Source organism: Anabas testudineus, chromosome 11, assembly GCF_900324465.2.
Source record: "Anabas testudineus chromosome 11, fAnaTes1.2, whole genome shotgun sequence".
Taxonomy (NCBI): domain Eukaryota; kingdom Metazoa; phylum Chordata; class Actinopteri; order Anabantiformes; family Anabantidae; genus Anabas; species Anabas testudineus.
This window is the reverse complement of record NC_046620.1, coordinates 6078025-6150113: the sequence shown is the minus strand read 5'-3', so window position 1 is coordinate 6150113 and position 72089 is coordinate 6078025. Positions and strand designations below refer to the sequence as shown.

Sequence of the window (72089 nt, the reverse complement as noted above, 5' to 3'; positions counted from 1 at the left end):
CAGTGAGGTGCTGGCAGGTGTGAGCTGAGTCTGCAGGTTGCTGAGCACCAGATGAGAGAGATTCAGGCAGGTGTAGCGTTATGCAATAAAACGTAATGCTGGATTTGTGCTGACTGAAGTCGCTTAAAATGGTTCTGGTGCACCAATTCTGATCAGTTCATGTCACAGAGAATGTAAGATGGGGATGGGGTGTGTTTCAATATGTGTTTGCTGTGTTGCTAAGATGAAGATGAAGTTGTCTTTTTGGGTGTTTCTGCAGAAAGTTGTAATAATTGAGATAATTTCTGAGCATTTGTATCAAAACAGTTGTTTCTCCACCAGTCTTCACCACTGAAGATGTCAAAAGGAGCCTGTGTTCGTCTGCATGAACTGATGTAACGTACTAAAAAAAAGAAAATATCAAGTTGCATTAGAGGAAGAGCAGTTTTGAGTTTAAACAAATGCAATGTACATGTAAATGTACTATTCTATACCTCTTTAAGTAGATTATCCTCACCAGATGACGAGTTTTAAAAGTTATATTTATTTTATGTGAAGAACACGCTGGCTTTGCAGATGAAACTGAAAGTTCCTTAATCATGTACCTGTGATGATTTTATGCATTTGAATTATTATTATTATTATTATTATATAATTTAATCAACTGCTGATATCATTTTGTTTAATAAAGTGACTCAAACAGCCAAAGTAAAGAAAGAAAATAATACTCAGATTGATGTAGTCAAAGGAGCATTGTTTATATGGGACAATTTGTGGCAGATTGTCTTTATTAAATTAGTTTTTTTACACCATACTAGGAAAAAATGTCCCTGGTCTCGCTCACAGAGGAAGATGCAGTGATGTTATAACAACATAGTACAGTTGGGAAATATCTAAACTAATAGTCCTGTTTCTGCATTTTCTTCTTCTTAGAAATAGATAGTGGGTGGGTGGGCAGATTGTGGGGTAAAAAGAAAGAGCAAAGAGAGTGAGTCACCGTTCCCTCAGTCCCAGTCTAAATATAAATACATCCACATAGACACACGTACATGCATACGCTTCTCCACGCGTGGCTGACATTACATAAGCTGGAGTGTGGGAGGTGTGATGCGAGGCATGTATAATTCATCAATGTGGGACCGAACTGAGGGGTAGCTCTCATACCCAAGAGAGCCCCCGAACACATCGCCGATGTTTTAGGTTGAATTTGATGCTCGATTCTTGAGTGTTCAGTCAGTCAGCGCGGTGGGTGACTGTGAAGTGACAGACGGCCCAGAGGCTTCACGCCGAAGCACAGAGTGGTTCTCAAAAGTGACAGAAAGTGAGGAGAAAGATCAGCTCGCACAGGGGTGGAGCAGAAGTGGAAACAGGACAAAGTGAGAGAACATATCCCAGCAGTTGAAGGAAGATAGAAAGTCACCAGAATCAGTTTGATTGATTTTTATTGAAAAGCTGCAGCAAGTGGTTTTTGTCCACATCAGAGAAGCTGAACAACATGTGAACACACCGCTGACATTTAACTGGGTGGAAAACAGTTGTTGGACTAGTTAGTTACATATATACAGTTTGGAGAGTGATACAGAGTCTAGTCAAAGATATTAGATGTAACAGCTGATTTATTTCTAAATACAGACAAACTAATGTAATTGTTTTTGTACTAGATTACAAACACTGGCTGGCATCTCAAACCCAGACTTGACCAGATGCTGGTTTCTTCCCTGGTGGTGCTCGTCATCACTTCCTGTTGCTTTTTGAGTGGTTTTGCCTTCAGTAAGTGAACTCCCTGCTCGGTTGGATTCCAGTCAGGTGACAGACTTGGCCGCTGCAGATTATTCCACTTCTGCATGTGCAAAAACAAGCTGATCTCAAGGACACCGAAAGGTTGACGAGTGAAAATGGTTGTAATTCCTACACTGTTCATCTGATTTTGACCAAACCTTAAAACTTAAATCAAATCTGATACTTTACACATGGATAAACAGTGATTATTAGTTTGTCTGCATCCAGTCATGAGGGAAACATCTGTGTCCTTATCTGTTGTTTGCTGCTGAGCAGGTTGTTGTGTTTAAAAGCTTTTTCACCGCTGCTGCTGTTGCTGCTGCTGCAGCCTCTGATACTGTGGGATCGGTGGAAACAACTAAAAAAATAACTGAAATAAGCTAAAACCACCAAGCAGAAGGGAAACTGCAGCACTGGGTGATCATTCTGCATATTTATAAATATAAAAAACTACGCAAATGAATTTGTTTATTTACTCAAGTACTGTACAGTACTTGATCACAGTAGGCTACTTTACTTAAGTATTTGATTTTCACACATGAATTTTATATATTTCCTGTATGAAATAGGATGAAAATTGGGATATGCGTCTTTAAATGCACTCAACATCTAATGACATGTATGGTACTCATACTACATCACATATAATTCAACAGCATGGTGCTTTGTATGCATATGCACTATAAATTAACTTTAAAATAAGACTCAAGTAGGTGCATTCAACAAAAGCCAACTGTGTTTCTGTTTGTCCACAGGGGGCACAAGAGAACCAGTAACCACTGGATGAATCTCCACTGCAGCTTCAAACTAAAGCTCCCATACAACACTATACTGTTCACGTGAGCTGTATCATCCTACAACAGTAGTTTAGTCCATCTAGAAGACGGCTGATAGACTAGAAAAAAGAAAAAAGCACGAGTTGCTTCCAGCTGTTTTACCAAGAGAGCAGTAAAGACGTGAGAGAGGAGCTCTGGGGACAGTCTGCATTTGATTTTGATTACAGCTAATATAGTTTAAACTACAACTTAAAATCCCATGTTCCCCGGCCACAGTGCTCAGATTTGAGCGATTTATTACCAGATGAAGGCTGAAGAAGAAATGAAGTGTTTCATTCATGAAAAGCCTCAGTTACTGTGTATTGTTTATTAAAGTGATGCATTAAATTTACATCTAAACTTGATGAAAATGCAAAAATAACTTAATATAATTTCTCTTATTGTAGAAATGCTTAGTGAAAAAGGTTTGGTTTTAAGTAGCATGATTGTAAAAGTAAGAAACAACTTCCTTTCACAACCTGCAGCCTCTTTGGGGAAACACTGCGTGTGGACAGTAACCAAGGCGGTTTCATTTCTTTAGAAATGTCAGATGACAGAAAGGAGGTTAAAGGGTGAAGAACGAAATCAAAACACAACAATCAACCTAAAACAAAACAAAATGATTCAATCAGCTGAAACCAAACCAGTAGTGTTAGAATTAACCAGCTGGCAGTTAGCTTAAGCATAAAGACTAGAAACAGCATGTGTGGCTCTGTCCAAAGGGTCTCTAAAACAAACTAATTAACATTTTATTTGTTTAATCTTTAGCTCCTCCTCAGGAGAAGAGATGCAACACATAAGCCCTTTAAAATCCCCCTGCTCACGCAGACACAAGCAGGTTGTTAAGAGCTGCGTGTGACCCATAAATAAGCTGGATGTCGTACCAGCTTCCTCTGCTCTCCTGCTAACGTAGCATCTTTCCACACAAACCTTGTGTTTTTCTTCCTGTTCGTGAAAAAGGGTCTAAAAGTAGCAGCATCACAGCTGACTTGAAGTTTCCCTGTCTTCTTTTTTATCCAGCAAACAAGTGGAGGCCCACTATGAAAATGGTTTGATGGTTTTCTCCAGCTTCCTCCCAATGTCCAACAACATCCATGTTAGGTTAACTGGTGAATCTAAATTGCCCAAGGATGGCGTGAATGTGAGTGTTTGTCTGTTTCTGTTTGTCGACCCCGTGATAGACTGGTGACCTATCCAGGTTGTACCCCGCCTCTCGCCCAGTGGCAGCTGCAGCACTCCCACGACCCTTGACAGGAAAAACAGTGAAGCTATTGGATAGATGGATGTTATTAGTCCTCTTTAGGCCTTGAGACTACAGTAAAAGGGTCTTTTGTGCTCCTGTGTCTTTAAAATCCCCCTGACCCCTATCCCAGACCTACTCTGCATAGACTAAAACAGGGGACCAGTGATGTTCCACACTGCTGCAGCACTTTAAAAACAGAACAAAACTAATTGGTCAGACTGACTCTGTGGTAAGATCACTGGAAAAGTTGACGCAACGCCGGGCTTCTCTCAAAAACATTAATGCTTCCAGGATTCCAGCCTGGCCTCCCCCATCCCACATCCTACTCAGCGATTCTGGTGAGATGTCGTCACACATCCAGCACCGTGTTGCACCCAGGCCTGCAGGTTTGTGTCTGCAGCTGAATGGAAACTCTGCAGGACTGTAGTAAATCACTGGCACCGGAGTCTGTGGCAGTGACTCAACACAGGGCAACAAAATCTGAGAGAAAAACAAGGCTGTTGGCCGTTCTTTAAAGAGGAGCTTAAAAACACATTAGATTTTTTTCCTCTGGACTATATGTGGGTCACAGGAGAAGGGGAATTTATTTTTCCTAAAGGGCACAGCGAGCTGGATGGTGCCACTGGGGTTGAGCCGCAGCTATACTTTTTCCGAGAAGTGTTGCATTTAAAGCTGGCATCGGGCAAAGTGATTTTCTCACCAGGGATTAGTGGCGGGCATAAAATCATTCGCTTGACACAGTCAACGGCCTTTTTCCACTTCTGCTACACTGATTAAACATCAAATCCACATGGTGTTCAATACTTAAAGTCAGCTTTAAAAGTGGCTTTGGTTTGAACGGGTTCCATTCATTTTAACCAAGAGGACTTGAACTTAATCTTCAACTAAATGCTGCTTTTTCACCTATTTCACATGATTATACTCAGTTTGTTGCCTTCACCTGTGTCTTTGTCAAGAGGTGAAACTAAAACAGCTGAAACGCTCTGATTTGTCATCATGTACTCACTTCACAGCTCTGCACGGACATGATGGATGACATGGGGATACTGTGAAGTGTTCTTCCTCTAAAGGCCAACGATCACGCCTACACACACACAAACACACACACTTCACTCTCACTGTCTTTTTATTTATAAGCATCTCTGGATCTGTGCCCAGCTCCATGTTTAAGGACATGTTTTTATAATCCCTGTGTGCCGGAGGATGTGTGCGAGACCTTGAGAGTTCATGGTTTCATTTCTGTATTTATGTGTTGACTCTCTTTTTGCACTCAGACATGCTATAAGTCTGTTTCTTCACTATGAGGGATGATGACACCACAGTTTGTCTTTACATAAGATTTAGCCACAGTGGCAGCATGTTGACGAGTGCATTTGAATGCACGTCAATGACTTGGTTACTTAGAGAAAGGTTACACAAATAATACAGCTACATTATTACTGTAAATGCACGTATACGTGCAGCAGATGAGTCATTACAGATTGTTATGCTACTTTCTCTGTCTGCAGTCACGCACTCGACACAGAAATCACTGTCTACCAGGTGGGTTGTACACGGGGAAATCAGGTTTCATGTTTACATGACAGTTGACGAAAACCGACTGTAACCAGTTACTTAAGTGCATGTAAATGTGTCAGTGACATCACATCAGCCTCAGCTTTACTGGGTGTTTGGTGTCAATTAGCAAATGTTAGCATGCTAAGATGCTAAAGTCAAACAGTGGACATGGTAAACTCGAGCCCCCAGGACTGAGAGAGGTGATTTGCAGCAATGTTGCCACGTCCGGCAGCTGTCTGCACAAGCTCACAGTTTATATCTGTTGTTGGAACAGATTCATCTGCATTAGCATTTAGGTTGCTATTGGCACGTTCACTGCGTAGCTGGAGTGAGGAGATATCCATGATGTCCAAGCATGATGATAACATGCTTACATTAGCATTTCACAGAGCATCGCTGCAGGCTCAGTGTTGTTTTTACTGTACTTAAGAAACCCTGCGATATTTTGCATTAATGACACAACTAAGATAGGTACTGAGTTACAGATTAACAACACAAGAGAGATAACAAAAAATATGCCACAGAATCAGAGCCAATAACGACTGAGGTGCCATAAAGAAACACTGACAACTGATTTCAAAACTAGAGAAAAGTTAAATCGTTGTTAAGGGGAAAAGTGGTTTTTAATTGATCCGTTTGTCCACAGATACAACACAGAGAGAGCATCTATTTCTGCCTCCTGAACCAGAGGCAGGTTCAATGGACTGTCAGATGGCGTGTGAATGGTGCTTTGAGACGGCGTCGAGAGCAGAACTGTCCTCAGCGCTGTACCTTTCAACACAAACAGACAGCTCTTGTGCGGGGATGCCTGGTGTTGTTATTGCACAATTCAGGAAGTCAGAAGTGTCTCCCTGACCTTGAATTAGTCTAGTGCAGCTGTTTGCTCACACAAAGTAATGAAAAATGACTCAGTCTATTGCCATTCAGCCACTGACAACACGCACTGTACATTGTACTGGACGGCCTGGGTGAAAACTTGACGTCGCGTTAATGTTGGCCGCTCTTTGATGGGCAGCCATAAATAACAAGATTGCTTCAAATGCAGGTAGTAAAATGTGGTTACTGTTTAATTTGTTTGTGAAACAACACCAGAGTGAGCCATCATCGCAGAGATGTTTCCTCTCCTGGTGCCTGTAAAGCATCCCTTAGGAACAACATGTCCGTTCACCAGAGAGAGGTCATCTCGTTAACACCGCGTTTCAGCAGGCGTTAAATCAACCAGTCGAGTCATGTGGCCGGAGAACGTCCTGTTGCCTAAGCAGGGAGGGTGTGTGTGTGTGTGTGTGTGTGTGTGTGTTTATCCTGCATGCGTGTGTCTAAAAGGTGGTTGGGTGAGGGGGGGAGTGGGGTGGGAAGGAGGGGTGGAGTTGTGGCGTTGCCGTGGCAACAGCCTCAGTTATGTAACATCATATGATGGGGTGTAAACAAAGCATCCAGCAATGAGCACACCCCGCCTTTCACCAGTGTTGTGGAGAACAGACGTTTTGCTCAAACCGGTGCAGCATTTAAATCTCTCTGCACTCTCTTGTTACACTGATGCTAAAAAACATATCTTGCAGATACAAATGACGCTAAAAGCAGAGCACATGATTTAAAAATATGAAATATAGTTTGCTAAGGAGCCAAGCAGCTGTTTACACTGTCTGGCTTCTGTGATGGTGTTTTAAATGGAAAGCTGTCCATGTGATATGTGTATGAGGCAGAGCTTATCACCACTGGGCAGCTTGGATGCCAAAACCATTATACTGTATTTATATAGAGAGTTTATGGGCAGTTCCTTCTGTATTTGCAGCAATGAGAAGCATATTGAGAAATAAAATGTTGAAAGAACCCTACCCTATAAATACTTCAGCAAGCACTAGGTGACAGTGGAGAGGAAAAACTCCCTTTGGAGGAAGAAACCTCCAGCAGAACCAGGCCCAAGGTGGGCGGCCATCTGCCTCGACTGGTTGGGGCAGAGGATACCTGCAGAGGAGTTACAGAGAGAGGGAGACAGAGAGGAGGAAGCACAACTACAGGAGAGAGAAAAGACAAAGTTAATGGAGGAATAAAGTTAGGATGACTGATTTCAGTTTCTTAAATTTGTCAACAGCATTTTCATATAAATATCTACTGTAGTGAATCCTATTCTTAGGTGAAGTAAAGTTCAGTACAGTAAATTCAAATGTTAATAAAAATGGTCTGGGGGGGGGAAAACTACAACCTAAACTGTCAGGGTTTAGGTCGTCTAATAAACTCGGTCATATTTCTACACAGTAGAGCCGCACCATTTAAAATGGGATGGATGCCGTCTTTTCTAATCAGCCCAGTTTTTCTCCAAAGACATTTCCAATGCTCTCTGCATCCCACGTTGTGTGCGGGACACCACTTAGACAGCCAGCAGTTAAATGACGACGTGCGGCTAAACATGACGTCACACTTGTCGTCATATAACACTGTGTCTGGAGAAATAGGACACTCAGACATTCCTTGATCAACTACTTGTCTGGAAGATTGTGTTTATGCATTTGATAGAAACAAAGAAGAACATTGGTTACAGAAGGACATGAGCAGCAGTGCATTCCCTTTATATAACAGACTATTGTTCAGGACAGTTCTGCTGGACAGCTGTGCTTACTTTCTGTAACCACTCCAGGATATTAATAACTCTGCTGCCATTCACTACAGCGCTGTGGGGGCAGTTAAGGAAGTCCCCTTCTTTTAATATCACTAAACTGTGATAATATTGCTGCACTGATAAAGGTTTAACAGACAAGGCGGAGTTTGGGAATGTAAGGTGATACGAGCGGCAGCTTTCTTTGTCTAGAAAATCCCAACAGAGAGAACGTTTGACCTTTTAGACAACTCTACAGTTTATATGTCGGTACTACTACTACAACTACTTTTTATAAAAGCCTAATGGACCAAGTTAATCTAACTTTTATTCACATCGCCCACAAACACCTGATAGTTTCACGGTCTGTCCAGCATGTGACACATTCAATCCTGTGACCGGCGATTCGGACGAGGAAAAAACCTCCAAAAATATCCTTTTAGAAGGGAAAAGGGAAGAAACCTCAGGAAGGAGAGACCCTCTTCCTGCAACAGATGTTATCTGTGCAGAGCATACAACAGAATACAGTGCAACAACAATAGCAATACACTATAGGGAAACAGAAACAATATGAGGCTTGTGTCACACTGGACTCAGTGAAAACTCAGTGAAATATGGTCAGAATAAAGTGTGAATCAGGATCTCTGACAGGCTGCTGTCATACTGGGAGATTAAACAAGAGTAAACAAGAGTGTCACCAGGGGGTGGTTCGATTCCCGGCTCCTCTGGTCATATGTCAAAGTGTCCTTGGTCAAGACCAAGGGTCAGGTCGGCTCTCTCTCTCTCTGTGTGTAAAGTGCTCTGAGTATCAAAAAGGTAGAAAAGCTCTAGATAAGTTCAGACTATTTATGATCAGAATCTGAGACCTCGCACTAAAACAAAAAAAGAAGAGCAACTTATCACTACAAGAATTTCTTTGTGTGTTTATCTTTATTTTTTAATCACTTTTTATAAAACCAGGAGAGTTTAAATGTCTAAACCAAGCTGTAACATTTACATTCTGAGCTCCAAGACACCAACTGAGCTTTATACACAGGACGTATCATCAGATAACTATATTTTTATTGTTTAATTATATTATTATGTGTTCAAGACCATTATATTCTGTGTGTGGCCCCAAGGTGCTAATAGAGTGTATCCAAGTTTAAATCGGTATAGTGACTATTAACAACATTTTAAAAGTTTTATTGCTTTAAAATGAATCAGACTGAAACATTAAAACATCAGTTGGAGCCACAGCCTTTGATTTACTCATAGTTTGTGTGTTTATGTCTGTGGCAGCTGCATACCAGCATTTTCCTTAAGGGGGTTAATAAAGTGAGTTATTATTATTATTATAAACAACATTTTAGTTGAATTCCACCTATTTTCCCCTTTAACTGTTTATTATTATTATTCAAACAAGCTGTAAGATACATGTATACATGCATTTCCATGGGGTCATTGCAAAGCAAACTCTTTTTCATTTTCATGTGATGTGTCTGGATCAAGGTAAAGGTGAACAATATTATTATTATTGTTATCAAAAGGCTGTAAATAGTTAACAGGTAGGCTTCTCTCTAGGTGCAATTAGGTTCCCAAAGTGTAAAATCTGTCATCACTGTCACTGTAATCTGTGTGAAATTGACAGGTGAAGCAATTGACAGACAGTGCACAGTTAACGGTTAGTTAAGCAGGAAGTTATGTGACACCCAGCAGCTGAGAAAGACTCTAATTTAGTATATGTGTCATCATCTGCCTTCACCAGCACACACAGCTAAGTATCATCAGCGCAGGAGTGCCAATTCATTCAGTGACTGCATGTAATTTGTCCTGGAGGAGAATTATTAGGAGAGAGGAGCCGCAGGTGAAGAACAGAGCCCTGAGGTCCACGCCGGCTCTCTAAATCAACAAACACTTCCAGAGCACCACCAATATTTCTGCTGAACCTTAAATGGCTCCAGTCCAACTCCAACCACAAAAAACCCTGATTTGACGCGTACTCACGTTGACTTTGGCCAACACACTGGAAGCTGAGGGCTCAATTAGTACACTGTTGTTCTACTCTTGGCATTGCATTAGCTCAAACCAAACAAGCTGTCTTCAGGAAAATGTGGTAATATAAAAAGGATTTCACATCAGACACACAAACACACACACACAAAAAAATAAAAACATCTCTCTTTTTATGTGGGCGTACAGACAGAAGTGAAAGTCAAAAAAAGCAGTGCCTCACTGCACAGAGGTGAGTGAGAACCCTCCGTTACCATCTCAGATGATGTTAATTGTCAAAAATGCTGCACAGAATCACCTTCATATGCATTTAGCCACTGACACGGCTCATTCATTCATACACAACAAACAGAAATGCTGCATCAATATTCACATCTCTGGCTGTGAAAAGACAACTTGTTCCTGTTCTTGCTGAAAAAAAAAAAGGTTCCACTATTCAAATGTGCCATTTTAAGTTGTTGGAGTTGAAACAGGTGAGTCATAAAGCTTGACTGAGCCAGGAGTCCCACTCTGCAGTCTGCAGGAAGCCTGTGATATGAAGGTGGGCGGCTGTCATTAATAGGTAGATTTGCCTCATTACAGCAAAGTTCTTTGGTGTATTTCTCACAGATAGATTTTCCAGCAACTGCAGCTTCTAATTTGATGTGAAACCTAAAAAATGTTCAGATCTTGGTCACCTTCATGTATTTAAATTTAAATCTAATGCCATTTTAAAATTGAAACCTCCTGTCAATAGTGTGCTTCCCCCACTCTGATTCTTCCTCACACACATTCACTGTGTTGCTATCGTTCTGCTGCAGCATTTCTCTTCAGCAAACCTGTTGCCAAGTGAAAATGTTCAATTTATTTGTGCATTTATCTGAGAGCTATTTCTGACTATGCTGCAGAAAATAGCATGACCTTTTTCATTTGCTGATGTGTCATAGCTGGACCAGCTCACACTCAGGGTGGCCATAGTTTGAGCAGGATAAAAATAACAACACCATGCCACTAGACGAAACCGGTGCAACCAGGCAACCGCTGCAATGACTGAAAATGTCCACAATAAAAAACAGAGTAAAATCAAATAGGAATAATAATACATAGCAATTAAACCGTCTTGTTTAACTGAGTGGGCTGTGAGAACATGTTGCGGTACGCGTTTCAAAGCATTCTCAGTTCTTTATTGAAGAATAAAAAGCAACTGAACTAAAATTTCCGTCCATGCTGGTAGTTTTTACTCAGGTAGTTTACTTCAACAGCTGCAGTGGAAAATGTGAGTTAAAGCTGGGGAAACACAACTGAAAAAGTGTGTGAATTCATAAAGGTCACTTGACTCTGTACTGCTCATGTAGACTTTGATCTAGCCTAAGAGAAATGTACACGTCAAATAGTTCTGATTAAAAGAAAATAATGTCCTATAAATATGTAGATGTGTAGTATATATATTAATGTGCACTGTACAAAGTAATGCATGTATCTTCTGATCCTTTACCCTACTGATATTTGTATATGCACCACATATTTCTATCATCATTATTATGGCTTTGAATATACAAAATCCCACAGATGTTCCTCTCACTAGAGCCCATGTGAAAAATTATTTAATTGCATCCTGTGAAATCATGTTCACCTGTATTTTATTATGAAACACGGTAGAAGTCTTCAGGATGGTTTAACTTTTGTTTAATGACATTAAATAGAAAACAAAACAAAATAAAACAAGCTGCATCATATTATGGAGCTGAGCAAGAACCAGGAAAACCCAATGTAAACAAACTTCTTTTGCTAACTGCGCCTGATTGCTCCAAGGACAATCTCTTTAACTTTGATGGTGACACTAAAGGAAATGTTTAACACTTATTATCATCTAAAATTGACGGATATTTCACTTGGAGGTAAGTTTGGACGCTGTCTGCAGCGCTCCAGTTAGCAAGCTTAGCTATTAGCTTAGCCTCACTCATTAGCGTACCTTCAGTTTACAGAGGAAACAACCTGCTTTATTTGACACTTTTTAACACGGGTCGCTATTCTGATACTTTCAAAATCCATAAATACTCGTCAAACCATATTTAGTTTGCTGCACGATAAAGATGGGTTTAATATATTAGCTAGCTAAGTTGTAGCTTTCTAGTCGCCACGCCGCCATCTTTGTTCTAATTGGAAACAGCATAGCAACGTGGAAAAAGAGTTAAAAAGTTATAGTTTTATTAATTGGACTGAATATTTTATCATCCAGATGTGGTAAGAGTCTCTGGGGATTATTCAGATATATTTTAAACCATCGTAACTGCTTTAGACGAGCTTCACATTTCTCTGATTGATTACATTTTTACAGAAGGCTAGCATTAGCTCCGTGGGGGAATGAATGCTAACACAAAAGCTAGCCTGCAAAACGCTGATTTCTCTGAATGGATATTTATTCACCGGCTTGTTCAGCATGTCAGAGGTAAAGACAGTGTGTGCATGTGATTGACGATCAAATGAGATCTGGTTAAAAACGTGTGGTTCGAGTTAGCTACCATTACTGATTTATGCTAATGTGCTGTATTTATTTTATGATGCACGGAAGCACTGGTACAGATTTTATACAATATGAATGCAGGTGGTAAATAATGATGGTATTTTTTTTTTTTTTAACCCTATCGATTCAGAAATATTTATCATACTCTGCATTTTATGTCCTAATGAACCCTGAAAATGTCTGAAGGTCAATGACACGGTGAAGTGACCCTGCTTTGAGAGAACTGTTGAACTGGAGTCATATGACTGTGGTTGTTTGGCACCAACGAAGGCCACAGTTCATCCATCTTTTTTATTTACAGTCCGGGTGCAGAAAAGACCCACTGTTAGGTCCCTGCTGCGGGTTTGTGCATGGGAAAGCCCGGTCGGTAGTGGCGGAGGGGCACAACGTGACCTGACAACAAGGAACCTCCGGGAAAACCGTCAGTCCTGAACTATGTGCAGGAGAGAGGGCGGGCGGGGGCCCGACAGGGGGGCTCACGACGCTGTACCCGGCGTGCAGCGCTTCACAGGTGGACTAGACGCGACTGTAAGAGCTGCTAACGCGAAAAGAGCGGGTTGGGAACAAGCAGGAAGTAACGAGAAGGTCAAAGTTCGGCTCCTGGGCGCAAAACAGGAGCCACCGGGGCTGTGTTTGAGGCAGCGCGGCCGTCGGGAGCCTCCCTCGGCCCGGAGAGGACACCCGGTGGCTGGGAGGCGGAGACGGGACCCCCGTTGACGTCAGTGGGCCTGTCTGTTTCCTGCAATAGAAAGTGAGCGAGAAGGTGAAGGCAGAAAATACAGAGCCGTACCCCTCCTCCTTACACCAAAAGGTGTGTTACAACCCTGACAGTAGCTAAAGCTGCACCTGTGAGTATGAATACATCCACTTTGAGAGCGCTCGTGTTGTTTTCCGCTGTGTTTGTGGCGCTGTGCTATAGGTCGCTCGGCGGCTGCAGCCTGAGAGAGTCGGACATGCCTTCACCGCTGCCTCTCGTCTGATTCGAGCCTGTCGTGAACTTTGAGAGGTCTTTAGAGTCTAGCCTGGTGAAGAGGAAGCAGGGGGAGCTGGTCGTGTTTGGCGCAGTCGGTGTTGTTTTTTGCTGTGAGGACTTCTGCAGCAAACCGAGCTCTGAGGAGGCAACTTCAGCTTCCCGCTGCTTGATCCGAGCAGCTCTTTGTTGCTCTTCTCCTCTGTAGGTGAGCCACAAGCTATTTCTGTCACGTCGGCCGTGTTCGTGTGTGCACGGCCGCTGCCAACGTTGCGATAAACGTGCATGTGTGGAAGCTGAAGCTTGGGTCGTGGCGGGGTTTTGTTGGCCGAGGGGAAGCGTCCCATTCGAGCGCTGTTGCAGGGAGTGAGGGGTTTTCCCTGGCTCCTCCCTCACTTGCAGGGCGTTCACGTGTTGCAACAGGCACAAAATACGCTAATCCCACAGACTGTTTTTGCTGACTTCATTGCATGCATTTAAATCGCAGCTACCCCTTTTAATACGGTGCATTTATTTTAGCTGCACCCGATGAACTTGGCGTCCAGCTCCATGCGACGTGGAGAGAACAAATCCTGTTCTGCATCGCTCTATATTTATATTTCTGATATCTGACAGTGTTGTTAAGTATGTCACACACTCTCAGACACCGTCCATGCGTGACCATGCATGCATTCATTAGCTCCGCCGCTTCTCTGCTTTTACATAATACCTCTGGCTGATCCTCAGGTGTGAATGGAAATCATTCATCACCTGCAAGTGCACTGCAGCCGGACTGGGTTTAGGACATAACGTTACAGCGCAGAATCAGCGCTATGTTTTTCTCTCCCCTGTTAGTATCAGGGTGTTTCCTCAAATATCTTTTCACACACATACAAGCAGACAGGCTGGCAGACGGACTGACAGACGCGCCAGAGAAAATGTGCACGTCTGTGTCTTCCGCCTCATCCGCACCGTCGAACCTGTACTGAAAAAACCTGCATCACCGAGGGAGCCAGGTGAGGACCTGTTCATGTTTCCGCCGTGTGACTTTAAGCCGACCTGGATGTGTTTTTTTTTATTTTGTTTTTTTTGTTTTTTTTATGCAACCTGGTGCAGGCGCCGTGCACAGTGAGTCTATACCGAAATCCACTGTGAGATGATGTCATTGCTCTAGCGCCACATGTACCAACTGTATGGAGAAAAATCATCATCCAGTTGTAGTAAGTGTTATGTAATATTGGATGAGGGGAAACAAAGGCTGATTCCTGGAGCACTGCTGTTTACTGCAATGTTCACTGCTCCAGCAGAGGTGTTAAGGGGGACAAGATGGAGATGATGCAACGGCGAGAAAGCTCATAAGTGTCATTAAATTAGACATTATTCATGTTTTGTGCATTTCTGTGTATGCAGATTTTCTCCTGTGGCTCTTTAGGCATGGCAGTCAGCTCACATGTGCAGCTCTGTGGGTTTGACATCTTGGTAGCATTTAACTTCTACACCCACCTTTTTGTCCCATGTTGCTTCTACCAAACCAGAATTTGCATCAAATCTATACTGAGCTTCTAGTCTGTCGTTTTGTAAAAGGGCATCACGAGCAGTCAGAGTGAACACAGGTCCCCCTGTGAAGGTGGGTTCAGTTGTGGCTCTTCGTTTGATGTTTTGACTTTCTGCCATGATTCAACTTCCACAGGGACGTAACCTCTGTGTGGCCGCCCGGCTGCCCTGAGCGTTTCTCACCGGTGCACAGAGGAGCTTATTGTTTGCATCAATCGTCATCTTCGCTGACATTCGTCAAAGTGAAGAGCAGGCAGTCTGCATCAGCCACTCACATATCAATCAGACGTTTCCCATAAACAACAACCGATTCTCCACCTCTCTCTGTGTCTTTTGTTTGAGATCAGAGTGGCAGATAGCAGCTGCTGCAGAGGTTATGTTGATATGGGGACACCATATTCACACCTCCTCCCACTGACAGCAGACAATAGCACAAGCTACATTTCTCGGTCTTACAGAGGAGAGGCATGAAATGAAAAGTCCGGCCAGAACACCTGTTTGGGGAATAAACTCAATCAGCGGCTCTGTCCTGGACTCCCAGACAGCTGCCAAGTGAGAGCAGACGAGGCTACACACATCAAGACGGGCATAGTGCCTCATTCATCGTGAAGTTCACGTTTACTGGTTCTGACCTAATATGTATGTTTTGTTTTTTGTTTTATTGTAGATGTACGAAGACTGCAGCTCAGGATTCGGCTCATCTCAAGCTCCAGCATTAGAAACCAGTTCCCCCAAGATGCATCTGTGAACTGAGGTGGAAAGATGCCGCGCACCAAGCAGAACAACCCGAAAAATTTAAAAGGTGAGTCTGCAACATGACACTAACTTTACCTGCAGTGTTTTTCTTGTCAGCTGGTGGAGTTGTCGATTGGATGTAAGCCCAAAGAGGAACTGCTATGTTTTTGACCACAAGACGATTAGATTGCCACGTGTTGTCGGCCTGAGGTGTGTTATTTGCCTTAAAATAGTGCCTTTATTACCTCTACGTGTGTCATGAAATGTCAACGCTGTGAGACATGAAGCAGACTGAAGGAAGGTTTTTGGATCTGGTGATATGAAGCTGTGTTTGGTGTAGCTTCTCTGATTGTTCTGACCTCAGCAGCTGTGATTTTTGGCTCTGCTCCTGAGATGGTGAAATAAGTTTGATCTGTTTCTCCACTTTTGCGGTCGCCATCTTCTTAACTGCTCACATACAGTGTTGCTGAGCCGTGTTTAGGTTCAGCAGTAGCTGAGTGTAAGTTCAAACACATCTTCAGTTTGAACGTAGTGTGGGAGTTGTGCTTTGTAAAAATTGGTTTGCACCATAAAAGTTAGTTACAGTGTTGAGTTAAGATATAAAATACCTCCTCTGAGAACTGTTGGCTGGAGTTAGAAAAAGGAATTGACGGGTTGTGAAGCTCTGAAGTGGGCACGTCAGTTTATCCAATAAAATATTTGCAGCGTAGCAGTATGAGAACTTCTACTTTCTACCTAGCAAGTGTTTTTCTTGTCTGCCGTTTCAGACCGAGACTGTGTTCAGATGCCAAAACACAGTGCAATGGTTTCTAATACGCACAGACAATATTGTACAACCGTTTCTTTTCTTTTCAGTCTGTTCTGTGTTATTGTGGTGGCACTAGAGGTGTAAACTGATTCAGAAACATGATACAAACATCCACAAGCTTGTATGAAAGTTCAGGAAGATGGAACCATTTTCATTTCAAATGTAAATTACAAAATAATTATTGTGTTTAAAGCTAGGGCTTGTTGTTTATTTACACCTGTTTTATTGTCTTGTCACTGTTTTGGTCCAATCGCGATTAAGTAATCAAGCCTGTGCTAAAGAATTGTTACACCATGAACTTCACAACATGAACGTGGCGTTCGTGTTTTGAAGTATTTCACAGGGGTGTGTGTGATTGGCCAACACAGAGCCTTGATGTGCGAAGAAGAAATGAAACTAGATCCAGTTTTATCATTGTAATTGAACTCCATGTGGTGCCAGTTCCCGGTTCATAATCAATGAGAAGAGTCATTATTTCACAGAATCAAGGAGGAAATGTTTCTTTCATGTTTACTTAGGATCTCGTTGCATGTGACGGATGACTTAGTTTTTGTATATTGAGAGAGTACCGGTGTTGTTTTTAGCCCCGATGTTCTCAAGCTAGCATGTGTCTCCTTATTCCTGCTTCACCAGCAGACGTTTCTCCAGGATCATGTAACTTGTTCTTGCAATGGAGGAAATAAATTCATGGTTTTCTGAAAATGAGTTCAAAACACCTCCTGATGTCTTTACTGCAAAAATGAATGAGGCAGGAAATCTGTCAAACAGCCAAAAAAGCAGACAAAAACACAAAAAGACAGACTGAACCGTCAGAAAACTGCTTCCAGCAGCCTGGTGGGGAGAGGGAGGTTCAGTTGAAATTCTCTGCAGCAGTGTTTTGGTTGTTGTTGATTAATTTAAAGCATAAATGGAGATGGTGCAGCATTTCGTGTGAAACAGACTAGTTAGTGTTGATTTTGTCTTTAATTAAAATTTTAAATCAAACTTGGATTCAGATGTTGCAACAGGCCTATGATCTTCTATAATTAAACAGGAGGCAAATCCTCCACATAGAATCAGCAGCAGCAAAACTTTCACTTTCAGCCATGGTTGTTGTTCAGACCGACTATTCAAGTTTCTATTCGTTATTGTAAAAGCAGTTATTAACAGCGACTAATTTGAGCAGGAGAGAGAGAGAGAGGGAGCGTGGATCTTTATTGATCCTCCTGCAGCAGTAAACAGTTAAATAAACTATAAAATGTTTATTTAATACAAAGGCCTGATGGACCACACTGAAGTTACAGCATCTTCCCATGCTAATACAGAACACCAATTGGCTTGAAGGATTGTGTGTTATGTTGAGAACTGACAGATTTACGTGTCAGCAGACGTTTCTAGTTCACAGATCTCTGAATTTGCAGCGTTACATGCTGGGCGTGAAAATGTGCATCACTGCCATTCCCCAGCAGTCGATCCACACAGCACAGATTTCCTCATGTCTGTGAGCAGCGAGCCAGAGTCCGTCTGTTTATTTATCATATAAACACTTCCTGTGCTCTGCTTTTTTTCACTGGGCTTTCTTGGCCAAACAACATAAATAATTAAGTTTCAGAACAGTACATTACATCACCAACAGGAGGATGATAGAAACGGCAGCCAAACGATTCTATTTTTAATGGACTGTTCTTTTATTTCTTGTGCTGCAGACAATAGAACTGGAGCTTATGCACGAGGTGGGATTATATTTAAACTGAGGGTAAAATATCTAGACTGAGATATTAAAATGAGATGGAACAGTTGTCAATTCATGAGAAGAAATCTTTAAATAGTTGATTAGCATTGATAAGCAGCTTTTTGTACCTGTTTTGTTTCTCTGAGGTTTCTCTCTGTTGTCAGTCTACGTCTTTTTGGAGTTCTATGCGTCTCTCTTGTCATTCTGTGTCATAGTCCTGTGAAGTGGTGGCTGTTTTACATCATATGTACTTTCCTTACATCTCTTTGGAGTCATTTTATGTCTTTGTGGTTGTTTTGCATTTGTGGTGTTTCTGTTAACCTACACCTATGTCTTTGCGGTCACTCTGCATCTTTTACAATCATTTTGCGTCTTTTTTTTGCAGTTTCTCTTTGTCTTGTTGTTGCGTTGCATCTCTTTGTGGTTGTTTAGCATCTCTCTGCACTTGTTTTGTGTCTCTTTGTGGTTGTTTTACCCGTTCATACGATCATTTTGCATCTGTTGTTGTCTCTTTGTTGTTGTTGTTGTTGTTTTGAATCTGTTTAGACCAGTCTTCTGTCTTTTTTAAGCTGTTTTGTGTCTCTTGTTGAAAAGTAAACAATCACTTTGTGCAGTGGCTCCGGTCTACAGAGGCCAGTCAGATTAAGACCCCACTGTGACCTTAATTGTAATGATAAATGCTAGTACATTACATTTTTTCCTATAAACTTTGTTGTCTCAGCATGTTTACCCAAACAGACAGTATTTTAATTTGCTCAGTGTACAGGATGAACTTAATATGTGTTGCGAATCCCAGTTCTAGTGAACTTTATCAGTACTTTGTTGGGAGTACCCAGCTTACTTCTTCAGTGTTTGAGAACTTGCTGAGGCATCTGTTTGGCTTCGTGTCGTGCCTTTTTACCCCGTTCATCACCTCTACTCCCGGGCATGCACTCAAGGCGATTCCTTTATCAGACAGGAAATGCTAATTGCATGGCACGCTATCACATGCTTCAACTCTGCTCTGAAGAAAATCTTTTCCTAGGGCTAAAAGAGAACCTCCTCATGGCCTAAAGCCATCACATGATGATGCATAGTGCCCAGCTTTAAAACCTCTCAGCTTGAAGCTATGAGCACAAATGCAAAGGTGGTATTTAATTCAGTCGTCTGAGTTTTGTCTGGATAATGGGAAACCTCTTCTCCACTTATTTTGTGCCTCAGAGGTTTGGCAGTGGTTCTAATTTGGTATAAAAAGAAACCACACTAGCATTTTTCTTCCCGCTCGTCTAAAATCTGACTCGACGCGCTTTCTCCTGTCAGTGTAGTGAATTGCTTTATTGACACCTTCTCGATCTGGCTGCACTGTTGACATCTATCAGGTGAAACGCTGAGTTCTCACTGGTTCAGTGCAAAGAAAGCATGTAGGAGGATCCAAGTACAAGCTTGCTCTAGCTCTAGACAAATCTTCATATCAGCCCTGATAAAGTATTATCCAGTTTATACCTTCTTAGAAGTAATATTGCAGTGTTTTTATTATATAAAGTGAATAATATGTCTAGAAAAGTGATTCTCAAACCTTTAAATGATGATATAATTATTATTTGCTTGGCAGATCCATTGTATTAGGATACAGCTTCTTGACTTCTCCTGTCATGTCTGTTTTATATTATTGTACGTAATAAGCAATATTCTCAATTAGAGCTGCAGATGGAGATTATTTAATTTACTATGATATGTGACCAAGACAGCAAATGCAGCAAATCTTCTCAATAGAAGAACTCGAACTTGATCATTTTGGTATTTCTGCCTGATAAATTATTTTTGATTGATTTAAATGCTGCAGATTAAGTTTTTGCTCTACATTTCCCTTTCGCAGGACGAACATAATGTGTTCAAATGTTTTGTTTGACTTAAAGGCTTAAACCCAAAGATTTAAAGTTTACAGTGAGATCATGACAATGAAAATCTAAAATTATGTTTGAGAGGCTGGAAAGATTTAATGTTGTTGTTATGTTTTTGGTTGATAAATGAAAAAATTATCAAAATAGTTATATACGTTATAATATATTAACACCAGATTCACCTCAAATTGTACAACTCACAACCCGGTCACTCACTGTGTGAAAGCAAAACACATCACAACAAATGTCACAGAGGAATGGACTTTTTGTCCTGTTTAGCTTAGATTAATCTTTGTGTTACTTTGGGACAGGATTCGTATTTAAATCCTAATCAACCTTCACGTACTAGTATTAAGTAAAGAGAGGAATCAACTGCTGTTTTAAGCTGCACATATTTTCTGATCCTTTGTTTTTCTCTGTGGAGTCATATGGAACGAAAACCTCGCCGTCAGGTGCTCGGTGAATCATTTACCCTCGAGGGACACTTGTGAGAGTCATTCAGGAAAAACGTGACAACTCAACAAAATAAAACTCAAAATTCAAGCCTTTCAATTCACAGGCATTTTCTAAACTTTCAGGGCTGTTTTTGCCGCAGGCGTTATGATCTCTCAACTTTAGCTCGAAGTGTACATTTAAAGTGCCACCGTGTGCGTGAGGAATGATCCTATGACGCAGTTTGTCGGTAACAATTCAGGAAGTTAGAAACTCCTCTCCCCCTCCTCTGAGTCTTTGTTTACTTTTCTCAAACAGCTGGTCTCTAAGCAGCTCTGCAGAAATACACAGCGGTTTCCCCTTCAGACAGACACACTCCCTCTCTGAAACACACATGAACTATGGTGAACTAGGGTTTCCTAGTATCTGCAAAGATAAAAGTGCTTAAACTGAGCAGTACAACTTCACCAACTTGAATTTCTGTGTTGGAAATAGTTAAAAGTGAGATTAAGGATGTGTTGCATTCAAGGCCCTGGCAACCAGACTAACCAACTTTCACCACAGTAAGGGGTAAAGCATTTCCCTGACTCTTTACCTCAAGAGGTTTCGATTTTATCTGAAAAAAAGTCAGTGGGTCGTGTCACTTTATAAGCTTTCACATTTTTTCCACTTATAAATTCCACTTACTGTATGTTTTCAAATTCACTAATGCACCTGTTGTTTTTAGAACATTAATGGTATTTGAGGTTAAAGTATTTGAAGCAGTAGTTAACCTTCTTTTGATGCTTTGTGCTAAACCTTATTTATGACGTCAATAAAATAATAATAAGTAAATAATACGCTGAAATGCTAAGTAAAAAATTTCCCATCTACAAACCAGACTACTGAACACAGGTAACAATAATAAACTATTATAACAATACAATAAAGAAAGAACAATAAACAAAAATAAAATAACAGATAAGTTGTCATAGGCGTTTTGTGTTTGCTTTAGAAAATCCTCTGTCAAATGTTGCACATCCATCAAATTGACAAGTAGACAATCGTCAGGCGGTTTCGTTTGTGTTAAGCTATGCAACCAAAACAATCGTTTCTCTCTGATACTGAAGGCGTGAGCGAAAAAAAAAAAAGACGAAATAAATATGAAATGCAGCATGCAAGGGAGGGAACTCGCGACAAATGGGCAACAACAATATTTTGTGAAAATATTTCTCAATAGGAACTTTTGTTTTTGTAAAATTGAGAAAGATAAGCGTTCTGCGTTCTCCCGGTAACCTTACAAACACTGTACAAAACACCAGCGTTTTATTTAGCTGATATTCACTAAATTATCAAATAAATTACTTCCTGTGTTGTATGGAAGTTACAGTGAAAATAAACTCTGCTTTCTAGTTTAATAAAAATAATTCAGTTTGTGTTTTCACACCACTACTGTAAACGTGTGTTGCTGTATTCTGCAAAAATACAGTCAGTTGTTTCCCCTGTGGTGTGTTGTTGTAACCATGTGGACGGTTACATCTGAAGTGTTTAATTTGCATATTTTCATATGGTGCATTTAATTCACCTCCTTCTGCTTTAAATGCAGCAGACACTGTTGTGCAGAGTACTGTGCTGTTGGACGTGTGGCCTAGTTAGTGGCAACGGAAAAATGTGACCCGGAGAAAAAACCCACTGGTTTAGAAATGAATGCAGTTTATTAACCTTTCTGAGAGTGTGCTCCGAGCTGCTCTCACTCTCCCTTTTCATGCATTTAGTTTTGACTTTCTCTTCCTGCTGCAAGGGGCTTCGTCCACACGATGCCTTCACTGACTATGTGGTGTTTGTCTTCTGTCTGCGTGGCTGCTGCTGCTCACCGTGCCCCTGAAAATGCCCAGCATTGTTAGCATCACCAGAGTTTATAGGACTGAGTCTGCATTCCTCTCGTCTTATAAAAGGTTCCTCACACCAAAGCCCACTAGGTCTGGTCCCCTGCTTCAGCAGAAAACACGCTGCGTGATAAATTGTGGACAACTGCAGTGAAACAGGGTTCGTTTAACTAGGTGGAAAATGTTTATTGTATAAAGCTGATGCGGGGAGACGGAGACGGAGCTTCTCATCCATCTAAACATCCTTCGCTGTGCCGACACGGATGTTTATGCACATAATTAAAGTTTGTGTATTTTATTACATTAACCTGATTATTTAGAAGTCTAATGTGCATGGATGGGGGATTTATTACACTTTAAGCAGGTGCAAAGTAGATTAACGAGCCAGTTTTGAAAGGATGACGATGGCTCAGGTTTCCATCTTACAGCTGTTTTCATTGCCTCAGTAATTTGCAAACAACTGTGACAAGGAGCTTCCTGTTAATGGTCAACGTCCAACTTTGGTTGATCTCCAGGCTCAGAATCAACTACAGGAGCAATCTGCACCAATCAGAGCTGCACATTAACCCAGAAAAGGCCCAGACAGTGCACACACATTTGTTTCCTTTAAACAGAAGTTGGACTGTTCTGGCTTTATGTTGAGCTGAACTGAGTTTCTTTCACATCTTGAAGATCAGAGAGGTTTGCGACGCCTCTGTTTGCTCTGGCCTTGTGCTTCATGTCCGACATGCTGTGAAGTTCCTCTTCAAATCTGTTAGATCCCACTGTCAGACCGTGATCGGGTCTCCTGTACCTCACAACTGCTTCAGTCACAGTTTGCCTTGTACAAAACTGAGTCATGAACCCTGTCTAATTGATTTATTAAAGTTAAGTTGGTGTAAACATCATGTGTAATTCAACAGAGCTGAAATAAATTCACCTTTGTGAAGGTTATAATGTACAGTTCAAGCTGTTGATCCAACTTTCTGATCATTTAGGAGGTTGAGTTTTTAAACTGCTGTTTTACTACTGTTTTATTTTATTTTTTTGTCCAAACACTTTTATATTAAAGAGGCTAAATAACAGCAACACCTCACAGCACAAACTGCAGCCTCCAAAATGACCACATGGTCAAATCAACACCTTGCTTTGACATGACCAAAAACAAAGAACTGAAGTTTTTATTTGTTTTTCTGCTGCTAAAATGAGCAGACTAAATCTAAAGCACGTCGGCTGTAGAAGTCCAAGTAAGATTGTTTCCACTGCATATTTGTTAAATTCAGATTACTGATCTGCTGCTTCTAAATGCAGATTTGCAGTAACCAGTAAATGTAAATGTATGTTTTGTGATTACCTGATTTCTCTGAGTAATCTGGTTTCTTAAGCGCATGTAAACGCACTGATTGGGGATTTGAATACGTTCAAGTTTATATTCAGCTTTTTATAAAAACTTAATAGCACAATAAAGATGTTTAAAAACAGTGGGCTAGTTAAAATGTAAAGGAGAAAAAAGCATTTTGTAACATTTGTACAGATCTGGATAAGTTTGCAGTGTGTTTCCATCAAGCTGACAACAACTACCATGGAAAAAAAAAAACACACCCAGGGGCTTGAAACTTGAAACGCTGTCTCACTAATACATTAAAAAGGAAACTCACAATAGCTGCAATAACCGTCTAGTTTATTTTTTTTTTATATTATTTAATTTCAGTCTAATTCCTAAAGGTGCTGTAAGGTGTCCTACCCCGAGTTTAAGAAACGTTTTGCTTCTGTAAATGCTTGAGAAATGCAGAGAAAGGGTTAACATCCTGGCCTTGGTGAATGGATTTTTACATGTTGTGTCATGTTTAGGCTGCCAAACCAGTGTTTCCGTACAGTCCCTTCAAATTACAGTGTGTGTGAATGCAGGGAGATTCACACAAAGGGAACCTCTCTCCCAGAGGCACGAATAAACCGGGTTTTAGCAACAGTAACTACAACAGACAGGCTGAAACCAGTTCAGGGATGTCTGTTTAACGTGGTGGTAACCTCAGAGCAGCTTTCACTTTGACAGAGAGGCAGAGCTGGGACAGGGAGGGACCAGGCAGAGATGAATTTTTATGGCCATACTTTGTGTGAATGCAATTGAATATGGTGGGAAAAAGACAGCTCACTTTGCCATCCTGTAAAAGTGGGTTAATATCTATTCCTTCTTTATATCAGTGGCTTAACACTTGAGTCTTTTTTTCTCTTTGTGCTGGTTTTAATGACAGACCCATCGACTCAGTGTGCAAAATAAATTTTTTGAAGATGGAAAATGTGATTATAAGAGACCAAGCACTTGTGCCCTTCATCCATTTTCTGTGAACTGTAATTGTGAGGTGTCTCTCACAAATGGCAGCTTTTTTTTTAATCACCCTGGCCTTTGCTAAGTGGAGGGCGTTCTCTCACTGACGAATCAGCCCTTAGGGTAACTACATCATGGTGGTGAACAGAGAAACCTCCCCAACACCTGCTAACATCTGGCTCAGAGGAAACCAATTTGTCATTTGGCTAATTTGTGGGAATTTCAGGTGGCAGCTTGGAATGTAATTATTATTTTACTACTATTTCTTTTTTACCCACAAGTTTTGAAGGGTTGATTTAGTTGAGTTGTGAACCACATAGCATAAATACCACATTACATAAATGTAAATGAGCTCACTAATAATTCACAGACAAGAAAATATGATTCATAATTGTGAATAAATTAAGGAATATTTTTATTTATAGGAAATCTCGTTGATTTTAATAATCCCATTTGGTGCTGAATCTGATGTCAGGTTGATTTGCAGGTTGCTTATGGTGCTGTGTGTGAACCTTTAGTCATTTTTTGCCTCTAGTTTGGTTTGTGGTTTGGGAACTGCACAGATTTTTTTGTGCTTGTGTAGAAATCAGAACTGCACAGATTAGTCGACTAATCATTTGGCCAATCAGCAGAAAACAATGAAAATCTTGGTTACTGATTGATAAGTTGTCAAACTAAAAGGGATAAACATTTGATAACAAACACAACCAGCCATAGACCCTTTTCGTTTGTCAGTTCTTCCTGATTTTCAGACTTCAAGAAAATCTTTGGATAAAAATTCTGCATTTCGTGTTGTGAGCTGACATTTGTCTCCCGTGATAAGTGTCTGTGTTAAAACAACTGAAGAATCACTTAAATCCTAATGAGGCTTTTTAATAACAGCTTTGGAAATGTCAACGAGTTTAAATATGACTGTAACTGAATAAACAATTAAAATGTAGGATTTTAAAATGACACTCATTTAATGCATCAGTGATTTAAACTTATAAATGTAGGTTAATAAAACATTTTACTTATTTTTGTTTTTCATCGTTCAGTCTATAAAAGTATGAGAATTATTTTCATAATGCCTGAGGTGATGTCTTCAGTTTGTTTGTAAAACTGAACTTTATTTAGTTCAAAACAAAGAAAAGCAGTAAATCTCCACATTTTCTTTTTGCTCGACTATTTAAATAGGTCAGGACCTCTCTGCTGCTGCTGTGACTGCCCCCGGAGATCTCGTTTTGTGGTTGTGTCTTGGTATGCTGGTTTTAATTTTGTCTTTATTTCTTCTCGTCCCCTGCTGCTGAAGTCCCTCTTTAGCTTCTCTTCCTCCCACCTCACCTAAAACCATTTGCTGCGTACAGACTCTCAGTTTGAATGTCTGTCAAACTCCTGCCTCTTTATCAGACGTTGGTGACTAATACCACTGCTAACACCACCCGCCTGCTTGTGCAGAAAAGGTCTTGCTTGTGTGTTTCAACTTTGTGCACGTACGCCTGTGTTTGTGTGTTCCTTCGTTCGTTAAGCCGTGCACCTTCTCGTCTGTGCTGTGAGCGTCACTCTGTGGAGGCAGCGATGTATTTTTCTTATGAGACAAAATGTTCTACCAACAATCGAGGCATCGTTCATTAACAGGCTGCCAAAGCCTTCTTCACCTGTTGCTGCTCAGACGTCCACGGCTGAGGCAGATGCGTGTTTTGGCATGCCACCCACCTCTTCTGTTTACGTACAACCCCCTGAAGACAGATGACCTGAGTGTTTACAGCCTCGTGTGTGTGAGTCCTCGGCTTCATTTCGGGTTCACTGCTGCCCAATCAGTCAAATTATTGAGCTTAAACTTTTCAAACTGAAGCATTAGTGAAGGGCTCAGGCAGGCCGAGGTAAATTAGGGCTAACGAACAGCGACCTTCTTGAACACCCATGCACTTTTCCCTCCACAGGTGAGCTTTTGCGGCCTGCAGAGCCGCTTCCTGGAAACTTGGTTGAGCCGCATTGATGTTGGCAAGTCAGAAAGGTGAGCGTTGGCGTCGGAGCAGGAATGATGAGGGGGAAAAACAGGGTGGGGGCCTGCAGGATTTGCCTCTGCTCACGTCAGCACAGAGACCCAGAATAGTGGAAGAAATTTTCCCTGCAGTGGAGAAGCAGGCGATGCCGGGGCTGGATGTCACATTATTTGGAGATGTGCTCATGACACACTGAGTGGGTGGAGAGCTCCTATGCACAGTGAGGATATATGTCATGTGCAGAGAAATGCCCCAACAAACCTGCCTCTGTTTGACGGGGGCTGCAGATTCCCAGGGGGTCTTTTTTTATGCTTGCGGGGAAAATGTGACGTGAGTTAAGCTGCTGGAGTTGGAGGTAAAAAAAAAAAACAAAAAAAACAAACAAACAAAAAAAAGCTTTGGAAAAACAGCTCAAATTAAAAAAAGAAGCCGACGTCTGCCAGCCGGAAACCCTTAAAAGGGTGGATGTGTGGGGGCGCTTTTCTGTGTGTGTTTAAGTGTGTGTACAGCTGTGTGTGTGTGTGTGTGTATGCAGAACTGGCATTGCTTAATGGTTTGCACAAGCAAAGCCCAATGTAGGGGTTGCCAGGGAAACAGAGCAGCATGAGTCTTGGTCTGCAGGTGCTGTTCCTTGTGTCCTACTGCTGGAACCTCCTACGAATGTGGAGGGAGAGGGGCTAATAAGACGAAGGAGGGCAGAAAAGCACAAGAGGAACTGGATAAAATGGAGCAAATGGCAAGAAAAGTTGGAATGGATGTGATAAAGAAGTGGGGTAAATGGGGACCGACTGCAGCACGGTTCAGACCTCCACCTCGTTACGTTAATGAGATGTTTAACACGTCGGTTTTGTGTCCGAGTGCACTGGTCACTTCTACGTAAAAGCCACAGCAGGATTTTTTTCCTAGGTTTCACACACATGTATTCAAAAAGCCATCCTGCTATGCTGTGAATGAAACCTGGTTTTGCAGCCATGAACCCCCTGCGGAGCTTGACAGATTGAAGATCAGCCCCGCTACAGCACAAACTGACGCAGTGCAGCCGGCTGAGAGCCGTAAAAGTCAAAACATTAAACATTAAACAAAATGGAGAAAAAGATGATTGTTGAGATCTCTGGCCCGGTTCTCTGTGACGTCTGTACAACATGCAAAGATCAAATCGTCTTTTTAAGTCTAATTTCAAATCGGGCTAATGTTTCCCCCTTGAGCAGAAACAGTTCAGTCAGTTCATTAATGAGTTCATCAATAGGAGGAGAAATCTGACATTTTTCAAGAAAATATAGTGGAACAAGCCCAAATATTTTCTGGCTGCAGCTTCTCAAATGCGAAGATTGAAAACAGTGTAGAAAACATGTTGGAAATATGAGATTTCTGTTTGTTTAATGTGTTTCATTTGAGAAAGTTGCAGTCATCACTCATAGTCGCTACGTTTTTTTCAAACATGGAGAAACGTGTTTCCCCTTTTTTGAAAAATGTAAAAACCTTTTTTATTCAAATTGGAAATACACCTAAAATGTTAACGTTAAAAGTATTTCCCTTGTGAAAAAGGCCGTCGTCTGCAAGGAAAGTCACACTGAGGGGAAAAGTAAGAGCTGGCAGAGAGCAGGTTAGTGGGGTTTGAGGGTTGATGGAGAAACGGTAGAGGTGACTGCATATTATTTGTTGATTGTGTGTAAGCAAGTTTAGATCTGGACGAGAAAGCCACTGTTTCCCTTTTCTATCCAGCGAGTGACACGTCTGGAGGTACATTCAGGTCAAAAACAGCTTCACTGCGATTTCCCTTCAGTTCTCGTCATCCTTTTTCCAGTCAGCGTTCGTCTGGCCCGGCCAGGCTGTGCTCGGATCATGCATTGATTCATGAGGCCGTTTGGAGCGCTGCAGCCTCTGATTTCCTGCATGTATGTTTGTGAACACACGCACTCGGCTGTTGGTATTAATGGGAGCGGTTTCCTGCAGCGAAATAATAATTCACATCATTAATTCAGCAACAATATCATGAAATACATGAAAGCTTCTCTTCAGCCTTGAGGAGACCTTGACTGAAAGCGACAGCTCCTCTGCTGCTGTGCTCACCAGATGTTGAGGTGGAGCTGAGGACTGGTGGGTAGATGGGTGAGAAGCGGAGGTTGTCTGTGTGGTTTCCTTAAGGTCAGGTCGTGGGCTGTGTTTATCAACACTGACACTTACTTTTTCTCTGTTGTGTGGGACGTTTGCCATCTTCGCTGGTGCAAACTGGCCAATCAGAGCGAAGCTGTGTGGTTGTGCTTCTCGAGAGTCACATGCATGAGGCAGGGGAATGGCTAACAATCAGGCGCTATGGGAACGGAAGCTGCTGCTTTGCTTTCAGGCGACAGACGGACCCCCGCGACACTTTAAAAACCCTGTGTGCTCCCTGAGAGATGGTCCCATCACCTCGCCTCACTGCTCCTTTCAACACGTGGCGATCTGTGGAGAGTGAACAAGCTCAGAGGGGACATTTTAGGAAGGCTGTGCATTTAGGAGCACAACACACAATATGAAATGATTGGAGGAAATTGTAGCAGAGCTTTTGTGGTGTGGAGGATTTTACACTGTGCGTTTGTTGAATCAACATCACCGAGAATATAGTTGCTGATTGTGGTGCTACTTAAACATTTAGTGTCCAAAAACAAGATGTTGATGTTAGCAAATGCTAACTGTTTGTAGGTTTAGCTTTTGCTATCTGACTGCGATACACTTGTGAATTTGATAGCATTAGTTATTGTCTTACAGCAAATACAACATGGTTTGTTCTCTAACGAAGCTGGAGGATGTAGAGCGTTGTTTGTTAAAAGTTCCTCAATTTTAATGAAATATTATAGTGTCTATCAAGTAAAGAGCCTGAACACCTAAAACTGAACTTGCTGCTCTCAAAACATCAGAGGTCACCAACCACATCCAGTGTTTGTTATGCAGTCAAATCTTCAGTCAGATCAGATAACGAGTAAAACTATTCACATTTAGGTATGTGGGACCATTTTTGCATTTAGAATATTTATTTTTTACTTGTATTTACTGCTGGGTTAATTTACAACAAATAATAAAAAAATAAAATTGAAATTAAACTGGAAATGAACCAGCTGTGGTTCATTTAACTATACATACAAACAAGTTTCCTCTGTGGCGTCTCTATAAAATAAATAAATAAAAGAAAAACAACAAAAACCAGGGCCCCGCCTCATATCAGTGTTCATTCATAAACTCCAGTCTTTGTTTTCCTCACTGCTTGTGTAGGACGTTTACCAGGAAATATATTGTTTCATCTGTGTGGTTTGAGCATTTGTAAAGTATTGACTGAGCAAAGAGGCGGAGGAGGAGGAGTGGGAGGAAATCAGTGTTGTATGCCCTGAAGTGTCTCTCAGTATCGGGGAAGGGGAGTGAACGGGGGAGACGAGGAGGGAGGAAGGGAGGAGATCCCGTGGATTCTAGTAGGTTGATGGTGAAAGACTTGCTGTAAGTCACATTAAAGCCGATAAAGTCGATTCTAATGTGCGGATATGTCTCAAAAATGTCTCCAACCAAACCACAGAGGTGAGTTCATCTCTTGTTTTGTTCAAATGAAAATCCAAAACCCCAAACTTGTTCTTCGTCTTACATTTTATTCGTTGAAACTGAAGACAAACTCGTGCTCTGCTCCACTCTGCAGGGGTCAAACTGTTTCGTCGAGCCCCCGTCAGGCTATTGTGCCAGGCCGACTCACTTGACAGTAGAAATAGTTTCTAAAATGGAAAGTTGCTCAGCCATGCAGCTGCAGCACAGTGCACGGACAAAGATAAATGCCCCCGAAAAAGAGCCGATGAGAGGGTGAAAAGGAAGATGAAAAGGAGCATGGATGAGTGTGAGGACGTAAGAGTTTAAGATGTGGAAGGGAGGGAAAATGAATTTGGGTTAAGGAGTCGATGGGGACAAATGTGCGGAGGGTTAATAGGGAGGCTGTGAAAATATGTGTAAGAGGGAGGAGGAGGAGAAGGGGGCGCCTGCCTGCTGGCAAAGCTTCGCTTCTTGCGTAACTTGGCCGCCTCTTCCTTTAGCCGCTGTTGCCATGGGGAGAGATGTTGGGAGGAGGGGTTTTCTGAGATGCCTCTCGGGTGAGAGAGACTCTGGGGAATTCTGAGCTGTGACGATCCTGGCGTTCCTCCTCTGGTAGCACAGCGCTCGCTGCGGAAAAGCTGCAAGAAAAAATAGGTGATTGGTTATTTTAAGACCCTGCAGTTTGCATGATTTCAGTGTCGGCTCCAAACAGATTTTACATCAAAATAAAGAAGCTGCTGCTGCTGCTGCTGTGTGAAGACTGTGAGAACTCTGAGAGTCAGAAGTTGTTTGTGGGAACTCAAAGGGCGTCAAGGCATGACTCAGTGGTTCAGGTGTGTCTTGTAAAATGAAAACCAGGCATTGTTTATAACCACGACTTTATTTTCCATGTTTGTGGCATGACTAACAATGAGTCTCAGCAGAGCGTGCAGGTGTTTCTGCAGTCCTGTGCGCGTGTGCATGTGTGCGTGCACGTGCGTCAGCTCAGACAGGAACAACAGCCCCATCCAGCAAGTGAGCGATAAAGAAAACATGTGTCCTCACCTGTTGAGCTGAGATGATAATGATGATGAGTCAGAATATTCCTAAACTTTATCTATTGCATGTTTGATAGTTGATTAAAGGAGTAAAACATTTTGTTCTTTTGAAATCTGAAATCTCTCTAACATTATAGCTGACCTTTGACCTTTCACTGTTTTATATCTTTGACGTACCTGTTATTCAGTGAACTGCTGGTATGTGGGTTAAGGGTTTGTAGATAAGAACGCTAGCTGTTCCCCCTCGTTTCCACTTGTGCTAAGCTAATTCCATTGGTTAGATTATCTTGTCAACCTTATGTGAGACTCTGACAAAACAACATGTTAGTTTTTTTCTGTCTGAACATAAAAACTCTGCTTAAAGAAAGTGGAAAAAACATTAGTTGGTTATGTGTAACCCCAGAGTGTAGGTGTGGTTTATAGTAGCACTTGTAGTTAAATATATTTATTTGTGTTCTCTAAGGATCATTTTTTGCCAGAAATGGACAATTTGTTTCAGGTTTATGTAAAAAAAAAAAATGCTCCAGCACTAGTATTTCTACAAGAATAGAGAAATATATCATTTCAACAGCCCTAAAATGCGCCTGATATGCTTCTGGTGACGACACAGCAGCACACAGATGATTAATCTCTTATTTGTGATTTAAAGATGATTAATTATTCTTCTATTATGGGGCAACTAATTAAACAAAAACTAACTTATTACTAGTGTTGATTAAATATTCAATCTGTAAAATGCCTAATTTTTAGATTGATGAACAGATATTAAAGTAAAAATTATACAAAACAGGAAGAACATCAGGAGATCATTAGTTTTTTTTTTTTTTTCCTTGTTTACCTAATTCACCAAACGGTTGCAGAAGCTGGTTTATTCATGTTTTTATCCAATTTATCTGTAAATATAAATATGCCAACATATATCCTGACAGGATTTTACCCATATCAACAGCTCCTATAAATAATCACGACTCGCAGTCGTACTCAGCAGTCTCTTCCCTGTGGAGGTGGAGTTGCGTTCAGGTCCAAGTTAACCCTGTACGTCACACATCTTCCTCTTTCTCTGTCTGACTCTTTCCGTGGCTTCTCCTATTAGCACCTTCATTAGTCTTGTTGTGTGTCGGCTGCTTGCCCTGCACAGATAGGATCAATGCACACAGCGGATAGATGAGTATTTATAGCTTCTGTGAGGCTGTGGGAGGTTGTATGCCACAAGTAGGTTAGCGGCTAATCTGATGTTGGTGTGTATGTATAGAGGAATTAGTGCTGTTTTTAGAGCCTCCATCCTGTTTTGTTTTAGTGTTAGAGAAAGAGAGCGCTCTGCTACTCAGCTTGGGGAAGTCAGCGCTCAGGCAATCGGGAAGGGCTTTCCCTGATTTAGAGTAGGGATTAAAAAAGAGAAAGAAGAGGACTAGGAAGGAGGAGAAGAGAGGGAAGGAGGAGGAGGAAGGGAGAAGCAACACGAAGGCAGGGAGGAGAAAGAAGCGTGGTAGCTACACAGACGGTGGAGAAACCAGGCAGAAGTGAAAGTACAGAGACACAGCTGAGTGTTGAGGACAGACGGCAGCTAGACGCTCGGCTCTCCGCTCTGCAGGGCCACTTTTCTGTTTTTATACGTTTGGGAGAGGCAGAGGAATGTCAGCGGTTATTGGACGGGAACGTCAGGTGTTTCCCCGTAAGTGTGTCTGAATCCAGGAGGGAAAAACCAGCCAGCAGCCGCTCTCTGAGACGGTGTCAACTTTCTTTGGCTCACTTCTCCCTCCTAACAGGTACTGTGCAGCGCTGCGAGAGCTCACCTTCGTGCTGATGAGTCTGTGTTTTATTCCTCGCTGCAGGCTTTTGTTTCAGTGTGAGCTCAGTTGCATTGTCTGCGTCTTTTTCTCTCTCTCTCTCTCTTCTTCCTCGTTCTTTCTCTCGTGTTGTACATTAAATCATGTCAGCGTTCCGTTTTGCTGAAGTTGGCGATTCTCTCGCTGCCTAGCTTTTTTGTTTTTACTGTTTTATGGACAAGTGTGTTTTATTTATTGTGATTATGATTCAATCTGAACTATTTCCTTTATTACTGGACAAAAACATTCACAAAAGAAAATAAAAAAAACATGCTTTTCACAATCTGTTACAACATAACTTCTTTTGTCAGAACAACTGTCCTAAACCTCAGATTGTCCATTGTATTTATTCGTGTAGCACATTTCACACTTCACAATAACAACACAGGAAAAGGCTTTTAAACAAAGTGCAGACACACTGGGCACAGGGTAATATTATATAAAGAGATGCACATATTTATTCAAAAACCGGCAACAACAGAAGCTGCAAGCTTGAAATGATCAATTTAGCTGGAAGAGAGATTAGTGATCATAGGAGGAGTTGCAGATTAAATGTGTTTGAGTTAATGAACTTTATTGGTTCAGCTCAACTTAAACTTCAACTTCAAGAGTTTATCTTTGTTAAAATCGAACCGTTTCCATCCCAGTTTACGGATTCTGTTGATGGGTTAACGGCCCCAGCGGCTCATTAACCTCCAGCACAAACTGTCAGCGCTGTCGTGTTCGTGCTCCTCATCCAGGTGGCGGCAGCAGCGGCTGACGTACAACATGAGCGGGAGGACAGGATAAGTCTGTGTGCTGCAGCCAGGGATGAGCTCGAGCGGTTATGCAACAGTTCAGTCCAGAGATAGAGCAGATCTGAACTTAGACACTTCTTCCACACACCATGAGATCATCAGGCTCACTTGGCTGTCTCTCCCCCGCTGGGCGGCGTCATGTACGAAGAGAAGCACCTATTGTGGGAGCTGCTACATTCACTCCTGACTGTGTTCACTTCAACATCCGTATGTTGCAAGTAAACAGAAGCAAAATAAATACTAACACTTTTTTAAACGCATCATCTCAGTAGCTCACCTGGCAGCGTCCACATCGACTGAGGCCTCAGTTAATCTATGGTGCTGCAGGATTTTTTAGGAGCTTCCAGATCTGTGAAGCAACGAGGAAACTCAATTAACAGAAAACAAACGCGTTTGTCTGTCGCTCTTTGAGTTGCGTCTTGTTGCAGCTTCTTCTTCTTCTTCTGCAGAAGTTGAACAACATCCTGGAAAATTAGCGCCACCAACTGTTTGAGTTGGTGATTGTGTTGGTATTAGAGCTGAAAACATTCATTAACTTAAATCTGCAACAGTTTCGATGATTGATTTAGCTCATTAGCAAAAACTCGATGTGTGAGAAGCTGCTGCTGCTCGTCTGACATTAGAATAAACTGTTTAAGTGTTGGTTAAACAATACAAATTGTTGACGTTGCCTTGAACTGTGGGAAAGTTGTGACGGATGTTTTTGATGTTTTATTGGACAAACAATTGACTGATGAAGAAAATAATCAGGGACTGCAGATCTGATTGGTGCAGTTTGGTTTCATAAGACACAGACTTGATGTTGGTCTCTGCGTCCTCGCACTGTTTCTAAACTCTGAAACAGAGGCGAGAGGAGTGGGCAGTGGAGGGCTGCAGGCATAAAAGGGATGAGGAGGGAGGAAATGGGGGAGTAACAGAGGGTGGTGAGCATGGAAAAAGAGGCAGAAAGGAGGGAGGGGAACGGGAAAACAAGGTGGGGAAATTGAGGCTTGAGAAAATGACAGGAGGGGGTGTAGGATGAAGTGAGGGAACGCCGTGTCTCTTGTTCAGTGTGATTATGTAACGTTACCTCCTGCCTACTGCTGATGGCAGAGGAAAGCACAGAGTAACAGCTGTGAATGGCGTGGAGGTGGGCGGGAACAACAATAACACAAGGAAGGAGGAAGAAGAAGCAGCAGCATCATCCATCAGGAGAGGTCAAAATATCCTTTTACCTCCAACCTGAAACATGGTCGGTTTGTTCAGCACCAAGAATCAGGAACAAAGAAAACGAATGTGCAGCCGTAGCATTTAGATCAACTGTTGATTCTTTGAGTCATTATCAAGCACGTATGTCAAACGTGGTGGTTGCAGCTTCTTAAATGTGAGAACTTACTGCTTTTGTTCATCTCGCGTCATAATAAAAACACAAATAGTTTTGGACTGTTGCTCAAACAAAAGACAAAAAAAAAAAATCCCAACATAAGTTCCTGTTTCATATTGTTTCTGCTTTTTATTTTTCTGTGACTCGTGTTCTTCTTAAAACGATTCTCTGACATATCATAGATCAAACTATTATTTTATTTGAGTTTCAGTCAGAGTCTGACATGTTTAATCAGTTTGTTGATGTGTAATCACTGAGGTAATTTGTCCCAGACTTCTCCAATGTGCAGTTTTTTCTGTTTCGAATTATTGCAAACTGGATATTTTTGGATTTAGGACTTTTGATTGCACAAGATGAGAATTTCCCCTTCGACTGTGGGTGTTTTGTATTATTATTTTTATTCCCTGGCTTTTTATTTATATATATATTATATATTTTATTATAATGTGGACCATATAGTTGCTCCAGTACTGTACTTCGCTGATAATACTTTAATAATTTAAATGGAGTGTTTTAACAGCACAGTGTTAGCACTTCCTGTCACTGCTTTTTTATTTCTGGAGAAACACCTCAGCTGGTTTTTCACACGTTCAATTAAAAAGGTTCATGTCTGACACCGGTGATAACGCCTAACTGGTTGATATACGCAGGTTTGTCTGTTGTCACCACTGTGCCATGTTTACATGCGGGGACCAGCCATGTATATGTGACGGTGTGTATGTGCTAAATGAGCTGTAAAAGCAGATGGTGGTCTGGCTGCATCCGCAGAGACAGAAACCAGAGAGTGCCTCGGAGCAGCTGCAGGAAAGCCCTGAGGGAGTCCACAGAGCAGGCCACCGGTCTCTCCGGGCGAGCCCACGGCACGCCAACAACACACCGTAAGGCAGAGACTCGCTGCTCCGTATAAGAAAAGGCCGCGTTAAAGTTGGAACAGCTTTACTTAAATCCAGCCTGTGAAACGTTGCATCCTTGATGAATCTTGACGCCTTTTTAGGGACAATTTTTCACTAATTGGTTCGAGCTGTGAGGCTTTTTACTGCATTTCCTGCAGGTCTCCTGTCAGTGAAAGGAAGCTGTTGTGCCTATGTAAATATGTGCCTGTGCTGCATTATGGGAAACACCAAGATTGACACCAGGCCTTTCTACAGTGACCTCCTTAACATTTTATCAGTCAAGTATTTTGACATTTTACTTGGACAGATCCACAGTTGATCTAAGTTCAGTCTGAAGTAGGAGGAGTCAGGAGAAAACCTCTCGTTTAAATTAAATCTAAATTGTTTTCTTGTCTCATGTTTCCCATTAACATGTCAGCTCCTCCCCGGAGGCTGAGCAGCGAGTGGCGGAGAGACGAGCATTGTTTTGTGGTTTAAACGGCAGAAAGAGAAAAGGTGAGAGGCTGCGAAGAATCTGAGTCTGAGCTGTTTTGGAAACACGATCAATGACCTCGCATACCTTCAGATCCTTATTTCCTGCGTGTCCTCGCCGTCTTTTGTTACACTCCGCTCAGACCTAGATCTAATTAGGACTCGTCTCTTTTCCTAGAAGGCTCGGCAGCTGTATTAGTCACTTCCCTCCAGCGAGGATGGGGCTTTGATTAGATTCTGAGATATGGCAGCAACATCTGTCAACCGGATGAAACTCATTGGCCAGAATTGTGTTAGATTCCTCTGATTGGGCTTGCTGTTGCGTCAAAGCCTCGGAGTTATAGATCTGTTACGGATGGTAAGTGGAAGTCTTCAGATCTCTTACTCAACGGAGGGGTTCACTGCTCTGTTGATGTCGACTGCGAAGGCATCGTTTTGTAAAAACACAGTTACAAAATCATTGTATTGTGTCCACTTAATGTGACATGTGAAAGGTGGAAGTCTTATATTGTCTTTTGAGGACTGTCGACTTGTCACTCACGTATGAAGCATCTTCTGGACCGATCTCTTAAGAGTCTTAAGAGACTTATGAGTAGTTCAGGGTTTCTGTTGGTCTGATGTCTGTGGTGCAGTTGATTGTGTGTACACGGACCCCTTGCACACATGCACAGTACAGATGATGGCACCTCTGGACGTAGCAACAGCAGGAAGAAGAGCTTCTCTGTTTGTTGTGTGTGACCGGACAGCATGAAACAGTTTGAGGGGATGTCACAATGAACAGCACATACCTATGACGCATGATACGAGGAGCTAGTTTACAAATTCCTGAGTACAGAGTCTGCTCCGACCTTTACAGACTGGAGATGATAGAGACATGGATGTGGAAAGAATGAAATGGCCTTTAACAGGAGGAATAGTTAGAGCAAGCAAAACCTGTTTCAGTGTTTGCATGTGCTCTGAGTATTGTTACGAGACACACTGGAACACTTGACACTTTACAGTCGAGGTGAAACAGTAATAAATGTGTGTCGCACCACAGGAAATGTGAAATTAAACCACCCAGACAAATTTGAATGATTAAAAAATAGCAATTGTATGAAATGAGATTTCAAACTGATGATAAAATAAACCGTACTCTCTACTCTGGTTTGTAATGGGTCAGTCCACAAAAGAAGCAGATGCAGATAAATGTAGTGGAGTAAACATGTTATATTTGCAGGAGAATGGAAATAATCAAAGTACAAGATCCTCTAAACTGTATTTGTGTGTATTTGTGTACTGTCAGTGTACTTATTTCCACCACCGTCCATTAAGGACTGTGCTGGTTTGACATTTTGCTCCTTGGAAAGAGTTTTTGATCACGACTGTGTACATTACGTTTGGACTTCTATGTTCTGGTATTCATCGCCCCTCCCCGAGTGGTTTTGGACTGGTTTCAGTTTGAGTGTGAAGGGGGTCAACGTGGGCGGCTGGTTGAACGCAGAGGAGGAGAGAACATTTCTGGCACCATAGATTTTCAGTTCATGACTGTTTTCGAGCTGAATGACTGTGAGCATGTGTGTTTGTGTGTTTGTGGAGCTCTTTAACCCCGATAGGCACCCGGCTCACAGAGGGGCAGGGTATTACTAGCTGGATTACTTCATTCAGGCTCTGTTGCATTATCACCAGCTCAGCTGTCATTAACGCGGATGTTTCCTTTCCTTCTCTTCTGATTTTCTGCAAACACACTGTGACACGGGGCAGCGTTTGCACAGTGATCCCTCTTTAGGTCATTTAAAGAACTGTACCGATTCAGCACTAAGCCGTTGAAGTGACTCAGTGCTTATTTTAGTCTTGACCTGCCAACTTTCTGCTGTTGCTTTGGCCGGCCTAATTACAGAGTACCATGTTGATCCTGGAGTTTTTGCCTGTGAAGTGTTTATTTTCTAAACCCTGGCAATGACACTGCAGAAAGTTCTTGGTTTGTTGTCTTCAGCCTGAGTAAACATTTGTCTGATTTTCTGAACCTTTCTTGCGGCCAAACTGTAAAAAAACTCAGAATTCCCCATAAATACTAAACCAAAAATAAGGCAGAGGGCGCTTCCTCTTTTTATTTCCACACAGAGCACAGAGTAGAGTACGGTGAGCTTCACTCACAGAGGTGCTTTTGTCAAGTTTATGTAACACAGCAGGCTGTTTGTGCAGTAAACCAGAGTGTAGACCTCTAGACTAACTGAACCTCTGTTGTTAAAGTCGGTTTTATTTTAATAAAATGATCGGAAATCACTGTGCTGCGGGACTGAACCAGGTTTAGGGTGTTGTCATTTGGTGAAACCAAAAGTATGGTAGTATAGTAAAAGTACAGTCTCAGAGTTAGATTTAATACATAAGCTGAATAAAAGATTGATTTAAAACAGGAATGAACCAATCGCAGAAACATGAAACTGGATTTAAATCGTGCTCTTTGAGATCCTGTGATATAAACTAGAAGCAAACTGAAACTGTGCAACAGCTAACGTGCAGACTCATTATCGAGAAGGAACTGAAAAAGAGGGTCGGGGTTAAAAAAAGTAAAGTCGTTGTCAGGTAAACAGGATTCTTCACCCAGTGACTGAGCTCTTGGCCAACATGCAGCTGGCGGCGCGCGTGAAATTCCTCCCCCTCCAACACAAACAGAGAGAGGGAGGAAGACTCGGAGAAGGATCCCCTGGAGGGTGCCAAAGCCGGTTTCAGTGACGTCACTCGGCTCTGCTCGGGCAGGCCCTCCTCCCTCCTCCCTCCTCCTCCTCCCCCCCTCTCTCTCTCTCTCTTCCTGGGCCTTACAGGAATTCCCCTCCTCGTCACACTATTCTGAGGAAACCGCCGGCTACGCCTCGCTCAGCTGCAGAGCCACAGCTGATAGGGTGAAAACACAGACCTGTGGCTGCTTGTGTTGACACAGGAGCACCGTGTGCATGCACTTGTTGTTCTTTGTTCCCAGACAAAGGGAGTCGCTGAGTTTTTGTCCCGTGAACCATCAGTCCTGGTTGGGACGTGACTCTTTTGTCCTGCAGGTTGTTGTGAAACTCTTAAAACAAGCACACGGAGTCCTGCTGCAGTGTTTTCTGTTATAAAGTGACTGTTTTATGCTGAACAGAGTTTGAGGTCAGAGATGTGTGCACGAAGCGTTGAGCCGTGTCAACAGGCGTCAACATCTCCGCTGTCGTCAGACTGAACGAGACGACTCTCTTCAGCGCGTGTGACACAGACAGGAAGCAGTCAGCGTGCTGTCACTCGTCTGTGCTGTTGCAGTCGCAAACAACAAGTGGGCAGCGGCACCGTCGAGCCCCGGTGTTTTTATTTTCCCCCTTCTGTTGTTGGTGCACAGTTGCTTCCACAGAAAACAGCACCGCCTTCAGTTTTAATTTGACAGGCCCTGCAGGACGCCAGGCAGCTCTATAGGAAACAGACTGATGTGTAAGTCCTGAGTTTAATTTGCAGTGAAGTTTCATTTGTTTATTATTACTGTGAAGCTCAGAGAGCTGCAAACGTCTTATACAAATGCTGTCTGCTAACTTTTATACGTTAAAGGAAGCATAACCGTAACGTCAGGGCTTTAGTGTACAAATTTAACTCTCAAATTATGAGCCTATCTATTTTTTTTTGGCATTTTGCCTTTATAAACAGTGAGCTGCAGAGAGGCAGACAGCAAACATCGCTGTGGTGAGGTGGAATGCACTCTAACCAATCGCTAAACAGGCTCCTCCGTCTGCCAAGTATTTTCTCAATAATTCAGCACATAAAATGTCCCACGTTTTTGGGAAAAGCTCTTTTTTTTTTTCATGCCAAGAGTCAGATGAGAACATTGATATGACTCTGATGTCTTTACAGTAAATGTGAAGGAACTGCCAGGACGGGGTTTCTGTGTGTCCTTAAAAACCATTAAAAAAGTCTTAAATTTGATTTTGATAGTTCTGAAGAATTGGTGATCGTGTTTAGGGTTATAGTTTGTCTGTTACTAATAAAAGCTGAGAGAAAGAGATGGTGTGAACGTTACCGAAGCTTAAAATACCTTCGAAAAAGCACTTTATTTATAGTAAAAAAAATTTTTTTTGCAAACATGAGTCTTGATGCTATGCTAAGCTAACGAGCTGCTTGCTGTAGCTTCAAACATGTTCATAACGGAGATAAACAAATTGACATTTAATCATATTGAGCAAATTAAAGTGACATTTTAGACCACTAATCAAATTGTACGCAGAATGCATATTGTGTTAATGTCAGCTGTAAATTACGTTTATTAAATGCAGTATGTAAACATATTGTAGTAAGAGTGTGTTGAGGTCTGAGCTGCATGTGGACATCGTGTTCTTTATTGTTTTGAAAATGAGGTTTCGCTCGAGAAACAGATGAAACGTGCTTCCTGTCCCACGGGACCCATCGAGGCGTCGTTTGACGACACGCAGACCATCAGTGGCTCAGCTCAGTAAAGTGGAACCGCCGCCGTGCTGTTATGTGTCACAGCCCTCAGGAACCAGGGGGAACTCGAGACGCTGACTGGATGCAGTTTGACGCGCAGTTCGTTTTAGTTCCCTTTTCTTTTATTTTTGTGCGTCCGTAAAGAAAGAAGTGGGTGTTTGTGTACAGTCTAAGGTTACGTGAAGCGCCTCAAACACTGACAAAAATCAAAAGTGAAAAGATGCTCAGAGTTCAGACTTCCTGTTTTAGAACGGGAGCTGCAGCAGAGCTTAAATGATTAGTAATTTGATAATTGATTCATCACATCAAAGGAAAAGGGCGAACTTTTTTGAGCTGTGGTTTTTCACATTAGAGGATCAAAGAGGATCGATAGAGGATAGAGGATTGAATTATTTCCGTGAAGAAATGACAAAACATTTCATCTCCATGAAAAAAACCCAACACGATTGGAACATGTTAAATACATTTTGTGTGGATTTAATTGTATTTGAGAGCAGGTGTAATTTTTCCTGTAGGGTTGGGCTCGAACAGTTTCCCAGTGACATTACTCGTGCATAATTACACGTTCTGTGTCGCACTATGAGGCTGGAGATGCCATTGATTGGTTGGACTATCAATCACAGTAATTACAGGCTCTGGATCATTAGTTTCTGTCCAACAACGTCATAATTAGGGGGATTCACACAATCCTTACATTGTTTATACTGTTAGGTAATCATGGCCAAAAGTGAAAAGTTCAGATTTCCTGTTGAGTAGGATGAATTATTTAGTTTAGTTTTTCCTACCACATTAAGATCATATTATATTAATGTCAGCATCCTCCAGCAGCAGATAAGGCAAATGATCATTAGTTTAAGATTTTACTACACCTTAAAACAGACTTTATAGGCTTCACACCTTCCATCATAGGCCCCCCTACACATAAACAAAAAAACTCGCACACTTTTCTACCCACCCAGTAGATTTCTCGTTATATCAATTTTTCACAAGGGTGCCCACGCATTCCCAATAATCAGTGGCCTCCAGTCTGCTGCTTCTTCCACCTACAGTTTCCTGCGGGGGCAGCAGTACTGTACAGATACCAAACCACTGTCTTTGTCTCTGTGTGTCTGTGTGTGCAGGAGGGAGAGGGTGATCAATATTTCATTGGGTGTTTGCAGCATTGTCACGAGTTATTAGAGGATGGAGGATAAATTTAGTCTCTAATTATTGTTGTTATTATAGAAACAGGACAGGTAACTCAGACAGGTGAATCCTCGTAGTATAGTGTGTGTGCTGCCATACATTATTAAAAGTTGTCTGCACGAACCTGTAGTTGAAGCTGCATTTCTTTTTAACCCGTATCTGTCCTGGCTCCCTCGTTCCCATTCAACACTGCACACGAACAACCTCCAGCCGTGTTTCCCAGTAGAGGGTAAATGGCCCGACCGCCGCCTCCCTCCACCCACATCCCTCTCTCCACCTCGTCTCCCCCAGTCGCAGAATGTTTAGCATTCAGAAGCTGATCTCCAGGCTGCAGACTTCAGTGCTTTGGTTTTAAAAACTCCAAACCTCCTGCTCTCTCTGTCTCTATTTATCTGTGGCTGAGCATCATCTGCAGCTATTGTGCGACGGCTGAGCATTTTTTTAAATCTTTACACAAACAGGATCATGTTTTTGTCTGTATTTCACTTTATTCAACATATAACATCTGGAATTAATAAATAAAGGTTAAAGATATGACAGTTTCTGTTTCCAGCTGCTTAAATGTGAGCATTTCCTGCTAAACATTGATTTATCGGGTGGCGTTGATAAAACTATTTGATGCCTGGACATCAGGAATCTGTGTATGAACTATGATGCTTGATGACAGCTATTAGGTTTGATCAGGTTTTAATTAATTGATAGTTTGGTCCACCCCTGTGCACTCCTTTCCATTAATCTGATGGCATCTTTTAACAATAATATGTCACTTTAAACACTGTCTGAACCACATAAATGGGTAGAAACCACACCTCACTTTGGCCTTGTCAGGGAGAAAACATGGGAGCTGCTGGACAAGTGCACATCAATTAATTTATTGTGCTGAGAGATGCAAAAAGCTTTTAAGTCAACACAGGTTTGATGGAAAAATGATTGTATATATCTGAAGATATCATGTAAAAGGCACCAATGTCTGACAGACAGAAAGCTGTGTAGCTGTTGTTATCTCATGTCTGAAGAGGGTTCATGAAATGCTGAAAAGGGGATCCAGCCAACCCAAAGATCCATTATTCAGAATAATGTTACACAGAAAAGAATAGGAACCAGAAAACATTTCGATTTTTTAGTTTAGTGAATGTTTATTAATTATTACATCGGATTCTGTTATAAACAGATTATAGTTGACACCACAAACACACCAACATTGACACCTGGCTCTGTGTCGACATCATCACCCGTCCCATCTTTCTTCTTCCCGTCATTCTCTCCATCTCCGTCCTTTTGTGACGATGAGCTTTGATGGAGCGACCACTCGAGCTCAGTCTGGTTAATGTGGGAAAGTAGGGGGAGGGAAGTCACTTTACGCTCTGCTCTACTCCGGCTGATGATGATGGACTGCAGCGTAATGGGACGCTCAGTGTGGCGGAGGAATCCTCTGCTCTGCATCATCGTCTGTCTGTGGCCAATGAGGGAGAGCACAGTGTACTCCCTGCAGCACTCGTCCTCTTCTACTTTCTGCTCTGCTTTCAGTCTGGCCCATTTCCCTCGAGGCCACTGGGACTCTCTTTGTATGGGTGTGTCTGTGAAGATAAAACATGTGTCAGACGCTGACACTAACCCTTATGGCCACTCATTGTATAGGTCAGCTGCTGAGGGCTGTTGAAATGCTGCATCTCCTCCACAGACCACAGGAAGAAGGCTGAGAGAAAATCAACAGACTTCCCTGAAAGGTGACGGGTCATTCTGAAAAGCTTGTGATTCACACAACTGTTGTTGTGACTATTACAGGAGGAGATGTCCCTGTTTAATAATAGCATTATTCTAACATAAAGCGTGACTGCAATTTTCTGTGAGTCATTTGGATTCACTATCACAGAAAAAAAAAGAAAGACTGCCTCTACATCTGTTACCTAAAACTGTAATTACACGAAAGAACAAATTGGGTGTTACAGCTCAGGGGCAGTGGTGACTGGCAGCTCTCTGCCTTTCTGTCTGGGTATCGATTAATCCTGTTACAGTTGAGCCCAATGTGACACCTTCAGCTGCTTGTTTTGAGAATGACGGGAAGAAGAAAGATGGGAGGGGTGAGGGTGTAGACACCTAACCCTAACCCAGCAACACCCAGAGCTCACTTTTCAGTCCTTTATCAGGACAAACCTCTGCCCACACCTCCTCTTTCACCTGTGCACTGAGCACCGTGTACTTAGAACCAAAACGTACAGAGAGGTGAAGGTAAAGTTAGAGTCAGGAAGCTGTTGTAGTTGGTAGAACTTCTTCCTCTTTGTTCCATTAAAACAACTGATCCGAATCCGTCATTTATATTTCACAGTTTAGCCACGTTGTTATTTTTAATAACATTTACATTTGGATTTATCTAGACCACTAAGCATCAGGCTATTTATGTGAATATCTAATTTCATTTGTTCATGATGATAAAGTCAGTGATCCTGCTTCAGTTGTGGTTCACTTCACCTTGCACTGCTCCACCTGTATTCATATCACTCTGGTTTGTTCGCTCACCTGTGTAACATAGGCTGCTCTTGGCACATACATTCGAGGTCGGAGGTCAGGTCTCTCTGCTGTTGTGAAGCATATTTACGGATGTAGGATTTACGTTTCTGTGTCTACTGCTTTTGTTTTTGTTCTGCTGGAAAATGCTGTTGGTGACTACTGTGACGGTGTGTTTGATGTTGGTGCATGCTTGCACACAGCCGGGTGGGTACAGCAGGCTCGTGTAGGTGCTCGAGTTACATAATCTCCATCTCCTTCCTGCAGTGACAGGGAAGAAGGGGGCAGCTGCCGACTCCCATCTCATCATCTTCGAGGCATCTCCCCTCTTCTGTTCTCCTGAAAACGGTTTTCTTCCTGGTCTTGTTCTTCTTCCCCCTTTATAAACCTCGTCCACTCCTTTTCTCTGCCTACTATATCATCCTGTTTATCTCTTCACTTTCCTTTCTTTCCTCCACCCCTTGTTTTGGCCTCCTCCCAGTTTGCTACAGTCCATCCTTCTGTCCGTAGACATCAACCTGTTATTGTCCAAACATCGAATCAGATCCACCTCTCTAACTGCTTCCTTTGATGATGTTCATGTTACATAGACAAGATCCATCTAGAAAGAGTACGAGCTAGTTCCACACTAACAGGAGAGTGACTTTAACACTGAAATGCCATTTATTAAACACATTTAGTATAGCGTGATAAAGTGACTCGCTCTTTACTTACTGCATCATCTCTGGTGGATGCTCGTCTGCCCACATACTGTGGTCTGCTGGCATTGTTCAGACTTACTGCTCGTATACTGGGGTAGTGTCACGCATACTGATGACTCCTCAGCCCTCACAGATGATGCATCTTTGATGCTCACAGAAAAAGCCAAAGCCAAGCCATCAGGGCCATCTGATAAACGTGAACGGCGTGCATATGGCTGCCATGAAAAGCTGCCACTATGTCAGTGATGGTGGCCATTTGGCATGTTGAGGCCCAGCAGGGCAGGCTGTTGAGCAAAATATGAATGTGTTACAAACTGGCAGTGAGGGAAGAGTGTGTGTGGAGCCTGGTGGTTATTTATCGGTCAACAGGCAGAGGGGGCTCTCGGAGGTGATGTTGCTGAATGTGGGCTGATGCTGCCACTTTGCTGTAATGTAAAATTTTTAGTCATTAAACAGGGGCATTGGGAGGGGGGGAGGGGGGGGGGGGGGGGTTTGATCCACAGAGAAGTTTGGTTTATTAAGCTCATTTTCCAGAGGCTCTGTAGCTCATTAACATATGTTTGGATCCGTGGCCATTATGACCCCTCTGCACTGATTAGTATCTGTCAAATGCCTTAATGAAGCTCGGATGGGCTCCCCCTCCCACTGAGCAGCCGCCTGAACACAGCTGATGGGCTGTAAACTCTCATCAAGAGGGCGCTGGGGATCAAAAGTGCACGTTTCATGTGTGATGACATCACTTTGGCCCTCAGGGCACGAGTAATCACATTTCCCACTATCCCAGACAGTGCAGAGAGGAGTGATCTGGAAGACAAAGGAAGGGGGAGGTGCGTTAAAGATTTGTGGTTGTCATGACAGCGATGTGTGAAGAGACTGACTCCCTCGCCCTCAAACTTCTGCCTAATTGCCATGCACCCCTTACAATCTGGCCCCTCCCTGCCTGATCCTTGTATATTTTGAGGTGTCACGTTTCAAAGATCACAAGTCGCCACCTTGACACTGAGGATGAACCTCGACCTGTTGCCTTTGTCTGCTCGGTGACCTGTGTTTGAAGTGCTGTTGTCATGCAGTGGTGCATTACAGGAGTTTGGATTTACATTATGTAAATCAATTTCTTAGTTAGATGTACCAGTAGTACCACATGTTGAAGTTACATAAGCGGAGTCCACTGATTCATAATTCACTAAATTATCAAACCCAGTAGTTCAATGTGTGTTTCAGAGTAATGTTTTTATAATTTATGGTGTGGATGGAGCTTGAACTGAAACTAAATAAACACACCTTTTGTACTACACAGTCTTCTTACTGTAGACAAGAGTTGAGAATTTTAATATTTAGTTTATGACCACATTTATAAACAGTTTAGTGTAACTGGGGCTGCATAACTTAAACTGCTGTCTGAGGTCTGTGTTCCACATTGTGCTCTGGTTTTCAGCTCTTGCAATATGCATTTGTGAAAATTCCTTTAATTGCTTTCCTGTGTCTACAGGACAGTTATGTAGGTTTCAGATGGCATTAGGGATTTCTTAAAGCTCCATAGAGAATTATGTAGCCATCACCCAGACACATATAAACAACCCTCTAGTCATTCCGATGGAATATTTTTCAGGATAATGCCACCTTGTCCCTTTCTACTCATTTGTGTTGGTGTTTTGTGTTCTTTTCCTCCAGATCTTGACTTCATCTGTGTCATGCATGAGGCGTCTTGTTTGTGACTTGTTATGTAAAAGCTGCAGTCTGTTCTGTAATAGCTTACACTGTGGTCTCCTACCATACACAACCACAAATAAGCTTTTTGTTGGGCAGTAATCGTTTATGCCTTGGTTTGCCAGAGCAGTGTAACACAAAACATATTTACTGAGCTGTGCAAACAAAATCTACCTCCACATCTTCTAACCACCAAAATAAGCATTCATCATCTCAATTGGGTTTGCAGTAACACAGCCATTTAGTTGAGGAAGCTGCGAGACTGAGCTGTGGTAACCACGGCTCTGAGGAAAGCTTCGGGATCCTCTGTTTAGAGAAATACCGTTCCACCGACGTTGCCAGGAAAACACAGCCTACCTGATTTCTTTGCCGAATGGCGAGGGTGTTCACATGGTCGTTTATATGTAAATAGACCAGAGACAAACACAAATGTCTGCCTTCCTTCTCTGTCTACCTTTCTGTATAAGACACGCACACTAACGCTGCTCTCTCCTTGGTTGCTGTGCGCCTGCTGGCAGGGTGCCTTTGTTTTGCTCCACAGAAGCTCCAGGGTGGGGACTCATTATGTAATCCATGGCTTGTGCCTGGTATACCGAGAGAAACAGACAGAGAGAGAGAGCAGGGTGTGACTATAGTAACTCACACAGATGATGACATAATCTACTGACCCCTTCTGTGCCCTGCTCGTGTCCACCCCTTCCTCTGAGTATTCCCAGCATTGCACTGTGATTATGGGAAATACAGAAGAACATCCTCTTTCACCCTCCATTAAAGTTTGTGCAACCTAGGACAAAATTGTTACCACTGGTCCTGGAGGACTCTTCTTGCACTCTAATGTCATGTGCAGGGCACAGAAACCACAGCGGGTTTATTTTACCATCTAGTTTCCATGGTCATGGGAGGTGGAAACATGCTGCAATAATGTTACGCTTCTCTTCGCCTATTTTCCTCTGTGCTTAACAACAGCATGATGCACTTGTACTAACATACACACTCATTTTGGTTTTACAGATTTTTAAATTTTAAAGAAACTGATTGTTTTAAACTAATTGTCACATAGATTAAACATTTTATTTCCATTTCTGTTTCCTGCTACAAGAAAAAAACATGATTGTTTACGGTTCACAATGCTGCTGGTGCATGCTATGCTTATAATATTCTGGAAGGAACTATAATAGTTTTTTACTAACACATTGAAATTGAGAGGGATCAGTTGGGACAGATGGATAGAATAATAGTGAGAATATCAGAGGTGCTGCACAAGTATTTTAACTGCCTAATGCTAATAACAATAATAAAAATGTTAAACTACTGTAAATAATATTTTTCTGCTCAGTTTTCCTGTCGATTTTTGTATTAGTGATTTTTTTTTTATAAACCTGCTGTTTAAAGTTAACAATAATAATCAAGTGTTTTTTCATTTTAATTTTATTTTTTTTGGAGATGTAATTACACATTTAGGACGTTTCTCCCTCCCATAGCCTGTGGTAGTAAACCTGCTTTACCACATCTCTCTCTGCCATTCCACTGTGTATAACTCATTCACAGCACACTGAGCTAGCGTATATAATTAATATTGATTCCACTAAAACACAGTCAGCACTGTCACCTCCCACACGTCCATATGGTTCGTATAGAAACAGGTTCTTCACCTGGTGGATTGTGGATGATGATTGTAATGTATAGAAGACCTGGGAGGAATTAATTTGTCTTCCCTGAGGAGTGTAAATGGGTTTTTAAATTCGCAAATTGATCAGCAGGTTAGCACTCATGCTGCGATAATGATCCCACCATTTTGACTTGTTTACAAACTATCTGTATATCACACACACTCTTCTGTAAGATTGTGTTTTCCTATGACTGTTGTTCAGAATGCACCTTAGCTTGCGCCCTTTGTGATTACAGTGGTGTCCATAATGGAACAGTGCACTCTCTTGGCTATGGAAGAATATCTGTTTCTAATTTAAAAGACCTTCATCCTGCTGCAGCCGTGTGGGAAGCATCTCCAGTATCATTAGTTACATTCTGTGCTGCCTTGACTGTAGAGCGAGGGTTTATGTGCAGTGCTGTTCTCCGTGCTGAAAATGGTGTCTGTTCTTGTGTTACAGATAAAATCGAAGAGGCACAAAAAGAGCTCAAAGACCCCAAAGGCTCACAGAAAGGTAAGAGAGATTTTGATGTTAGGAGTCATATTAATTTTTAAAGAAGCAATGTGTGAGTAATGCTTTTAGTTTCCTTTTTTAAGCTTTTAAATGATAAGTTCTGTTTTCTTATTCACCATCTGGGAGTTTGGATATAACAATTATAATATATTATAACAATTAATCCTGAAAAAAGGTTTTTCACCAAAAGCACAAGATGCATAATATTACAGTGAGATGCACTGGTCTGAAATGTTAACAGTATTTTGTTAGTGGCCTATATCACTGCAGTTTTGGAAGACCAAAATTCCTTTATTTAGGTTTAGTAATTTAATAAAACTATGTAATTAATTGATTTATTATTCACTTAGTAATGTTGAATTTACAGTTATTAATCATAATATTTGGCTACTAGTTAATACTTTATCAGATCAAGTTGCTTTGTAGAATCAGGATTTGCTGCAGTATAAAAGTTTTATTTGGCTTCTACATTCCTAAGTAAATATTTTATAACAGCAGGGTTTTAGATTAGTGGTTTCAGTTTGGTTTCAACTACTTAACCCCTGTGTCATTTTAAAGTCACAACTCTCATTTAGAGAGAGATTTTAATTAGGTAATTTAATATTTTGCTACTTTTTCCTCACCTTTTCATTTGTTATGTATAACAGTACAACAACTGCATGTAGAGAATGCAGTGAGAACACTGTACAGCAACAGTTTAGTTAAGTAATGCCATTATTACTCACATAAATATTCTCTTTTGTTAAGTGAGTTGTTGTGTAACTACCCTCAAATAGAAAAGCCAGTTTGGTTGAGCTCAGTGCAGCTTCATGATGTGTGTTTAAGCTGTTCCTGAGCATTAACCAGCTGAGCTCACCTCTTCACAGCAACACTGTCCTTATAAAACTCACCCAGCGTATTTGCAGGACATTCGAGCTTTGATTAAATTAGCTGCTGTAAATGAGATCGAGTGAAGACACTAAACGGAGAGTACAAATATCTCAATCCCCATGTTAAAGTACAGCAAGTACTGATGTCCCTGCTGGCCAGTCAGAGGATTAATTCCTTTGACAACAACCTTTAAAAACTGTTAAAGTTAATTCTGTCGATAGCTGATCTTTTTAGAATTATCAACTACATGTTTAAACAGCCATATCTCACAAAAGTTAAAGGATGTGGTCGTTAACATAACATCAAGTTTAACTGCTGGTTGGCAAAATTGTTCTTCTTCTGCGTAAATTTTATTGTTTTATCTGAAAATAGCCCAAACTGCTTTTTGGTAACAGCAGTTACAACTGAACATGGAAACTGACAAATGTTTCTTATTTATAAAGTGCTTTATATGATGAAATGTTTGTGGTGAAGAAATGGAATCTCTAGAAGACTTATCCCAATAGTGGGTAGGAAGAACTGATGCTTTTTCATGCAAGTAATTAATACAAATCATACTCTACTAGATGACTTTTAGTTTTAGAAGTACTTATTTAAAAAAATATATAATATAATAATCACAAGGTTTGTTTAGTGCATATTTGTTTTTGTGTTGCTTTATAGGCACACTGCTCTTATTTTTGCATGGAGAAATGGATTAAGTTATGTAAAGACAGGGTGTTCTTCAGTCTAATTATGCCAGAGGCCTTGAAGGAGTCCTGACCTCATCTTGGGAAATACCCATACATGCCAGGAAACTGTTACAGGGCACTGCTAATCTTATGCAACATGTCCTTAAAAACTCTGGCCTGAATCATTATTACGGGACACCACAGTATGGGTGCGCCCTTTTCAAAACAGAACTGCATTATAATTGGAATGCAGTTTTGAAACCATGTACATCCAGTTTCTCTTTGCTGTCTTAGATTTATATGTAGCATTTTTTAAACAGCCAAGGTTCAGTAGGTCGACATCACTGAAAAGTAAAAAAAGGGAAATAATACTTTTTATGTAATTATGTTATGTAGTGTGGCATCTGTGTTTTTAGTCACACAACAGATACAGGGTGCAGTGTCCAAATTATGGAATTTTGTTTAAAGGTATTGCTAAACCTAGTGAAAATACAAAGTTTTTTTCACAAATGTACCACTTGAATAGCTGCTGAGTACAAGATTTTGTTACATAACAGCCATATGAATATTAAAAAAAATAATATAATTGTATGCCACTATAGTTAACTAGCTTTGTGTTTTTTGTGCAGATATGCAACAAAGCTATTCAATCAAGAACTATATATAGAGCTATGTAATTAGTTAAATTACAAGCTAATCAATGGATGCCAAATGTCTGACGTAAAGTCATACAAAAAAAAAAAAAAAAAACAGACAAACACGAGCAAGTGCCACAGCTGTGGGTGTTTCCCAGCATTTCACTAATTTGAAAACTTTTTTTTTTATTATTATTCTGATTAAATTTGGCACTTTAAAAGAAAATAAAAATTGTTGTGTCATTAAAATAGGTTACTTTGCAAGCTCTGAGTCTGGAGGTGGATCGCTAGCTCAAGAATCTGACATATAGCAGAGTGGTGGGAAAAGTACCATCTCTGGTTTTCATCGTTTCTCATTGTTCTCTTTCTTCACAGGGATATCTGAAAGCAGTCGAAGAAATGCGGATAACATAAAAGGCCTGAAGAGGAAAAAGGTTGTTGCAGAAAATCTGCAAAAGAAAATTCCTAAATCTCCAGTGAAGAAGCCCCTGCAGCTTAAAACATCTGACACTGTGCTCCACAGAGGCTTGTCCAAGGAAACTACACCTTTTTGCTCCACTTCCTCCAACTGTACTTCCCACAATCGTTCTACATCACCCAGTGGGAAAGGAGAGCCACAGTATGCTCAACCTATTGAAGCATCCCCTGACAGGGGGTCATCATCTACTGCTGCTGAAAGGCTGAAGCTGGAGCAAACGTCTTCTAGGCCACCATCACTTGATCCCACGGATGTTAAGGAGGACTCTTTGAGTACCGCTACAGTGTCTCAGTCCAAAGACAACAAGAGCCAAGACCCCAACATTGAGGGAGGTTCGTACCACAGCAGTGCTCCTCTTGATGTCCTACTTAAGGCCATGGAGCCTGACTTTAGTACACTGGCTGAGAGGAAAAACTCCTTGCAGGTCACAGCCATTGGAAAACCAGCTCCTGCTCCTCATGCTCAATCCAGTGGTGAATTAACATCCATACCAGCTGTCAATGTTGGTCTCCAGAGCCAACCATCCCATATGCAGACTTATTACATTGACAAACAAGGAAACTTTATTGGCATTGCAGCACTACAGGGAAATGTGCAGACATCTACACAGGGCACCACCATGCAGCCCTCCCCACTTGCTACTCCACATTTTATGCCTGTTGCTTCAAACCCAGAAAAGCCTAGCTTGCAAATGAGTTTTAATGCTGGACCATGCACTATAACCCATGCATCTATCCCTTCAGTTTCCAATGCTTTGCCACAAAGCCAACCACCAGTTGTGCAAACATGCCAGTCCCTGTCTGCAAGTGTTCCCAGCACCATTCAGGTCCCAGTTACACCTGGCAGCAACCAGGTTCAGATGACCACTGTAATGAACTTCAGTGCTGAACAAGTCTCCAAGGACCAAAAACCTAAGAAGCCAGGAAAATATGTTTGTGAATATTGCAGCAGGGCATGTGCAAAACCTAGTGTGTTGCTCAAGCACATCCGGTCTCACACAGGAGAAAGACCATACCCCTGTGTTACTTGTGGCTTTTCATTCAAAACCAAGAGCAACTTGTACAAGCATAAGAAATCACATGCTCATGCAATTAAACTGGGTCTCATTGCACGCTCTGAATCTGGAGGTGGATCGCTATCTCAAGAATCTGACAAAGCCCTTGGGACACATTCAGAGGCAGAGGAGAGTGGGGACAGTGATGAGGAAGGTAGCACTGCAGACTTGGACCCTGACTCATCACAGAGCAGTGTGGCAGCTTCATCCGAAAATAGTTTACAGTGTGCAGGTACAGCCCAAGTGAGCCATGGAGAAATGGACTCATCAGCTGTGTTAGAGTCAATCAAACCAGCAGCTGGCCAGAGGGCACATGAGCCCAAAGTAACGGCTGCACTTCCAAAAGTTGTTGTATATCCAGTGAATGTCTCTCCTCTGAGGGCAGACAGCCCAAGAGTTACGGGTGCAGCACCTGAGCAAGCTGCTGCACAACGGCAACGAGACTTCCAGACTGCCAATCTGAGGTCAAGCATCAAGGTTCTGTCATCTCTGAAAGAGGTGGATGGTACAAATCCCTCACTAGATACTGTGAGTGAAGATGAAGACCACCAGTGCAAGTCTCCACTTTTAGTCGGACATGCTCAGCTTCAGAGGCAACAAGCAACAGACTTTTCTCAGCAGCAACAGGCTAAATGTCTGCTTAGTCCCCGCAGCCTGGGAAGCACAGATTCTGGCTACTTCTCACGGTCTGAAAGTGCGGACCAGGCCATGAGTCCACCCAGTCCGTTTGTAAAGATAACTCCCCCTGTAGACATTGACGTTGCTAAGAATACTCTTCCTAATGTTCCTCCTGTGGTGGCCACAGTCATGCATGTATCAGCTGAGCAAAAGCCTCGAGCCACAGAAGGACAAATGCGTCCACCATTAGAAGTCAAAGCATTGTCTCTGGAGGAGCGAATTTCAAAGCTGATATCTGATAACGAGGCTGTGGTTGACAACAAGCAGCTGGACAGTGTAAAACCAAGGAGAACATCTCTCTCAAGGAGAGGTAGTATAGACTCCCCTAAATCATACATATTTAAAGACTCTTTTCAGTTTGATCTTAAACCAATGGGAAGGAGGTCAAGTTCCAGCTCAGACATCCCCAAGTCCCCCTTCACTCCCACAGATAAATCAAAGCCAGTAGTTCTTCTGTCTGTACCTACTCAGTACCCACCAATGGACTGTTTGCCAATTACAAGGAGTAACTCTATGCCTACTACACCGGGACATTCAGCTCTTCCCATTAATGTTGCTCCCATCCCTCGCCCCTTGCGAATCTGTCACTCATTTGATGACAAAATTAGTTCATTAAATGATGATGTGTTTTCATCAGCCCCATCAACCCCAAATCCAGCAATACATTCTCGTACATTAGTGAGACAAGCAGCAGTGGAGGACCTTTGCACAAATGAGGGCCAAGGCCTCCCTACTGTTCGCTCCATGGATGAGGGTTATCACGGACCAAGCAGTTCAACAGAGCTAATGCAAAGAAGCAGATCTTTTGAGCACAGCCAAGACAGAAACAGAAAGTCCCTGCAGAATAAAGGCACAATGTATGAGTGTGAAACTTGTCGTAATCGGTACAGAAAATTGGAGAATTTTGAAACGCACAAGAAATTCTATTGCTCTGAGCTTCACGGTCCAAAAAACAAGCCAGCTGCTGTTAAAGAAACTGATCAAGATGTTTTTTACGTTAACATACAACAGCCAATAGTTCCTAGATTATCTTGTGGCTCGGGAATACTTGATCATCAAACGTCAATTAGGAAGAGAAGGAAAATGAAAAGTGTTGGAGATGAGGATGATCAGTCTCCAACTGACACAATTCCACCTTGTTCAGTTAGTTTTGAGTTGCCAACAACTCTGGCAAGTCGAACCTTTTCTCAGCATGCTGTAATAGTTGACATACAGCCCAAAAACAACCAGTCAAAGCTACCTCAGATTCAGCTTGTAGCAAGAGGCATTAATACTTCAGATTCCAGACTGTCACCGATACGAGAAACCCAGATCTGCACCTCAACCAAAGTAGAGATGCAAAGGCAAGGTAGTGGCACTTCAGTCATTAGACACACCAATTCGCTCAGTAGGCCCAATTCGTTTGAGACAGAATCTGTTGACAGGGCCTCTCCTGTTGATAGTATGGAGAAGGATCCCCTAAATAAACCAAAAACAGATGCAGCGGCAAGTGTCTCAGCTGACAACTACCATGAAAAACTCAGCGGTGTTGAATATAGAACGCAAAGGAAGGAACAATGCTCTGATGGTGCAGTCACAGCAGTGGGTGAACACACTACTCCTGTTCATCAGTCTCGGTTGGTTCGCCAAAACAACATCCAAGTTCCTGAGATTCTAGTAACAGAGGAGCCTGACAGAGAGCATGAAACGCAGACTACTGAGCCAGCAGATAAGCCCACAGATCAGTTTAGCTGGCCTCAGAGAAGTGAGAGTTTGTCAAAGTTACCAGCAGAGAAACTGCCACCAAAAAAGAAAAGAATTCGTCTTGCACAAATGGACCACTCCTCAGGTGAGTCCAGTTTTGAGTCCAGCCTCTCACGAAGCCTCAGCAGGGACAGTAGTCTTTCTCGGTGTTCCAGCATCTCAGCCTCTTTCGACAGAGAAGAGCCATCTAGGTCAGACAGCCCTTCCAGAGGGGAATATATTGGCAAAAATCTGGATTCTCAAGGTGTGCTAACAGCCTTCAACACCCTTGGTGTACCTGGAATGATGAGGCGAGCCGCGTCTGAACAGATCACTTGTAATCAACCCTCTGTGGAGATTTCATGTGACTATCGTAGCAAGTCCTTTGACTGTGGCAATGTGTCTCCCAGCAGATCTTTGTCCCCTGTTGGCCAGCCAAAAAGTGCACAAATCTCCCAAGTAGCCCAGGTGCCACTTATTGAAAGAAGGCGGGGACCATTAGTTCGCCAAATGTCTTTAAAGATAGGTCCAGAGAGTCAACAGCCTGTTCGGAAAGCTGTCATACCTTTAGATAAACCTTCCATTACAAATGTTAGCTCTTTAACTCAGAATAGATCCCAGCAGATTCACATTGCCAATTGGCGCACCGTGGCTCAGCCTTTTGTTCTGCGTAGTGGAGAACCACCCTTGCAAAAGAATGAGCAAATGGTGCAAAGCATTAATTTGGGTAGCCCGACTCTGCAGCCTCAAGTCCATGGCCTTCCGCACCCTTGGCATCAAACATCAAGGGTTCAAATATGCCAAAAGATGCAACAACCAATAAGCCAGATCTTAGTTTGTCATGAGAATGTCCAAAAGAAACCAGCGGACTCTGAAGAAAAGAAATGTTTTGTGCCCAAATACCAACTGCCGTGTCCCGCTCTGAGAACAAGCCAGAAATTTTCATTCTCTAGCACACAGGGAACTCAGATAGCCTTGCCAGTTTTAACAATACCTATTGCCAATCCGATTTTGAGCATTTCAAAATCATCAGATGTAATCCAAAACGTATATGTTGCTCAACCCAATAAACAGACCTCTGAGATAAAGACACAGACTGTTGTTTTGTCAGGGGAACAGCAAAAAGAACAATTCGATCAGACCCCAGCAGGTGTTATACCACTGCCACAAATCCTGATAACGCATGAGCAGATGCACCCTGTTCCATCTGCATCCAATAAAAATAGTCTTTTATCCAGTCACAGTGTAGTTAGTGATACTCATACTGTACCAACCGTAAAGAAGGACAGGACTCAATCACCAACAGTTAATACTCATACCCATACTGGAGAACGAGCAACATCTCTCGGGTCTTTACATTGCACACAGAAACTAGCATCAGTAACCCTATGCCCACAGCAGGAGCCAATTGCCTCAAGTAAACGAATGTTGTCACCTGCTAACAGCCTGGATATCTACATGGAAAAACATCAGAAACGGGCCAAGGATGAGCATGGGGTGGCCTGTCTAACTGATGGCAGGTCAGTTAATTATCTTAATTCGAAGATGTCAGAGGTGACCAGGCAGCGGAAGCTAATGCTTGTTAGGCAGGTTTGCACAACTGAACCAGTGGATAGTCCTATTGAAACAGAGGCCCCACCTCTTCCCCAAGTTAAGACAGATGAAGAGGACTCGGAGGCTACTGATGACGTTAAGCCTATGTCACCTGACAGTGCAGTGCTGGAAAAAGATACAAGCACTATTATTCATGAGGAGGCAGGCCCTGCCATGAATACTACACCTGGCTGCCAGGGCACTGTCATGCAAGCTAATAATAATCTGAGGCACCAAGAAAAAGCTGATGAACAGAGGTGGACTCCTGCCAAATCTCCTATTAGGCCCTCCAGCTTCCAGGCTGGTCAGGTGAAACTGACGACATCTGTGTCTGTGGTTAACACAAAAGACAGTCATCGATTGTCTTTTCCCAGCTTAAAGACTGCCACCACTTTCACATGGTGTTTCCTGATGAAGAGAAAGTCTCTTCATGTCCCACAGACAGACCTAAAGACTTCAGCATATGCTGCCTGGACAGTCAGTTCCAACAACCCTAACCCACTTGGGCTGCCCACCAAGGTGGTCATGTCTCTGTTTGACTCTAAACAGAGCTCCAAGAAAATGCACTACACCTCAGCCATAAGAACTAGTGGGAAATCTGACATCTTGTCTTACTCAGGCAAGCTGAAAGATGTCATGTCCAAGGTAAGAACTAATTTTCTGAAAAAAACATTTCTTATGATCATGTCTTGTTTATTGAATTCAGTTTAGTGCTGCACATTGACTCCCTGTCCTTTCTGCAGATGCCAATAACCCAGAAGTCTGTATTGGTTGAAACCAGAAGTAAAGGGGCAACCAGAAACCCAGGCCAGCAATGACTCAGACAAGGACTTGGCATCTAAAACGGAACCAAGACGAGTGAAAATATTTGATGGCGGGTATGACTCAATAAATAAAAAACAAATTAATTTTATAATTCAATTTGATATCTGCTTGGATTTTTGCGTTTGGCTTCGCATCTCATGTTTCCCATGGTTCTAATGCAACCCCACAGTTACAAATCTAATGAAGAGTATGTTTACGTACGTGGGCGTGGACGCGGTAAATACATCTGTGAGGAATGTGGGATCCGCTGTAAGAAGCCCAGCATGCTGCGCAAACACATCCGCACCCACTCTGATGTCCGGCCATACCACTGCGTCCACTGCAACTTCTCCTTCAAGACAAAAGGTTAGAGCTCAGTAGTCAGCCTGTAATTGATGCTTTAAGTCTAAGGTAACGACTTCTGTTATTATGTAAATACTGTATGCCATGATGTTTTTCCATTATTTTAATTTGAATGATTATACAAAACCAAATAAATACATAAAATAAAAATGTAAAATTGTAATGTTTTATTTTTTTTATAGTTCATGTTATTAGTTAGCAAAGTGTGGTATTTTTAAATAAAACATAAAAAGGAAAGCTTTGTATTTTGCTTGTCACATACTGTACAGCATATTAGAACATAGAAACATGGTCTTTTGTATAATTATATTTGCAGACACTGACTGAATATAGAATTTTACCACAATTTACCTTTGAGAATATCTAATTTTACCAGACTTGAACTGTTACAGTTCACTTTGTTCTTTTACAAACCATCAAATTAAAGATTTGTTTCAGCATCTCTTGAACCAAGACGGGATGATTCACTATTCCTTATCAAACTTGCCTACCCACACGACACTGCAGAACAGTACTTGGTGTCAAAGCTGCCCACGTTCATTTAAAAATGTCTTTATCAGTTACTCACCCTTTACATGCAGCTTGCCCAAAAACCGCATTCTCTTACATAAACTCCTTTTGTGCTATTGTTCACTCTCTACCAACTGTAAGACCTTATTGCCTCTCTCTTTTTTTTTTTCAGGAAATTTGACCAAACATATGAAGTCCAAGGCCCACATTAAGAAATGCATGGAGATGGGGGTGCCTGAGGGTCTCATTGACGATCAAGATGCAGAGGACTCTGGTACAGTGCTTCATTGGACAGCTTTTGCCTAGAGAGAAATGCAGAAAGATCATTGTGTGCTTTGAAGTCATAGCTTATCATATAAAATTAGCAATTTATAAATGCAGGGGTTTATTACAGCATATTGTTACATATGTAATAGTGCTCTGTTGCTACGTTGATCAATAGCTTTGCCACAGTCTAATTAGAAATTCTAAATGCAGCTTCTTCCTCTGTTAACTGAAAGCGCATGTGGGCGGCATGCACAGCATTTAGAAAGAGGAAATTGCTGTGTCTAATTTTAGAAAAAAAAAAAGAGAGAGAAGCTGCCTGAAAGCATTCTATGGTCCCAGTTTCAGAGAGCATATTTGTTTTTCCTGCTCTGCCTGTGATGGAGCTCAAGGGTGTGTGGTGGTCTATACTCTGCTACAGCAGCAGCACCAAACATCATTTGATTGTTTTCTTAGCAGTGAATGATAACAGAAGAGCTCTAATTAATTAAATGGTAAAATACTAGTCCAAGTTTTTATACCAACTTTGACTCATGATCTGCTGAATACCAGCAGACTTTCTTTCTAACACATTATATCATATCTACAGGAGACCGCAGTCAGCTGAGCAGCACTGATCATCAAGATTCAGATGGTGACGAGTCCGATGGCCCTGATGATGAGGAGAATGATGACAACGAGGAGGAAGAGGAAGATAGCCAGGCAGAGTCTGGCTTGTCTACGAACCCTTCTGTTTCTGCCAGTCCGCAGCATATTCCTTCCAAAGAAGCTGAAGTCCCTCCTAGTGCTCTCCTAGCCCAGATGTCAATCAGCTCAGTCTCCCTCCCTCTTTCCCATCCTCCAGTTCCTGAATCCCACAAGTCGGACTCAGAATCTCCCCACCTCACCATGATGAGCCCCATGTCCCTGAGTAAGCAGATATCCATCTCTGGATCCTGCTGCAGCTCAGTGCCCATCCCCAACTCTCCTCCACCTGTTGCCACTACATCAGAGTCCTGTACCTCAGACACAGAGTCAGTGCACATGATGAGCCCACTGTCACCATGCAGGCAGATGTCCATCGACTACCCTGACTTTGATGTGCCCCCTAGTCCCCCAGTGCCAGGCAAGGGCTCCAAGCTAGGCCAGGTGAGACCCATGTATTCTCATTGTGTGTCTCTCCACCCCACCCTGCCTGCCTCCCTTTTTTCCTGTCCATATCCATACTTTGAATCCTGCATGCGAGGCACTTCCACAAAGCTCCTGTGAATACTCTGAAACAAGGTGAATAGTGCTTTTAGTTCTGATTAGGCTTGGTGGCTTGATCCAAACATGATTTCACCTTAACCACTTTAAATCTTCTATGACTGTGCCACAATGAAGTCAAGAAATAAGACCGATTTTTTTCTCTTTCCACAGGACACCACTGCTTCTACTCTGGTGACGAGTGAATCAAGTATACCAGTGGACCGGAGCACTCAGACATCTTCCTATGCTTCTCAAGGTCCCACTAGCTTCCCTCCACAGGGTCTGTGCCAAACACCAGGAACAGAAACCCAGACCCACCTCTACAGTCACCTGCCTCTGCACTCCCAGCAGCCGTCCCGCTCTTCTTACAGCATGGTCCCAGTTGGGGGGATCCAGCTGGTGCCTGCTGGCTTGGCAGCTTACTCCACTTTTGTACCAATCCAGGCTGGCCCCGTCCAGCTCACCATCCCAGCCGTGAGCGTTATTCATAGAAACACAAGCCCATTACCTGCTCCTAACACACCACCACAACCAGAGGGCTTGCAGACCCAGCCACTTGTGGTCCAGGAACCAATCAGTAGTGTTGTTCCCTGCTTTCCCCTAGGGCAGGTTGCTGGCCTTCAGGCTCAAACAATACAACCAGTGGGTCTGGAGACACTTAACCTCATGGGGCTGACCAACACAGGCCTGGCATCCACTCAGCTGCTGCCCCAGCAAGGGCTCACCCTCAATGCCACACTTGGGCTGCAGGTTTTGGCTGCTAACCCCACCTCCCAAAGCAGCACTGGCCCACAGACACATGTCCCAGGTCTGCAGATAGTGAACATCGCCCTGCCTGCCATCATTCCTTCTCTCAGCCCTCTCTCCTCCCTTAGTCCTCTCCCTGGATCCTCTGAGAGACAGGGCAGCCCTGAAGCTCCCGGAGTACAGCCATCTCTAAATGAACATGGGCTTGGTTCTTTGCAAGGCTGCATGCCTGCTTCAACACCTGCTCCTTTGAAGGTCAGCAGCTCTCCAGAACTGCCCTCAGGCAGCAGGCCTAGGCCCAGAGTCAGAACGGGAGCAGACCCCACACAGACTGTTGGGGAACAGGATAATTCCCCACCGCAGCACCCATCACCCATTGCTGAAACCCAGGCGAACAGTGCTAAAGAGTCACCAGTTGAGGGACCTGGCGATCTTGCACCTCTAAGACCACCACCAGTAACCAGCTGGCAGAGGGTAAATGATGACTATAATGAGGTATCCAGTGACGATGAAGACAGACTGGTTATTGCCACCTGAAAACCCCAAGCAGAAAGCTCTTGTTGTTCTTTTGTAATTCTTGTCACTTTGTAAGACTAAAAACACTTTTCAGGGATTTGTTTCTTTGCAAATCTCCTTTCAAAGCACAGATGCTGACATTCATGTTGTATGTGCAATCACACGATTATGACGACCAATCATTTTATTTTTACTTTGTCAGCTCCAGACAATTTCTTTTTTTGTAAATGTTGTATAGAAAATTGTGCCTTTTATGAAGTCTCTTGTTCAACCTGTACATAATCCCTTATAAATTCAGTATTTGCTTGTGTTTATTTCAAAAAATAGAAGTAAAGAGAGGCATAAACAATTGAGGATATCAGTTTTATTTTGGAGGATTTGTCATTCGTAAATTTATGGAATTATAAATGTTGTACTGGTATATGTACATTTCTATGGATTATTATGGGGCAATGTTTCTGTGTACAGATGTTGTGTTCAACTATTTATTATAATCCATCTAGTGCCCATTATGATTCATAAGTCCATAGATATGCGCATTATGGTAGCTTTACATCGCTGTATCAATATTCTAAACTGTATCAGTAAAGATTTGTTTACAAATATTAAACTGGTGTCACTGTATTTTGTCAGTCAAATGCTAGAAACATTTAGTCACTTTGGGTACATTTATATTTATCATCTACCATACTATTGATTATATTTAATATTGTGAAAAAACATTTCTAATTAGACATAATGAGGAATTACATCTGAAATGATAAACTGATTCACTTCAGTCTTCATTAGCAAGTTTAAGACAAAATGCACCGATTTAAATTTCTCGAATGTTAATACATTCGGATTTTCCAACTCTGCACTGGTTATATGAAAATATTTGAAGGCTTTAGACTGTGGTCAAACAAACCAGTGTGCTGAGACAAGAAAACATGTAAAGGCCATTTGCTGACGCTTAATTAGCCCGTTTAGTGTTCGGTCTGTTAAGAAAATACTGAATAAACTGATCGTAACGATCCTGACGAGAATTGATGCGAACTGCAAGTACAAAGAAAAGCGTTTCACTAGAAACAAATCCTCTATCGCAAACGAGTTGAATATTACATGAAAACAAAAATGTCATTAAAGGCCAGCATGTCCAAGCAACACAGATAAAGGTAAAACAAATACACCAAACTGGCTTGATGTGGGTGAGTAATGATTAACAGTTATCTGTGCATCTTCACAACTCACTCCAGCATATTAACTAGTCATAGTTAATATTTGATAACCTACTTTAACCCAGTAACACATTAGCATTTCATAAATTGATTTACACAAACACTACAATGTAGCAGCTTCCACAGACCAATTTTTAAAAGTGGAATTGGTAGGACTCCAGCTCCTTGACCATCACTGAATATTTAATGTTCACGTCTGTCTCTGTGGCGCTATCCTTTTTCCTATAGATCTAAAAAAAAAAAAAAAACTAACACTTGCAGTGTCACTGGCTTGTGTTAAATGGTGACAAAATAATGATGAATGTCATATAGTTTACGGTCAGATAATTCAGTCTGCTTAAACATCTCACTTCAAGAGGTGACATGAACTGCACAGCAAAGATCATTTAAATTCAGTCCCCGGGAGACTACCTCATGATTTTCTCATCATCACAGTGATCCCATCTAATTAAAAATCTCAATTTGCCCATCAGATGAGTGGCACTTAATTAAAACATTGTATTTGTTTTATTTTACACCTACAAGAAGAGCCATAGTAAAGAGCTCTCAGAGGACCAGGACCAAACATAGCAATCTGGCCTCAATGAGGGAAACTTCTCTCTCATCTCAAGAGGCTTTACAGTGATTGTTCCACCCCATTCAGAAGGTGACTCATCCATCTACAGTACAGACTGCATCATCCTACCCCCTCCTCCCTCAGGGCTGACATAAACCTAAAGGGAAGCTATAGCAAAGCAAACAGAGACCCCTAGAGGTGACGCTCTACTAGTGCAGAGAAGACAAATGCAGGCTGATGAGTGCAAGCATCCACTAATTTCACAACTCAACTTTGCTCAGCATAAATCTTACACGACATAACAGCAGCTGCATGTGATCATCAGCCAAACATGCAAAAATCTGCATCTAGTGCTCCTCTACTATGTTGTATACACTTGAATGTGATATAGTACTCCTCTTGCCAGTAGCACAAACTGTTCCCTTGGCCAGTGGAAACTCTTAACACCAGCCTCTGATTAAGGGCCTCAGCACTACAGCATGTCAGGATATTTTACCTAAGACTTTTCCACTTTGAGCAAGCATGCACACTCATGTGCGCACCAACACACACAAACAAGGCCAATTTTCCATCTCTGAATACACGATTAAAGGAATGGAGTACCCATCAGTTTCCACAGTTTATTACAACTGATAGTGGAGAGAAACCAACACCTTTGGAACATATTTGTACATTCAGTAGTCATTCATCATTTCATAAAACACAGCAGCTGTGGAGAGGGACAACCTGACCTTATATTCATTGCAAAAAGGGAGACAAATTACTTCACAAATGAGACATTTCAGTCTCATTTCATATATACACACATTTGCATTTCAAGAACTATAGCCAAATTTCCTGGACGTGGCCATAAGAGAACAGCTGAATGCAAAGCTTGAATGATAGTTGTGATGGTTGAATAAGAAGCAAAATAAAAAATTAAAAGAGTTGTAAACTGACCTTCAGGATCAGGGTACAACAATGTCCAGTCACATTGTATGATGCATTTTAAATAAATGGGCTCCTTTAAAATGGACTGCTGAAAGAGAAGGACAGAAAAGCAGTTGGAATTTACTGAAATGCATGTTGACAAGCCATGGTGCTTCTGGGAGAATGTCCTTTAGACAGACGAAACAAGAGTTTCTTGGTAAGTCAGATCAGCTCCATGTTCACAGAAGATAAAATACAAACATCATTCCAGCTGAGAGACATTGGCAAGTCTCAGTTATGTTATGTTGTTGAGTTTCTACACCTGGTACAGGGTGCCTTGAATCTGTGTAGGGTACAGTGAAATCAGAAGATTATCAAGGCATTCTGATGAAGAACATAATGCACAGTGCTCTGTCTCAATCACAGGTCAAGTCTCTTGTAACAATGATGTAACAAATGCATTTAAAAGCAGACTAAAGGAACCAATGAAAACTGTCTTTTTACTAAACCATCTAAACGGATCTATAGAAATGTGAGGGCCCCATTTTGTTTTTCTCTACCTTTTACACAGACAGATTTGATTATAGTAGGAATAATGGAAAACACTCTGTTTTGTTGTTATGCACCAATCAAGTGAATTTTACAGTTATGTATGTATGTTACAGTAATGCACAACTTTCAGTCAGGAAATGATTGGTTATCCACTTATTAATCTTGAAAGAGTTTAAGTTGGAATATTACACCACCCCTGTAACAGAGTTTTCTTCAAATAATTACTGTGCTTGTTTTTTACTACAAATGTGCAATATTTAAACCTAAAGTCCAGTTGCAGTTTAAAGTCCAGCCTCTATTGATAGTTCTATTTTATTCTAGCTGATTAATTCTAAATTGGTCTCTTACCTGCCTGATGCTGTAGAGTAAATGACACTCATGTTTCTGTTGTTATCTGCTTGCTGAAAAATATATGAGTTGACTGCAGTTCCTTTATTGGGTTTAACTAGGTACTCCACTAGAATTCACTGCCTACTTGAGTAACATTTAAGTGAGGTAAATACCTTTGCTTTACAAAATACTAAATGTACAATAAATACTAACACATTCAGTCAAGTCACACCTCAGTAGTACTTCTGTATGAGCAATTCTGTCGCTTGACTGCCACCTGCTGCCTGACAAGTGCCACAACACATTCAAAAGGTTCATAAGAGTTTTGCACAGGTCGCATTCAATCAGACGTCTGCGGCATTTAACAACTCGGAACCAAGGAATCTTAAAGTCCTGCACCACCTCTTATCAGCAACCGACTCCTAACAAATATCACTGTCTGGATAAAAGCCAGAGGAAAAACACTGTACGGCTGCTGCTGAGGAGGAGGGAGGTGGGGAGCACTGGTATAAAGTCAAAGGCTGCAGATGTGAGACCACATTGACAGAGTCTCTTCAGACGGACGCCTCTGCGCTCCTGAGTGAAACTCTGAGAGCGATCACTGAACATTTTGCAAAGAAGGGACACACGGGAGGATTACTTTTCCACTTCTAGAGGATTATTAATTATTAACACGAGCGACATTTTGTATTTAGAAGAGTCTGAAAATGGATATGTGCGTTTTGATTTCCGTGTTATCACTGATGTACTCCTGGATGTTGTGCACAGGTAACTTTTTTAACAGCAATTTGTAAGCGCATTTAAAGCATAAACAATATTTTTGTGTAGATAATATACCTAAGTAATACCTCAAAGTAATAAGTTAAATAATTCTGTAGTTTATGTTTGAATCATACGTGTCTCTGCACTGTCCCTGATGATAAACGCACATTTAATGTTAATGTTAGTTAACAGCTTATCCGCAGTGTTTTGATAACGATGGTGTATTTACAGTGCTATCAGCTCCTACTGGAGAGACACCCACCACCTCCACCGTGACCCAGCGGCTCCATGTGCGGACCAAGCGCTGCTCCTGCGCCACTTTCCTGGACAGAGAGTGCGTCTACTTCTGCCACCTGGACATAATATGGGTCAACACACCTGAGTGAGTAACGGAGGGGCGGTTCGGATTGAATTAGTTAAGATACCGCGATGCTATGTTTCCACAAAGATTTAGAAAAGTTTAAATTGAGGCAAGAAAAATAAAATACAGTTTTACTAAATGACAAACGTTAAGTTAGCTAACGCTAGCTAGCAGCGAATATGAAGGCGAGCGTTACTGGATGTAAATGAAAGTGAAATGGGATTTGCCTACCTTTTCTAGTGATTGCTACTTTAATATTAAAAGTTAAACAAACATTAAAACAGCATTAAACAAACATTAAATCACTCAACTCGACGCCTTTTTATCAATAATTGCTAGCTTTGACCGTTAGCTTCAGTTCAAGGATGCTAACTGTCACCGTTCCATCCAGGCGCGTGGTCTCCTACGGACTGGGCAACGCTCCGAGGACGCGCCGCGCGGCCCCGGACTCCATGGCAACCAGCAGCGGGCCGCGCTGCCGCTGTGTCCGAGAAGACGACAACACGTGCAGGAAGTTCTGCAGGCTGGAGAACTCCCTCAGGTATTTAATTTACCTTTACAGCGTCCACACACGGGGGAAACGGCAGTCACGGATACTAGAAGTGTCCCGAGTCTATATATAGATTTTATGTTTGCTTCTATCGCGTGCGGGAGCAAGTTTCGATTGTTTAAATGGATCAAAACGTGTCGAAACCGCGGGATGACTGATTGAAAAGTGATCCCACTCCCATCGTGCTTACAGGTATGAGACATCGACAGACTCCGCCGAGGGCGATGGTTGTGCCGAGGCTCAGTGCAAACACAAGCTGGCAGCTGACACGGACGAGATTAAGAGGTAAGACAGCCCGCTCAGACTGAAAGAGGCCGAGTGCCTCAGAGATTATTTGCTGAATAAATGGACATGGCAATTATAACCTCACACAACACCTAGAGAGACTCGGAGAACAACATGTTTACATGCTGAAATCTGACAAACTGTGAGCACCTGTTTTGGAGACACATTAAGACTCATCACCCTCATAAATACCATAAATCCTCTAGGACCTAATGGAATTAACATTAAGTATGCTGCATCACTTTCCTTCAATTAACCTTCAGAGTTATGTGGGTAACAGAGTCCCTCTCTACCGGAGCTGCACTCATGTACCATCATGTTTAAACTGTCAAGTTTTGCGGCGCCATATGTCTGCACTTTGAGACATTAATAATTGGAAACGTAAGCTCGTTTACGCTCATCCCCACTCAAATTTGTGTTCTGTAAAGCACTTGGCAAACTCAAGAGGTGTGAATGTGAAGTGACGGCTCCAATCCACCCAGATAGAGATTTTCGTTTTACATAATCTGGGAGATTCATAGTTTAGACGTGTGACAGTTTTCTCTTTGTCTACAGGATGAAGAGCAACAACAAGAAACGGGTGGTGCCTCTTCTGCTCAAGGCTGCGTTGAAAACCCGTCTGCTGCTTGAGAAGTGGAGGGGGACACAACACCACAGGGCGAGAGCATGGGAGGGCGAGAGCACAGCCTCCTAAAGATGACGAGATTACCCCTGCACCTTCTTATACAGATGGAGGAATGGGTTTCTTACCCTGGGCCATTCTCTAAAGCCATCTTCCATTGGGGAGCCCTGTGCAGCAGCCCTGCAGGAAAACACTGGAGAGCCAACATGAGGCCAGTGAACTCACTCCATGTTGGCTGCGGTGTCATGAAGTGTCTGCAGCAGGGCACAGAGCATTTACAACTTTACTTGGTTGCACTTCAGACGGACGAACGAGGTCAGACACAATAGTGGCAGCTCAGGTAAAAGCAGATAAGCTAAACAAAAAGGACCCGGTATGCAAAATCAAGGACAATGACTGATCTTTTCCATCAGACTCGGTCACTCTTTTGGACTCACCGAACACCAAACAGCATTTCAACACTTGACTCTACGGGGAGGAATTAAAATGAATTCTCCTCAAATAAAAACCACTGCTGTATACTGAAGAAGCAGTTTTACTTATATTTCAAATGCCCTTTTTTTGCAACAAGAGATTGATGTGCTTAAGCAGAAGGGATTATGTGCCTTGTGTCATTGCTTTAAACAAGATGTTTTCACTGACTGAAGCTTTTTACAGCATTTATGTTACAGGTTGCCTCCTGTGTGCCACACAGGTCATTGTAGTTATGCAGCACAGTAGCTGCTGGGAACTCTTCTTGCTGTTGATATCAAAGGTTTCTTTACATTTATCATAATTTATGATTAATGTCTTATTTATTTATTCTTTTTACACACTGTATCCCGATGGCCATATTGGTCCATCACATTTGGTTTTTCATTTCTATGAAATGCTTCATCACAGCCAAGTTGTGGCCAAACTTTAATAAATTTTTACACATTATTTAAAACTAACCGATCAAATTTTTCTTTCTTATTTCATATGCTGTGTTGTATTCTATGTGCAATGGATCAGATCAAGCTGAAACACATAACATAAGGGGATACATTTAACATTGCAAAGCAGAAACAACAGGCCAAAACACTTCTGTGAATGTGAGTCTTATAAATTAGATATTTTCCAAAAGCAGTGTGCATTCAGGGTTAGAGAACTTGAAGTTGGCAAAAAAAAATACAATACGCTAAAGTGAAAGAAAAGCCAGTTAGATAAAGTGTGAGAGACGTGGATATGAAGAGTTATGAGTGTTGATGTCGAAGAAAACAAGGTAAAGAGCAATGAAACCCCACTAATCCTGCCGTACCGTCTCCTCTGGTGCCAAACCAGTGAGTATGATGCAATTTTGAAGTCAGATTTAAGTAAGATTTCTTTCAGCAGCTTGGATTTCAAAGACACATCCAGCTCTTTGTTTACAGCCCCGTAGTGATCTTCTTTGTTATAAAATAGTTGTATATCTATCAACTTATCACTGTTTAGCTGACAACTGACTAAGCTAAATTCAACAAAGCCTGAGTCACGCTTGTTATTCTGTTAACTACCTGCCCTAGGCGCTCCGCTCATCTCAGAAGACTACCGCAGATAAAGGACATTATTTACAGCTGTCCCTTTATCACCCTAAAGGGACAGCAGTCCTACTGCCCTCTCCAGGGGTCCTGCATCTGTTTCTCTCCCTAAATGAACACAAACGTCCCGTGACTTCCATGGATGTCTTTGATTTCATGTCAACTCATAAATCAATGTCCTTTTCATCAATATCCCTACTGAAGATATTAAATCCAGTTTCACCAAAATGCCAGTGTATCAGAACATAAGACAAAACATATTTTAGATACAATTTAACAGGTTTTAGCCAAAAAATATTGAGATTTCTTACTCGACAGATCAGTTAAACATGGATTTCACCAGACACTACAGCTTCTCCCATTAATCTCTTCTTAAAACTGACGGAGTACGCTTGAACATTTAAAAACAAGATTTACTGTAATAGTCAATTATCACTTTTCAAAGTTATTTCTACAACTTCATTTCATCACTGCCACCTTTTCAAAGCAGCTCACATCTGCAGCAGTAATCTGTCTTGCCGTCTCACTTCTACAAATGACGAATGTCATACACATTCTTGTTCAAACACTGGTGCGTCTTAAACTCACTGCCATCACTCATCAGAGAGCTGTTTGGACCGGCAGCGGAGAGCAATCCAATGCAAATTGGCTGAAAAGTCTCATCTGTCCAGCCCATTTAGCAAACAAATCTGTGGTTGATACTGTGCCTTGGGCTTAGTGTAAGAGATGCTCTTGTGTTCTCGTGCGTGCAGAGTCCTATCATAATAATACCGATGTCACATTTTCCAGACATACCTACTTTTTGTTTCCAAAACAATTTTAAGACAAGTCTGCTGCTGGGGACAGCTGAGAGAGCAGATATAGAATCAGGACAATAGAGAGTAAGTTAATATGACATGCAAGAAAGCTGGATTTGATTCTCCACAATTCAGGTATAGCGTGCAATGCAGCCAAACACACCTCCTGTTAATGGAAGCTGATCTGCTGTTGTGTTGTTGTGTTTCTCTTGGCACTTTGAAGGGAAATGTCATCAAGTTAACAAGAAGCCGACACATCGCTTCATGCAACTATTTGTCAATAAGATGTTACATAACAGGTGGAACTGCAAATTAATAGTGATCATTTTGCACGATGATGATGCACATGCAACATGTTTTATATTAGTGTTCAGTGGAAGTACTCCTCATACTGCAGCGTAGAAATACTGACATACTTTATATTACTGTAATACTACTGATGCATTAACTTAAAAACAAAATTTTAGCTTTGTCTTAATACTTTTTGTGTTATGTACTTATGTACTCCTTAAGTACTTTAAAAATGACCCTGTAGTTAAAACTTGCTTCTCAAATAAACTTGCCTTTTCAAGTTAATTAGTATTCATTTTTATACTGTTCTGAGTCTAATTGATAAAACACATATTCCATAAGCTCATCTTTTAAGTTCTTTCATGTAAAATCAGAGTCAGAGAAACTGTAACTGACAAATGTAAGCAGCTGAGTAAAAACTAAATATAAAGTACTTCTAACGCGCTCCTTTACATGCCATCAGATTATGTTTATCAGAATGGCCGCTGCATGTTCACTTGCCTTTATCACACATATCTTCATTAACACACACAACAATCATTAAATGCCTTCTACAACATCAGTCAGTCATGACTGAAGCCGACAGTTCTGCAGAAGCACTGTTAAAAAGAGATACCTCTGTGTATGTGAAGAGGTTAACAGCATGCTGACAGGCCTGGGACACAACACAATGGCACTTGCTCTCTGAGCTATGTGGCTCTATGCAAGGAACTCCCCTGAGACATTAGCTTTTGGCATAAATCATTAGTCTATTGAATAGAGCGAGCGCTAACATAATAGCCCATTACACAGCGAGGAATCTCCTCGACTGCAGGAATTCTTGAGCTCAGGAGCTGAACAATAGGACTCTGTACGGGGAACGTCTGGGCGGGGCGGACTGGCCTCGAATTTTGACGTCTGACCAACGCCTGACACTACCTCCACACACCCTGTTTTCCAGCTAACACTCCCAGCTTTGCCAAAGTATCTCACGAAACTCTGCTGTAGTCCAACCAGAGAGGATTAATAGCCTTGGCTGAATGAGTCAAATATAGGATTTGGTTAAAAAGGTCCTAAGGAGTCAGTTAGATGACTGAGGAACACCAGAAACCTGTCTGGGAGGTTTACTCGAGGTTGCTATTTTAGTGTCTGCGTTGCAGAGAAAGGCAGAGTGGAAATGGCCGCCTTGAGTGATTCTCTTCTGTAACTCAATCTGATTTGTCATCACATTTGGGCGAGCAGGGATGACACACTTCTCAGAGAGCTGATTATGTGTATCTCTCAACACTTTGTCTGCCTATTATCCCACTCTCAGTCCTACCCAAACCTCTCCCTGCCAAGATCACAACAAATACTGAAAAGCATTACAAGAATATCCCTGAGTTATGTGAAAAATGCTTCACTGACAGACATGAATGTGAGGATGAGCTGTGTTTGCAGTTTTGCCTCTGCTCTTCACTGCCTTTATTTAACTTTACTGTAGTTTTAATCAAAGAGAGTGGGGGCCCTGTCGCCCTTTTTTCATACACACAAGAAGAGGGGAATGTTCAGAATGCAAAGAATTATACACCAAGTTTTAGGAACCAGTCACAGTATGAACTTTTGCCATCCAAAATTAACTGGAATGATGAAAACACATACTCCACACATACTACATATATACATTTTACACACCACATGTATACACTTAATGCACACACAGTGTAAGTGCATGGAAAGATATACATGTATTTGGCACTTGAGGTAATTATCTGCATTTTTCTTGGAGTGCCTAACATGTTAGTCTTAGAGCATTCCAGGTGGTGTAATTCATCCTGTCAAACACTGATCAGTGTCTGGAAACAAAAAAGCCTGAGGCTGTGCTATCTAGAAGTACAGTTTAACCTGAGTGAA

General features: G+C 41.9%; 2 protein-coding genes and 1 long non-coding RNA gene across 3 annotated transcripts; 2 read left to right on the top strand and 1 right to left on the bottom strand.

Moving 5' to 3' along the window:
* Nucleotides 1-14338: 14338 nt before the first annotated feature.
* On the top strand, nt 14339-62045 carry hivep1 (HIVEP zinc finger 1). The gene is given in 10 exon segments (XM_026348644.1): nt 14339-14426; nt 15632-15766; nt 49262-49315; nt 51867-57661; nt 57760-57792; nt 57794-57894; nt 58011-58186; nt 58866-58967; nt 59547-60085; nt 60356-62045. Coding segments are annotated over 9 exon segments (7953 nt in total). The 5' UTR covers nt 14339-14426; nt 15632-15726; the 3' UTR covers nt 61469-62045.
* LOC113154441 lies at nt 45921-58177 on the bottom strand. The gene is made up of 3 exons (XR_003298030.1): nt 58043-58177; nt 47511-47737; nt 45921-46250 (listed from the first exon to the last, which is right to left on the bottom strand). It is a non-coding gene; the product is annotated as an uncharacterized LOC113154441 (long non-coding RNA).
* A 3331-nt stretch (nt 62046-65376) lies between the features above and the next one.
* Nucleotides 65377-68520, top strand: edn1 (endothelin 1). The gene is made up of 5 exons (XM_026348645.1): nt 65377-65779; nt 66005-66155; nt 66526-66675; nt 66877-66969; nt 67525-68520. The coding sequence occupies exons 1-5, from the start codon at nt 65719-65721 to the stop codon at nt 67661-67663; spliced, it is 594 nt and encodes a 197-aa protein (XP_026204430.1). The 5' UTR covers nt 65377-65718; the 3' UTR covers nt 67664-68520.
* The last annotated feature ends 3569 nt before the right edge of the window (nt 68521-72089 follow it).

What these genes read in the sequence shown, in the direction of transcription:
- edn1 (XM_026348645.1), top strand. Translation starts at nt 65,719, where the DNA reads ATGGATATGTGCGTTTTGATTTCCGTGTTATCACTGATGTACTCCTGG. An exon ending in AGGCTGGAGAACTCCCTCAG is followed by an intron (nt 66,676 to 66,876) that starts GTATTTAATTTA and finishes TCGTGCTTACAG; the next exon opens with GTATGAGACATCGACAGACT. An exon ending in GACACGGACGAGATTAAGAG is followed by an intron (nt 66,970 to 67,524) that starts GTAAGACAGCCC and finishes CTTTGTCTACAG; the next exon opens with GATGAAGAGCAACAACAAGA.